Genomic DNA, 72089 nt, shown 5'->3' with positions numbered 1-72089 from the left:
ATATCCCTACAACCCTAGCGTGACTGAACCTTAAGTGTGTAGACCCTACGGGTTCAGGAGACATGTAGACATGACCGAGACTCTCTTAGTCAATAACCATCAGCGGGATCTGGATACCCATGATGGCTCCCACATGCTCCTCGATGTTGTCATCGGATGAACCACTATGTCGAGGATTCGATCAAAACCCTGTACGCAATTCCCTTTGTCAATCGGTACGTTACTTGCCCGAGACTTGATCGTCGGTATCCCAATACCTTGTTCAGTCTCGTTACTGGCAAGTCACTTTACTCGTACCGTAATGCATGATCCCGTGTCCAACACCTTGGTCACTTTGAGCTCATTATGATGATGCATTACCGAGTGGGCCCAGAGATACCTCTCCGTCATACGGAGTGACAAATCCCAGTCTCGATCCGTGTCAACCCAACAGCTACTTTCGGAGATACCTGTAATGTACCTTTATAGTCACCCAGTTACGTTGTGACGTTTGGTACACCCAAGGCATTCTTACGGTATCCGGGAGTTACACGATCTCATGGTCGAAGGAAGAGATACTTGACACTTACAAAGCTCTAGCAAAACGAACTACACGATCTTTTATGCTACGCTTATGATTGGGTCTTGTCCATCACATCATTCTCCTAATGATGTGATCCCGTTATCAACTACATCCAATGTTCATAGTCAGGAAACCATGACTATCTGTTGATCACAACGAGCTGGTCAACTAGAGGCTTACCAGGGACACAGTGTGGTCTAAGTATTCACACGTGTATTACGATTTCCGGATAATACAGTTATAGCATGAATACAAGACAATTATCATGAACAATGAAATATAATAATACTTTTATTATTGCCTCTAGGGCATATTTCCAACAGTCTCCCACTTGCACTAGAGTCACTAATCTAGTTACATTGTGATGAATCGAACACCCATAGAGTTCTGGTGTTGATCATGTTTTGCACGCGAGAGAGGTTTAGTCAGCGGATCTGCGACATTCAGATCCGTGTGCACTTTGCAAATCTCTATGTCTCCATCTTGAACATTTTCACGGATGGAGTTGAAACGACGCTTGATGTGCCTGGTCTTCTTGTGAAACCTGGGCTCCTTTGCGAGGGCAATAGCTCCAGTGTTGTCACAGAAGAGTTTGATCGGCCCCGACGCATTGGGTATGACTCCTAGGTCGGTGATGAACTCCTTCACCCAAATCGCTTCATGCGCTGCCTCCGAGGCTGCCATGTACTCCGCTTCACACGTAGATCCCGCCACGACGCTCTGCTTGCAGCTGCACCAGCTTACTGCTCCACCATTCAACATATACACGTATCCGGTTTGTGACCTAGAGTCATCCGGATCTGAGTCGAAGCTAGCGTCGACGTAACCCTTTACGACGAGCTCTTCGTCTCCTCCATAAACGAGAAACATGTCCTTTGTCCTTTTCAGGTACTTCAGGATATTCTTGACCGCTGTCCAGTGTTCCTTGCCGGGATTACTTTGGTATCTTGCTACCAAACTTACGGCAAGGTTTACATCGGGTCTGGTACACAGCATGGCATACATAATAGATCCTATGGCTGAAGCATAGGGGATGACACTCATCTCTTCTTTATCTTTTGCCGTGGTCGGTGACTAAGCTGAGCTCAGTCTCATACCTTGTAACATAGGCAAGAACCCCTTCTTGGACTGATCCATTCTGAATCTCTTCAAAATTTTATCAAGGTATGTACTTTGTGAAAGAACTATGAGGCGTCTCGATCTATCTCTATAGATCTTGATGCCTAATATATAAGCAGCTTCTCCAAGGTCCTTCATTGAAAAACACTTATTCAAGTAGGCCTTAATGCTGTCCAGAAATTCTATATTATTTCCCATCAGGAGTATGTCATCCACATATAATATGAGAAATGCTACAGAGCTCCCACTCACTTTCTTGTAAACGCAGGCTTCTCCATAAGTCTGCATAAACCCAAACGCTTTGATCATCTCATCAAAGCGAATGTTCCAACTCCGAGATGCTTGCACCAGTCCATAAATGGATCGCTGGAGCTTGCATACTTTGTTAGCGTTCTGAGGATCGACAAAACCTTCCGGCTGCATCATATACAGTTCTTCCTTAAGATGCCCGTTAAGGAATGCTGTTTTGACGTCCATCTGCCATATCTCATAATCATAGTATGCGGCAATTGCTAACATGATTCGGACGGACTTTAGCTTCGCTACGGGAGAGAATGTCTCGTCGTAGTCAATCCCTTGAACCTGTCGATAACCCTTAGCGACAAGTCGAGCTTTATAGATGGTAACATTACCATCCGCGTCTGTCTTCTTCTTAAAGATCCATTTGTTTTCTATTGCTCGCCGATCATCGGGCAAGTCTGTCAAAGTCCATACTTTGTTTTCATACATGGATTCTATCTCGGATTTCATGGCTTCAAGCCATTTGTTGGAATCCGGGCCCATCATTGCTTCTTCATAGTTCGAAGGTTCATTGTTGTCTAACAACATGATTTCCAGGACAGGGTTGCCGTACCACTCTGGTGCGGAACGTGTCCTTGTGGACCTACGAAGTTCAGTAGTAACTTGATCCGAAGTACCTTGATCATTATCATGGTTTTCCTCTTCAGTTGGTGTGGGCATCACAGGAATGGTTTCCTGTGCTGCGTCACTATCCCGCTCAAGAGGTAGTACTTCATCGAGTTCTACTTTCCTCCCACTTACTTCTTTCGAGAGAAACTCTTTTTCCAGAAAGCATCCGTTCTTGGCAACAAAGATCTTGCCTTCGGATCTTAAGTAGAAGGTATACCCTATAGTTTCCTTAGGGTATCCTATGAATACGCATTTTTCCGACTTGGGTTCGAGCTTTTCAGGTTGAAGTTTCTTGACATAAGCTTCGCATCCCCAAACTTTTAGAAACAACAGCTTAGGTTTCTTTCCAAACCATAATTCATACGGTGTCGTCTCAACGGATTTAGACGGTGCCCTATTTAAAGTGAATGTAGCTGTCTCTAGAGCGTATCCCCAAAATGATAGCGGTAAATCGGTAAGAGACATCATAGACCGCACCATATCCAATAGAGTGCGATTACGACGTTCGGACACACCGTTTCGCTGAGGTGTTCCAGGCGGTGTGAGCTGTGAAACGATTCCACATTTCTTTAAGTGTGTACCAAATTCGTGACTTAAGTATTCTCCTCCATGATCTGATCGTAAGAATTTTATCTTTCGGTCACGTTGATTCTCCACCTCATTCTGAAATTCCTTGAACTTTTCAAAGGTCTCAGACTTGTGTTTCATTAAGTAGACATACCCATATCTACTCAAGTCATCTGTGAGAGTGAGAACATAACGATATCCTCCGCGAGCCTCAACGCTCATTGGACCGCACACATCGGTATGTATGATTTCCAACAAGTTGGTTGCTCGCTCCATTGTTCCGGAGAACGGAGTCTTGGTCATTTTACCTAAGAGGCATGGTTCGCACGTGTCAAACGATTCATAATCAAGAGACTCTAAAAGTCCATCGGCATGGAGCTTCTTCATGCGCTTGACACCAATGTGACCAAGGCGACAGTGCCACAAGTATGTGGGACTATCGTTATCAACTTTAAATCTTTTGGCATCTACACTATGAACATGTGTAATATTACGCTCGAGATTCATTAAGAATAAACCATTGACCATCGGAGCATGACCATAAAACATATCTCTCATATAAATCGAACAACCATTATTCTCAGACTTAAATGAGTAGCCATCTCGTATTAAACGAGATCCAGATACAATGTTCATGCTCAAACTTGGCACTAAATAACAATTATTAAGGTTCAAAACTAATCCCGTAGGTAAATGTAGAGGCAGCGTGCCGACGGCGATCACATCGACTCTGGAACCATTCCCAACGCGCATCGTCACCTCGTCCTTCGCCAGTCTCCGTTTATTCCGCAGCTCCTGCTGTGAGTTACAAATGTGAGCAACGGCACCGGTATCAAATACCCAGGAGTTACTACGAGTACTGGTAAGGTACACATCAATCACATGTATATCAAATATACCTTTGGTGTTGCCGGCCTTCTTATCTGCTAAGTATTTGGGGCAGTTCCGCTTCTAGTGACCCTTCCCCTTGCAATAAAAGCACTCAGTCTCAGGCTTGGGTCCATTCTTTGACTTCTTCCCGGTAACTGGCTTACCAGGCACGGCAACATCTTTGCCGTCTTTCTTGAAGTTCTTCTTACCCTTGCCCTTCTTGAACTTAGTGGTCTTATTGACCATCAACACTTGATGTTCTTTCTTGATTTCAGCCTCTGCTGACTTCAGCATCGAGAACACTTCAGGAATGGTCTTCTCCATTCCCTGCATGTTGTAGTTCATCACAAAGCTCTTGTAGCTTGGTGGGAGCGACTGGAGGATTCTGTCAATGACCGCCTCATCTGGGAGGTTAATGTTCAGCTGGGTCATATGGTTGTGCAACCCAGACATCTTCAGGATGTGCTCACTGACAGAACTGTTTTCCTCCATCTTACAACTGTAGAACTTGTCGGAGACATCATATCTCTCGACCCGGGCATGAGCTTGGAAAACTAGTTTCAGCTCTTCGAACATCTCATATGCTCCATGATGCTCAAAACGCTTTTGGAGCCCCGGTTCTAAGCTGTAAAGCATGCTGCACTGAACGAGGGAGTAATCATCAGCGCGAGACTGCCAAGCATTCATAATGTCTTGGTTCTCTGGGACGGGAGCGTCACCTAGCGGTCCTTCTAGGACATATTGTTTCCTGGCAGCTATGAGGATGATCCTCAGGTTCCGGACCCAGTCCGTATAGTTGCTGCCATCATATTTCAGCTTGGTTTTCTCTAGGAACGCGTTGAAGTTCATGTTGATATTAGCGTTGGCCATTGATCTACAAGACATATTTGCAAAGGTTTTAGACTAAGTTCATGATAATAAAGTTCTAATCAAATTATGAACTCCCACTTAGATTAGACATCCCTTTAGTCATCTAAGTGTTACACGATCCGAGTCGACTAGCCCGTGTCCGATCATCACGTGAGACGGACTAGTCATCGTCGGTGAACATTTTCATGTTGATCGTATCTTCCATACGACTCGTGTTCGACCTTTCGGTCTCCGTGTTCCGAGGCCATGTCTGCACATGCTAGGCTCATCAAGTTAACCCTAAGTGTTTTCGCTGTGTAAAACTGTCTTACACCAGTTGTATGTGAACGTAAGAATCCATCACACCCGATCATCACGTGGTGCTTAGAAACGACGAACTGTAGCAACGGTGCACAGTTAGGGGAGAACACTTCTTGAAATTTTATAAGGGATCATCTTATTTACTACCGTCGTCCTAAGTAAACAAGATGCATAATACATAATAAACATCACATGCAATTATATAGTTGTGACATGATATGGCCAATATCATATAGCTCCATTGATCTTCATCTTCGGGGCTCCATGATCATCTTGTCACCGGCTTGACACCATGATCTCCATCATCATGATCTCCATCATCGTGTCTTCATGAAGTTGTCACACCAACGACTACTTCTACTTCTATGACTAACGTTTAGCAATAAAGTAAAGTAGTTTACATGACGTTATTCAATGACACGCAGGTCATACAAAAAATAATGACAACTCCTATGGCTCCTGCCGGTTGTCATACTCATCGACATGCAAGTCGTGAATCCTATTACAAAGAACATGATCTCATACATCACAATTCATCATTCATCACAACTTCTGGCCATATCACATCACATGATCAATCGCTGCAAAAACAAGTTAGACGTCCTCTAATTGTTGTTGCATCTTTTACGTGGCTGCAATTGGGTTCTAGCAAGAACGTTTTCTTACCTACGAATCACCACAACATGATTTTGTCAACTTCTATTTACCCTTCATAAGGGCCCTGTTCATCGATTCCGCTCCAACTAAGGTGGGAGAGACAGACACCCGCCAGCCACCTTATGCAACTTGTGCATGTCAGTCGGTGGAACCGGTCTCACGTAAGTGTACGTGTAAGGTTGGTCCGGGCCGCTTCATCCCACAATACCGTTGAGCAAGAAAAGACTAGTAGAGGCAAGTAAGATGACAAAATCCACGCCCACAACAAAGTTGTGTTCTACTCGTGCAAGGAGAACTACGCATAGACCTAGCTCATGATGCCACTGTTGGGGAACGTTGCAGAAAATTAAAATTTTCCTACGGTTTCACCAAGATCCATCTATGAGTTCATCTAAGCAACGAGTCTAGGGAGAGAGTTTGCATCTACATACCACTTGTAGATCACGTGCGGAAGCTTGCAAGGTGATGATGTAGTCGTACTCGACGTGATCCAAATCACCGATGACCTGCGCCGAACGGACGGCACCTCCGCGTTCAACACACGTACGGAACAGCCACGTCTCCTCCTTCTTGATCCAGCAAGGAAGGGAGGAGAGGTTGAGGGAGATGGCACCAGCAGCAGCACGACGGCGTGGTGTTGGTGGGGCTGCAGTACTCCGGCAGAGCTTCGCTAAGCGCTATGGAGTTGGAGGAGGTGTTGGGGAGGGAGAAGGAGGCAACCAAAGGCCAGGGCTCAAGGTATGAAGTCCCTCCTCCTCCCCCACTATATATAGGGGTGCCAAGGGGGGTGGCCGGCCCTAGTAGATGAGATCTACTAGGGGGGGCGGCGGCCTAGGGAGGTTTCCCTCCCCCCCAAGGCACCTAGGGGTGCCTTCCACCACTAGGACTCCTCCTAGGGGGAAACCCTAGGCGCATGGGCCTTGTGGGGCTGGTGCCCTTGGCCCAAGATGGCCAAGTCGCACCCCCTACAGCCCATGTGGCCCCCCGGGACAGGTGGCCCCACCCGGTGGACCCCCGGGACCCCTCCGCTGGTCCCGGTACAATACCGATAACCCCGAAACTTGTCCCGGTGCCCGAAATAGCACTTCCTATATATAAATCTTTACCTCCGGACCATTCCGGAACTCCTCGTGACGTCCGGGATCTCATCCGGGACTCCGAACAACATTCGGGTTACTGCATATACATATCCCTACAACCCTAGCGTGACTGAACCTTAAGTGTGTAGACCCTACGGGTTCGGGAGACATGTAGACATGACCGAGACTCTCTTAGTCAATAACCATCAGCGGGATCTGGATACCCATGATGGCTCCCACATGCTCCTCGATGTTGTCATCGGATGAACCACTATGTCGAGGATTCGATCAAAACCCTGTACGCAATTCCCTTTGTCAATCGGTACGTTACTTGCCCGAGACTTGATCGTCGGTATCCCAATACCTTGTTCAGTCTCGTTACTGGCAAGTCACTTTACTCGTACCGTAATGCATGATCCCGTGTCCAACACCTTGGTCACTTTGAGCTCATTATGATGATGCATTACCGAGTGGGCCCAGAGATACCTCTCCGTCATACGGAGTGACAAATCCCAGTCTCGATCCGTGTCAACCCAACAGCTACTTTCGGAGATACCTGTAATGTACCTTTATAGTCACCCAGTTACGTTGTGACGTTTGGTACACCCAAGGCATTCTTACGGTATCCGGGAGTTACACGATCTCATGGTCGAAGGAAGAGATACTTGACACTTACAAAGCTCTAGCAAAACGAACTACACGATCTTTTATGCTATGCTTATGATTGGGTCTTGTCCATCACATCATTCTCCTAATGATGTGATCCCGTTATCAACTACATCCAATGTTCATAGTCAGGAAACCATGACTATCTGTTGATCACAACGAGCTGGTCAACCAGAGGCTTACCAGGGACACAGTGTGGTCTAAGTATTCACACGTGTATTACGATTTCCGGATAATACAGTTATAGCATGAATACAAGACAATTATCATGAACAATGAAATATAATAATACTTTTATTATTGTCTCTAGGGCATATTTCCAACACAAACGTCTACAAAACGTCTCCGTTTTGTTATTTAGACTCCCTAACCAATTTATTCTCGACCGTCCGATTTCGATCGGACGGACCGAATGCCCCCTAACCTAATCCAACAACACATATATATATATATATATATATATATATATATATATATATATATAGAAAGCAACCCTAATTTTGAGGAGAGTTGTCCCATCCATCTACTTCTTCCGCCGCCACCCGCTCTCTCCAAATCCTCCTCGGAGTCCACATCGAGCCAACCACACACCACCAGCCTCGATCCAAATCCACCCGCACGCAACCAGCATCTACCTCCTCCCGATCTGCCTCCTCTCGCAGAGGAACTCACCTCGACCCCGAGCGGATCAAGCCAGCCGTCCCCGACGGTGATGGGCAACACCAGACCAGCAGGACTGTGGCCTTCCTCTCCCCCCTCCCCTCTTTTTTTCCTCGTGCTCCCCGGCTCTCTCTCACGATCAACCTCTCTCTCTCTGTTTTTCATCAGCTGCAGGTCGCCGTCGCCTTGTCAACCCTCGCCAGAGCTCCGTCGACGCCCCGTTGGCCGGATCCGGCCCGAAAACAAGCAGATCCCTTCATCCTCGGCGAGCTCCGCCTCCCGTTCCCGTCGCTCCGCCGTGCGCCAAGTTCCCTGTCGTCGTGCCCTGCTTCTGCATCCTCCTGCTCGTCTATGTGCGCACTGAAAACGAGTGGACCGCCGCCTGCGTTGACCCGCTGCTTCGAGGACGAGGACGCCTAGCGACCAACGCCCGAGTCGACTCCCTTGCATCGCCTGTTGCCGCGCCTTGGACCCGCGCCCAGCCTTCCTTCCCCGCGCCGTTCCTCGCGCGCCAGACCTCCCCAACCTCGCCGGGGCCACGCAGGTCGCCGACCCTTCCTCTCTGTCCTCTGGTCCTCCCCTGTCTTCCTCTCTCTCAATCGCTCTCTCTCTCTCTCTCTCTCTCTCTCTCTCTCAGGGACGAACAAGGACGCCGCCGCCCCATGGAACCTTCTCTGCCTGGAGCTCCTCTCCTTCCACACGCACCTTCGCTCGACCCCGCCACCCTCCGTCTCTGTTGTAATGTCGCCGGACCAGCGACTCTGTCGCACCGGCCATGCTCCTCCGCGGGGGCCACCGAAGGAGCAGCAGCAGCCGTGTGCATTGCCCGAGCCTCCCCTGCTTCGCCAAGCCGCTTCTCCGTGGTCGGAACTCCACCAGCCTGCCGCCACTCCACTCCCCGCCACCCCGAGCCAAGCTGGAGCATCGCCGCCGTCATTGTCGTGTGCGCCGCGCCCCTGTTCTTCTACAGCGAGCGCGCCCCTGCGCGTTGACCAGCCACCGCTGCTTCCCGATCGACTGCCTGGGTCGGCCTTGCCTTGTGCCTCATAGCGGCCCAGCAAGGCGCTGAGGCCTAGCCACTCCACCAGCCTGCCTCTTTCTCGAACTGGGTCGAAGCCCATGGGTGAGGCCACCCCAAGCGCCCCCTCCTTTTTTTTCTCTTACTGCTGGGCCAGTTCAGTTTCGGCCCAGTGGATGTTTTTTTTTGGTTCTGCGAATTTAGCTAATTTCCAGGGTTTTGCAGAATTACAGAAAACCCCCTAGCCTTCATGCATTTAATATCTCACAAACTAAGCATCACATGTAAAAACTTTGTATATGAAACTTGCTTAGTTTTTCATCTAGTTTTATAATATGTCTTTTTCATCCATGTTTAAAATGTTTAAAATGTTTAAAATGTTGTTTATTTAAATTTTCTTAAATAACTTGCTAAACGGTTTAATTCATAAATAAATAACCGTAACTCGGAATTTAATAAACTTTATATGTAAATGGGGTAGAATTTTGCCTAGTTTAACATGGTGGCATCTCTTTGCATGTTTAACAACTCTAAAATATGGCTTAGGGCAGAACAGTACCAAACCTAATATATGCATATGGGGATTTATCGGAATTGTTGTTTGTTGCTTTCGGCCTCATTTAAACTTGACTAGATAGGTAGTTCTACTTTGCTTCACCCTCTTGCCATGTTTAACAACATTTAATATTGTTGGGTACATAAACGAGATCGAACTAAATAACTTGTCGTGGTGTTTCGTCAATATGCAACTCGTTGCATATTGAGCTCCACTTAATTTGTAGGTTCGCTTGTGCACTTTACCATGCCATGCTTCATTAAACCGGACATGCATCATACTTGATTGTGCATCATGCCATGTTCATGTCGTGGTTGTTTACTATGTTGTTTGCTTCTTTCCGGTGTTGCTTCTTCGGGTTGGTTCCGATAACGTTGCGTTTGTGAGGATTCGTTCGTCTACGCCCGTTTGTCTTCTTCATGGACTCGTTCTTCTTCCTTGCGGGATCTCAGGCAAGATGACCATACCCTCGAAATCACTTCTATCTTTGCTTGCTAGATGCTCGCTCTTTTGTTATGCCTATGTTGCGATACCTACCACTTGCTTATCATGCCTCCTATATTGTTGAACCAAGCCTCTAACCCACCTTGTCCTAGCAAACCGTTGTTTGGCTATGTTACCGCTTTGCTCAGCCCCTCTTATAGCGTTGTTAGTTACAGGTGAAGATTGAAGTTTGTTCCTTGTTGGAACATGGAGATGTTGTTCCTTGTTGGAACATGTTTACTTGTTGGGATATCACAATATATCTTATTTAATTAATGCATCTATATACTTGGTAAAGGGTGGAAGGCTCGGCCTTATGCCTGGTGTTTTGTTCCACTCTTGCCGCCCTAGTTTCCGTCATATCGGTGTTATGTTCCCGGATTTTGCGTTCCTTACGCGGTTGGGATATTATGGGAAACCCGGCCCTTGATAGTTCGCCTTGGATAAAACTCCTCCAGCAATGCCCAACATTGGTTTTACCATTCGCCACCTAGCCTCTTTTTCCCTTGGGTTTCGCGGACTCAAGTGTCATCTTTATTTTAACCCCCCGGGCCAGTGCTTGTGACACTCCAAAAATTTTATTTGGTTTTCAGCAAAAACTTTGTGGTTTTTGAAAAGAGGCCATTTAAAATTTTCCAGAAAACCTTCCTCTTAAAAACTTCCTTTTCTTTGGCAAGGATTTTATTTTTCTTCAAACTATGGTGTTTGATCTTCTGAAACTTCTTCTCTGTTGGTTCCCTCTCAAATTTATTTTGGGAGTTTAATCTTTTTTTTTCTTTTAAAAAGAAACTCTATGAAAATTTGGGATTTTCATATCTTGGAAACCACCCATGACTTTGTATTTTTCCCATGTGGTAAAACCCCTCCAAAACCTCCCCTCCTCCTTGTAATCAACCTAAGTTCTCTGTCCCAACTAATCCAAGCAAGTTTTGGATTTTATTCTAATTTTCTTTCCCCTCAAATCTTTTCTGCAAATTATTTGGAGCCTGAGAGATTTTCAAAGCAAGTACCCTTTTGCATTTGAGTTTTGACCTCAAACCAACTCTCCTGGATGGTCCTTTGTACCCACAACCCAGAACCATCTTGATCCACTCCTCTTTTCAAATTTTTCAAATTTCAGTCTCTGTAAGTTTGGACCAGATTTGCCAAATTTGGTGAAATTCATATCTACACTTCTTCTAAAATTCCACCAAAATTCAGGCAGCCTACTGGAGCAATGAGTAGCCACTCCACCAAGTTTCAGCTCAAGGAAAAATCCCTAGATGCCTAGATCATTCTGTCGAACACCTTGCATGCACTGTTCTGTTCATCTTCAGTTAAGTTCAGAAATTCAGTGTCGTTTTTCCTTCGTCAGACTCGGTCACGCGGCCACAGTGCGCCCTGGCGCATTGCACGCAGCCTCTTCCCCTTGACCAGCACCCCGCATGCACGCTTGGCCGATTCCTGGCGTTGGTAGCGACGAGCCTCGCCGGCGTTGGAAGCTTCTGCAGTGGCTGCACCTTCCGTGGCGGCCAGCGAGGGCCCGAGCCCGCTCGCCACGCCACCCGGCGCCGCCCAACGCCCCCTGGCTCTCCGCGTGTCCCTGCCATGCCAACGCACGCCCGTGGCACCGTCGCCGTGGCCCGGCAAGCACGGAACGTGCTCCCTGCCGCCGACGGGCCGCGCCACCCCCGTTCCGTCGAGCTCGCCCTAAACACCCAAATCCCGGCTAGTTTAGCACCCAAACAGACCCAGTGAACCCCCACGACGGCGCTCGACCCCTAAACCTCCCCGACCAAAGCACTGCACCGCCGTAACCTTCACCGGAGATCCCCGTTCACGACCACCGCCTCGGATCGCCTATAAAAAGGACCCCGAGCTCGCTCACGACCCCCACACCCTCACTGCACCTATCCAAGACCCTGCCAAGCCACCAGGAGGACCTCGAGGAGGTCTCCTCCCCCGACTCCGGCCGTCCCGTTCCGCCTCGGCCTCCACCTCAATTCGCTCGGGTGAGGCCATCGCCGGCGCCCAAACCCCGTCAGTTACCCCCTCTAGCTACCAGAAGTCTAACCCCCTCCTCAATTTGGCCTTCGCAGCTCCATCCGACGAGACCCTCGACCACCCGAACCGCCGTCCGCCGGAGCAAGGCTCGCCGTCGACGTGGTGCTCGCCGACCGCCACCACCACCACCAACCGACGCGGAAGGGCGCCCTGAACACGGAGGTACCCTCCAATCTTCCTGCCTCACCGTGGATCACCGCCGGCGACCACCGCGGCTCTCGGGCGCCGACGAGCTTCGTCCCCCGTTTGAAAGTTTAAACCTGACGAGTGGGACCCGCCCGTCTGCCTCTCAGATCCTTTTAAACGAATCGTTTTCTAAAAACGCCTTCGGGCAAAATACGCTTTCCCCTCTGGGCTGGCGTATTCAATACTGGAACGTTTTCTGTTTTTATAAGCTAGCCCCTGGAAATCTTCTGTTTCATTACAGATGAGTCCCTGGACAAAAACCTTTATAACTTTTAAACAGAAAAGTATTTCTGATTGATCCTTTTTCTGCCCTCTTTAAAATTTTGTCTAGTTTTTTATCAGATTTATTTGAAAAATATTTGGAACACTTTTTGTGCACCTCTTGGTATTTACGATAGCGCATATATTTTCTTTATACCGTAGATACCGAAGGAGGTGACGGAGCCGCGAACTTCACCGAACTAGGCTCCGACTACTCCGAGCCAGGAAAGTATGTTTGAACTTTTGATATGATGATTGTTTTGGCATGTTTGCATTAAGTAGTTTATGGCATGTTGATGAACATACCGACGAATGTCCTGTTACCTGAGACGATGAGGCAAGTGAGTTTCGAAAATCCATGAGTGGATGGATGTGAGTATGCATGGCCATGTGTTGGCATGAGGATGGGTAAGATGGCAGTGTTGTAGCATGCCAGGCTTATGCCAGACTATGTGACTTCAATGTCAACTCGTATCATTCTAGTTCCTTCCATTCTTCCTTCCTTGTACTACCACATGTTTTCCGCAAGGAATATGGCTTAGTAAGTTGTAAACCGCTTTCCTGGTACACACCAAAAAGGAGAGGCCGTGATGATGGTTCCATGGCCCTGGATTAAAGCCAGTCATCCGGTCAGGGGGCATGGGTGTTTCCGGTTGGGACCGAGAGGGGGGCACCCCTTAGAGCGCGCGTATATAAATTTGATCCCATGCTATCCGAGATTGTGATCTCCCCGTCTCAAAAGTTTTTCTTGGACGATGTCTAGGGTGATTCCTAGCATCGAGAGGTAGGATGGGTGTGTACTGGTTAGCTGTGTTTTCTTCCGAAATACCGTAAACGGAACTAGTCCTTCGTGACTACAGAAATCCGTTGGCTGTGGGAAAAATTTTGTACAAACTCTGCAGAGTCATATATTCCTTCGAATCATCTATTCCATGTCCAAGTTCGATATTAACTTATCTTGACCAAATGTCAGTTTTGATGACAAAGACTCCGGTGAACCGCATGAGTGCTAAGTCCGGTTAAATGATTATTCCTGTGGATGGACTAACCCGTTTATTCTCATGAATTGAATATTTATTATGAGCATTATTTCCTTGTGAATAAAAGCCCTTTATGTGGTGTCGCTAAGACGCCCGACTGTGGCATCTCTTTTAAAGCCCTTTCTGTGATGTCGCCCCGACGTCCGACTGTGGCATTCCTTTTAAAGCCCTTTATGTGGTGTCGCTAAGACGCCCGACTGTGGTATTTCTTTTAAAGCCCTTTCTGTGATGTCGCCCCGACGTCCGACTGTGGCATTTCTTTTAAAGCCCTTTATGTGGTGTCGCTAAGACGCCCGACTGTGGTATTTCTTTTAAAGCCCTTTCTGTGATGTCGCCCCGACGTCCGACTGTGGCATTTCTTTTAAAGCCCTTTATGTGGTGTCGCTAAGACGCCCGACTGTGGCATCATTTCCTTATATTTATTTGTTCACCTTTCGAGGCGTCGCTTCAGACACCCGATCGGTCTTCATTTATGTTTTGTGGGATTTCAGGCGGACTACCGCCGTTTCCCTTTTACTTACCTCGTTATGCTAATTTTTGAATGTACATTGGTGAATTAATCATGACGCATTCATGCATGCATTTGTTATATCTTACGTCCGAACTGTCTTGCGAGTACTTTCAAAGTACTCACTGGCTTGTTGATTTGGCCAGATGCTGACGAAGGAGATCGCATGGATGAAGAATTTGATAGCGAGTCCGACGCCTAGAGGAGTCCCAGTCAGTCTCGTACGACCCTGGATTTGGTCACTGTATTATATCCGCTTCCGCTACCAAATAAATTCATCGAGCCTCACCTCGACGCTCGATGAGATGACAGTTTTAGAGACTTGTATCTCTCTCCCCGCTGTGTTTCTCCACCACCGCCCTATCCTCGAGTCAGTAGTATGCCTCTACACCACTGTGTCATGTCCGCCATTATGTATATTTATTGGCGTGCTTGTAATAATTTGGTTGAGCAACCGTAGTTCGATCCTGTAATATATTTTATGCTACTGGCTTATTGTATCAAGAATTTGTCTACCAGTGAGGAGGATTTCTCTCATACTGGACTCAAAAGACTGGTTTCTCAATAAATATTTTTATTGGAAAACCGGTCGTGACAAGCTTGGTACCAGAGCTAGGCTGACTGTAGGAAGCCACTAGGTGTGATCGCTAATTGGTTATTAGCTTGATTGAGCCTTTTCATATTTGCTTGATTGTAGTCATTTTCTGTCAGTCAGCATAAATTTATGATCTGACCATGCAGAATTTTTGCCTACTTTTGTAGATGGCCGACAACAGCTGCGAGTCTCAGACCTTCGCCAACGTGCCCGATGGGTTCGTCAAGCTTCTTTCCTTCATCGTTCAGGTCGCGATGGGGCCATCTGTATGCCCAGTCTTCACACTCTGCCAGCACTGAGTCAACGACAGTCTGACCATGCACCAGGCCGCGGTGCAGTTCAAGGGAGGGCGTGGTGAGTTACGCCGCTTCTGGTTCTTGGGAAGAGCCATGCCTACGGAGAGGCATGCTATGCAGATGGCAGCCCGCGAGGCGATAGCTCGTCTCAGGGATGTCCTCCCCGTGATGAAGACTCGTCGTTACCGTTATCTTCCATGCCATGTGCCTTACACCTGTCACTACGCATTCTCCTGCCCCAGAGGAGAACGAGACGAGGCTTTTGAGATGCTCATTGAGTATCTCCAGGCCCTGGAGGCAGCCTTCGACAACCTGGTGGACGACTTCGTGGTTGCCCGCATGGACTCAGTTCATGGCTGCGCTGCCAACAGGAGGGAGCTCCTACCCACCGCACCGCCACTGACTTTGGTCTCGTCCTCAGCATCTTATACGCCTACTCGTCGCCTACCTTCTACCGAAGAATTCAACCAAGTCATTGCGCCCACTCCAGCGCGCACTGCACCACCCTTCGCGCCCACTCCTGTTCGTGTTGTTCCGCCCCTGGCACCCGCTCCGTCCACTCTGCGCAACACTACACGTATGGAGCCTATTAGCGAGGAGGAAGTCGAGTCCCCAACCTCGCTACGCCTCGCCCTCGGCAGGGCAAAGGAGGTCATCAACATCTCCGCCTGAGTACGCTTAGCCGCCATGTAATGTACTGCTTTGTATGATATGTTTATATGTACATAGGTTGTGAGAAGTAGCCTGTTTGCGCATCATGTAGGATCTAGAGAAGTGCACTAGCCTAAATAACATGTCAGGATTATGTATGCATATCCCGAGTGATGTATTGTATAATTACCGCCCGCGTGTAAGATATGTAATGAGCAGTCCTTCTCCGTGCGCAAGTCGATTTGTTTTTCTTAAGTAAGCTTGGTTATTTAATTTTATTTGCCAGCTTTATGCATTTATGGATTTGTTTTTGCGACTCTTTCTGCTTTTCTTATGGGTTTTACAAATATATCCCCAGAGTGAAAAATGTCTCGTCCTTGGACTCGCTCCATGCCAACTCCACCAGAGGAAAATTATGATACACAACCCAGCAACGAGTTCACTCAGGGACAGTCAAGCCAACAGGGCAGTGAATCGGCACTTTCACAAATGTGCCGCCTTTATGAGCAGAGTCAGCAACAACATCGGGAAATGATGAACCAAGTCATCAACATGGGAAATCACCATGGACAGTATCAGCAGCATTCCAAGTTATCTGAGCTACAGAAGACCCGTCCCCAAACATTTTCTCATACTGACAAGCCTCTTGAAGCCGAGGATTGGCTTCGAGATATGGAGAGAAAATTAATTATTGCAAAATGTTCAGATCTCGAGAAAGTACTATATGCTCCACACTATCTCACAGGAGCAGCTGCATCATGGTGGGAGAATTTTCTGCACATGCACCCCAACGAAAATGATATAACCTGGGATGATTTCAAGGAAGGTTTCCGTGGTGCACACATTCCCAAGAGTATTATGAAAATTAAGAAGAGAGAGTTCGATGACCTCAAACAAAGGAACATGACAGTGTCAGAATACAACGGTCAATTTACTCTATTGTCCCGCTATGCCAATGAAGAACGTATGACTGAAAGCAAGAAGATGGAGAAATTCCTTGACGGTCTGGCGCCCGCGCTTAAATGCCAACTGGTAGTTCACACTTTTCCAGATTTTAAGACACTAGTGGACAAAGCTATTACTCTGGAAAATGAGAGACGTAGCTTGGAGGATTTACGTAAGCGAAAAAGAGACCAGACTACTCTTGCACGCAACCACCGAAGCAGGACAGATTTTCAGAAAGGTGGGACACACAAACCTACAACAAACATCTCTCGCCCAACCAAGAATTTCCATGCAAGGGACAAAGAGTTCACATATCGCCCAGGCGTTACTTGCTACGCTTGTGGAGAAGAAGGGCACTACGCCAAACAGTGCCCCAAGCCAAGGAACTCGACCCCGAAGCCAAACAATGGTGGAAATAATTCAGCGCCCAAGCGCAACAATTTCAACCCCAACAACAACCACAGGAAGGGTCATCTAAACCACGTGACCAAAGAAGAAGCACAAAATGCTCCGGATATCGTACTCGGTACGTTTCCTGTCAACACAATACCTGCAACGGTTTTGTTTGATTCTGGAGCTTCTCACTCATTCATTTCGAAAAGTTTTGCTTTGCAAAATAATTTTTCGATGTTTCCCTTGGAAAAATCCATGATCATCAAGTCCCCTGGGATTCAGCAAGTTACTCAGAGTTACTGTCAGAATGTGGTCATTGAGTTCGAAGGATTGAAATTTTTCGCCAATCTTATTGTGTTGGAAAATAAAGGACTGGATGTCATCCTAGGGATGGACTGGTTAACCACCAACAAAGGTTTTATTGACTGTTTCAACCGGACCGTAATTCTCACGCACCACCACGGGAAGACAATAAAAGTATCAGCCAAGGAAAGAAAAATACCCCGGCAGCCGAGATTGAATAAGGTGGACGTTTCTGAGTTAAGCAAGGTTCCAGTAGTATGTGAATTTCCAGACGTATTTCCCGAAGAACTACCAGGCATGCCACCAGACCGAGAAATAGAATTCAGCATTGAGCTAGCACCAGGAACCACCCCCATATACAAGAAACCATACAGAATGGCACCATCCGAGTTGATCGAGTTGAAGAAACAAATAAAGGAATTACTGGACAAGGGATACATTCGAGCCAGCTCCTCACCTTGGGGATCACCAATTTTATTTGCCAAAAAGAAGGATGGAACACTAAGATTGTGCATAGACTACCGAGCACTTAACATGGTCACAGTCAAGAACAAATACCCGATGCCACGAATAAATGATTTATTTGATCAGCTCGCTCAGGCCAAGGTATTCTCAAAGATTGACTTAAGGTCAGGATACCATCAATTAAAAGTGCGAACAGAAGATATCCCCAAAACAGCCTTCACCTCCAGATATGGACTATATGAGTTCACAGTTATGCCTTTTGGATTAACAAACGCCCCCGCATATTTTGTTCACCTCATGAACAAAGTATTTATGAAGTTTATGGACAAGTTCGTTGTGGTATTTATCGATGATATTCTGATATACTCCAAAACACCAGAAGAGCACGCGGAACATCTCAGGATTGTGCTAGGAGAACTCAGGAAACATCAATTGTATGCCAAGTTCAGCAAGTGCGAATTTTGGCTAAGACAAGTAGGCTTTCTAGGTCACGTGCTGACCCAAGACGGTATCGCAGTGGACCCGGAGAAAGTTAGGGCCATACTTGACTGGAAGGCACCAGCCAGCGTAACGGACATACGAAGTTTCTTGGGAATGGCAGGATACTACCGCAGATTTATTGAAGGATTCTCCACTCTAGCCAAGCCAATGACGCAGTTGCTCAAGAAGGACAAGAAATTTGAATGGACAGAAGCCTGCGAAAAAAGTTTCCAAGAGTTAAAACAGAAATTAACCACAGCACCGGTATTAATTGTGCCAGACATACACAAAAACTTTGAGGTGTATTGTGACGCATCCCGAAAAGGTCTCGGGTGCGTGTTGATGCAAGAAGGCAAGGTTGTCGCATACGCTTCACGACAACTCCGCAAGCATGAGGAAAATTATCCCACTCATGACTTAGAAATGGCAGCAGTCATTCATGCACTTAAGGAATGGAGGCATTTCTTACTTGGGAATCGATGTGAAATATACACGGACCATAAAAGTCTCAAATATATTTTCACACAGCCAGAACTAAACTTACGGCAACGACGCTGGTTGGAATTGGTAAAGGATTATGATGTCGGTATCCACTATCATCCAGGGAAAGCAAATGTAGTGGCCGATGCTCTTAGTCGAAACCCCAGCTCCGACGAAAACAGTCTGCAAAGTTTGAGACCTGAATTCCAACAAGAATTTGCCAAACTCAACTTGTTAATGATCGCGGGAGGCACCATATCAAACTTGGAAATAAAGCCCGACCTTGTGGAGAGAAATTAAAGAAGCTCAGCCTGGTCACCCCAGCATTGAAGGAATTAAAAGAAAGGTGAGTATGGGCAAGGCCTCGGAATTTGTCATAGGCGATGATGGAATATTATGGTACGGGGACAGACTCTGCGTGCCAAACATAGAGGACCTCAGACAGCAAATCCTAGCTGAAGCACACACCACTCCATATTCAATCCACCCTGGAGGAACCAAAATGTATAAGGATATTCAGGAAAGATTTTGGTGGCACGGTATGAAGAGGGACATAGCCACATTCGTTGCATGTTGCGATTCTTGTCAACGCATAAAAGTTGAGCATCAAAAACCAGCCGGACTACTGCAACCAAACAAAATACCTGAGTGGAAATGGGATGAAATAGGGATGGATTTTATTGTCGGACTACCTCGGTCACGACACGGGAATGATGCCATATGGGTCATCACCGATAGATTAACCAAGGTGGCACATTTCATTCCAGTGAAGACAACCTACAACACTCAGAAGCTTGCCAGGATTTATCTCTCCCGTATAGTTTGTCTGCATGGAGTCCCGAAGACTATAATATCCGACAGAGGCACTCAATTTGTCTCGAGATTCTGGGATCATTTACAACAGGCTCTGGGAACTCAATTGGCCTTCAGCACAGCCTATCATCCCTAGACTGATGGACAGACTGAACGCGTAAACCAAATTTTAGAAGACATGCTGAGAGCATGTGTCCTCACCTATGGAACCAGTTGGGAAGAAAGCCTGCCATATGCCGAGTTCGCATACAACAACAGTTACCAGGCCAGCCTGCAAATGGCACCTTTTGAAGCCCTATACGGACGGAGATGTCGTACCCTGCTAAATTGGTCAGAGACCGGAGACAGCCGTATCTTCGGCCCAGACGTGCTCAAAGAAGCCGAGGAAAAAGTCAAGCTAATCAGGGACCGACTCAAGACCGCTCAAAGCCGACAGAAGAGTTATTACGATCAGAAACATCGTGGGGTCAATTTTGAACCCGGTGAATTTGTGTACCTACGAGTATCACCTATGAGGGGACTGCAACGGTTTAAGATTAAAGGAAAGTTAGCACCAAGATTCATTGGACCATTCTGCATAGTGGCACGAAGAGGCACTGTAGCCTACCAGCTAGACTTACCCGAAGACTTGTCCGACATTCACGACGTGTTCCACGTCTCTCAATTAAGGAAGTGCGTAAGCAAACCAAAGAAACAAGTATTCCATGAGAACATTGACGTGCAGCCAGACCTCACTTATCAGGAACGCCCAGTAAAAATATTAGAGGAGTCTGAAAGGAGAACCCGACAGAAGACCATCAAGTTTTTCAGAGTACAGTGGAGCAACCACACCGAAAGCGAAGCAACTTGGGAAAGAGAGGATTTTCTTCGGACAGAACATCCATACTTATTTAAGGATCAGCTAGAATCTCGGGGACGAGATTTTTCCTAAGGGGGTAGGTGTTGTGACACTCCAAAATTTTTATTTGGTTTTCAGCATAAACTTTGTGGTTTTTGAAAAGAGGCCATTTAAAATTTTCCAGAAAACCTTCCTCTTAAAAACTTCCTTTTCTTTGGCAAGGATTTTATTTTTCTTCAAACTATGGTGTTTGATCTTTTGAAACTTCTTCTCTGTTGGTTCCCTCTCAAATTTATTTTGGGAGTTTAATCTTTTTTTCTTTTAAAAAGAAACTCTATGAAAATTTGGGATTTTCATATCTTGGAAACCACCCATGACTTTGTATTTTGCCCATGTGGTAAAACCCCTCCAAAACCTCCCCTCCTCCTTGTAATCAACCTAAGTTCTCTGTCCCAACTAATCCAAGCAAGTTTTGGATTTTATTCTAATTTTCTTTCCCCTCAAATCTTTTCTGCAAATTATTTGGAGCCTGAGAGATTTTCAAAGCAAGTACCCTTTTGCATTTGAGTTTTGACCTCAAACCAACTCTCCTGGATGGTCCTTTGTACCCACAACCCAGAACCATCTTGATCCACTCCTCCTCTTTTCAAATTTTTCAAATTTCAGTCTCTGCAAGTTTGGACCAGATTTGCCAAATTTGGTGAAATTCATATCTACACTTCTTCTAAAATTCCACCAAAATTCAGGCAGCCTACTGGAGCAATGAGTAGCCACTCCACCAAGTTTCAGCTCAAGGAAAAATCCCTAGATGCCTAGATCATTCTGTCGAACACCTTGCATGCACTGTTCTGTTCATCTTCAGTTAAGTTCAGAAATTCAGTGTCGTTTTTCCTTCGTCAGACTCGGTCACGCGGCCACAGTGCGCCCTGGCGCGTTGCACGCAGCCTCTTCCCCTTGACCAGCACCCCGCACGCACGCTTGGCCGATTCCTGGCGTCGGTAGCGACGAGCCTCGCCGGCGTTGGAAGCTTCTGCGGTGGCTGCACCTTCCGTGGCGGCCAGCGAGGGCCCGAGCCCGCTCGCCACGCCACCCGGCGCCGCCCAACGCCCCCTGGCTCTCCGCGTGTCCCTGCCATGCCAACGCACGCCCGTGGCACCGTCGCCGTGGCCCGGCAAGCACGGAACGTGCTCCCTGCCGCCGACGGGCCGCGCCACCCCCGTTCCGTCGAGCTCGCCCTAAACACCCAAATCCTGGCTAGTTTAGCACCCAAACGGACCCAGTGAACCCCCACGACGGCGCTCGACCCCTAAACCTCCCCGACCAAAGCACTGCGCCGCCGTAACCTTCACCGGAGATCCCCGTTCACGACCACCGCCTCGGATCGCCTATAAAAAGGACCCCGAGCTCGCTCACGACCCCCACACCCTCACTGCACCTCTCCAAGACCCTGCCAAGCCACCAGGAGGACCTCGAGGAGGTCTCCTCCCCCGACTCCGGCCGCCCCGTTCCGCCTCGGCCTCCACCTCGATTCGCTCCGGTGAGGCCGTTGCCGGCGCCCAAACCCCGTCAGGTACCCCCTCTAGCTACCAGAAGTCTAACCCCCTCCTCAATTTGGCCTTCGCAGCTCCATCCGACGAGACCCTCGACCACCCGAACCGCTGTCCGCCGGAGCAAGGCTCGCCGTCGACGTGGTGCTCGCCGACCGCCACCACCACCACCAACCGACGCGGAAGGGCGCCCTGAACACGGAGGTACCCTCCGATCTTCCTGCCTCGCCGTGGATCGCCGTCGGCGACCACCGCGGCTCTCGGGCGCCGACGAGCTTCGTTCCCCGTTTGAAAGTTTAAACCTGACGAGTGGGACCCGCCCGTCTGCCTCTCAGATCCTTTTAAACGAATCGTTTTCTGAAAATGCCTTCGGGCAAAATACGCTTTCCCCTCTGGGCTGGCGTATTCAATACTGGAACGTTTTCTGTTTTTATAACCTAGCCCCTGGAAATCTTCTGTTTCATTACAGATGAGTCCCTGGACAAAAACCTTTATAACTTTTAAACAGAAAAGTATTTTTGATTGATCTTTTTCTGTCCTCTTTAAAATTTTGTCTAGTTTTTTATCAGATTTATTTGAAAAATATTTGGAATACTTTTTGTGCACCTCTTGGTATTTACGATAGCGCATATATTTTCTTTATACCGTAGATACCGAAGGAGGTGACGGAGCCGCGAACTTCACCGAACTAGGCTCCGACTACTCCGAGCCAGGCAAGCATGTTTGAACTTTTGGTATGATGATTGTTTTGGCATGTTTGCATTAAGTAGTTTATGGCATGTTGATGAATATACCGACGAATGTCCTGTTACCTGAGACGATGAGGCAAGTGAGTTTCGAAAATCCATGAGTGGATGGATGTGAGTATGCATGGCCATGTGTTGGCATGAGGATGGGTAAGATGGCAGTGTTGTAGCATGCCAGGCTTATGCCAGACTATGTGACTTCAATGTCAACTCGTATCATTCCAGTTCCTTCCATTCTTCCTTCCTTGTACTACCACATGTTTTCCGCAAGGAATATGGCTTAGTAAGTTGTAAACCGCTTTCCTGGTACACACCAAAAAGGCGAGGCCGTGATGATGGTTCCATGGCCCTGGATTAAAGCCAGTCATCCGGTCAGGGGGCATGGGTGTTTCCGGTTGGGACCGAGAGGGGGGCACCCCTTAGAGCGCGCGTATATAAATTTGATCCCATGCTATTCGAGATTGTGATCTCCCCATCTCAAAAGTTTTTCTTGGACGATGTCTAGGGTGATTCCTAGCATCGAGAGGTAGGATGGGTGTGTACTGATTAGCTGTGTTTTCTTCCGAAATACCGTAAACGGAACTAGTCCTTCGTGACTACGGAAATCCGTTGGCTGTGGGAAAAATTTTGTACAAACTCTGCAGAGTCATATATTCCTTCGAATCATCTATTCCATGTCCAAGTTTAATATTAACTTATCTTGACCAAATGTCAGTTTTGATGACAGAGACTCCGGTGAACCGCATGAGTGCTAAGTCCGGTTAAATGATTATTCCTGTGGATGGACTAACCCGTTTATTCTCATGAATTGAATATTTATTATGAGCACTATTTCCTTGTGAATAAAAGCCCTTTATGTGGTGTCGCTAAGACGCCCGACTGTGGCATCTCTTTTAAAGCCCTTTCTGTGATGTCGCCCCGACGTCCGACTGTGGCATTCCTTTTAAAGCCCTTTATGTGGTGTCGCTAAGACGCCCGACTGTGGTATTTCTTTTAAAGCCCTTTCTGTGATGTCGCCCCGACGTCCGACTGTGGCATTTCTTTTAAAGCCCTTTATGTGGTGTCGCTAAGACGCCCGACTGTGGTATTTCTTTTAAAGCCCTTTCTGTGATGTCGCCCCGACGTCCGACTGTGGCATTTCTTTTAAATCCCTTTATGTGGTGTCGCTAAGACGCCCGACTGTGGTATTTCTTTTAAAGCCCTTTCTGTGATGTCGCCCCGACGTCCGACTGTGGCATTTCTTTTAAAGCCCTTTATGTGGTGTCGCTAAGACGCCCATTTGTGGCATCATTTTCTTATATTTATTTGTTCACCTTTCGAGGCGTCGCTTCAGACACCCGATCGGTCTTCATTTATGTTTTGTGGGATTTCAGGCGGACTACCGCCGTTTCCCTTTTACTTACCTCATTATGCTAATTTTTGAATGTACATTGGTGAATTAATCATGACGCATTCATGCATGCATTTGTTATATCTTACGTCCGAACTGTCTTGCGAGTACTTTCAAAGTACTCACTGGCTTGTTGATTTGGCCAGATGCTGACGAAGGCGATCTCATGGATGAAGAATTTGATAGCGAGTCCGACGCCTAGAGGAGTCCCAGTCTGTCTCGTACGACCCTGGATTTGGTCACTGTATTATATCCGCTTCCGCTACCAAATAAATTCATCGAGCCTCACCTCGACGCTCGATGAGATGACAGTTTTAGAGACTTGTATCTCTCTCCCCGCTGTGTTTCTCCACCACCGCCCTATCCTCGAGTCAGTAGTATGCCTCTACACCACTGTGTCATGTCCGCCATTATGTATATTTATTGGCGTGCTTGTAATAATTTGGTTGAGCAACCGTAGTTCGATCCTGTAATATATTTTATGCTACTGGCTTATTGTATCAAGAATTTGTCTATCGGTGAGGAGGATTTCTCTCATACTGGACTCAAAAGATTGGTTTCTCAATAAATATTTTTATTGGAAAACCGGTCGTGACAGTGCTCCTCTGAGTGTTGGTCCGAACCGAGCTGCCTGCGGGGCCACCTCGGGGAAACTTGAGGTTTGGTTTTACTCGTAGCTAGTCTCATCTGAGTGTGCCCTGAGAACGAGATATGTGCAGCTCCTATCGGGATTTCTCGGCACATTCGGGCGGTTTTGCTGGTTTAGTTTTACCTTGTCGAAATGTCTTGTAACCGGGATTTCGAGTCTGATCGGGTCTTCCCGCTAGAAGGAATATCCTTCGTTGATCGTGAGAGCTTGTGATGGGCTAAGTTGGGACACCCCTGCAGGGATTTGAACTTTCAAAAGTCGTGCCCGCGGTTATGGGCAGATGGGAATTTATTAACGTCCGGTTGTAGACAACCTAAAGTTGACCTTAATTAAAATGCATCAACCGCGTGTGTAACCGTGATGGTCTCTTCTCGGCGGAGTCCGGGAAGTGAACACGGTGTTGGAGTTATGCTTGACTAAGGTTGTTCTAGGATCACTTCTTGATCGTACTTTTATCGACCGTGCTTTGCCTTCTCTTCTCGCTCTCATTTGCGTATGTTAGCCACCTTATATGCTAGTCGCTTGCTGCAGCTCCACCTCATACCTTTACCTTACCCATAAGCTTAAATAGTCTTGATTGCAAGGGTGCGAGATTGCTGAGTCCCCGTGGCTCACAGATTACTTCAAAACCAGCTTCCAGGTGTCGTTGAATCGTGCAGATGACGCAACCAAGCTCAAGGAGGAGCTCGATGAAGATCTTGTCCTTTGTGTTGTTTCGTTCTAGTTGTCAGTAGTGGAGCCCAGTTGGGGTCGATCAGGGACCTTGTCGCATTTGGGGTTCTTCTTTTATTTTGGTTTCGTAGTTGTACCTTGATTGTATTTGGATGTTGTAATGCTTTATTCATGTAATTGTGTGAAGTGGCGATTGTAAGCCAACTATGTATCTCTTTCCCTTATGTATTACATGGGTTGTGTGGAGATTACCTCACTTGCGACATTGCTTTCAATGCGGTTATGCCTCTAAGTCGTGCTTCGACACGTGAGAGATATAGCCGCATCGAGGGTGTTACATCATGCTTGCACTCAGTGTTGGTTAATTTCAATGCATGTTCATGATTGTTGCCGCTCTCTAGCTGGTCGCTTCTCAGTCTCTTTCTAGCCTTCACTTGTACTAAGCGGGAATACTACTTGTGCATCCACTTCCATAAACCCCAAAAGTTATTCCATATGAGTCCACTATACCTTCCTATATGCGGTATCTACCTGTCGTTCCAAGTAAATTTGTATGTGCCAAACTCTAAACCTTCAAATGAAATTCTGTTTTGTATGCTCGAATAGCTCATGTATCAACTAGGGTTGTCTATATCTTCCATGCTAGGTGGGTTATTCTCAAGAGGAGTGGACTCCGCTCCTCACTCACGAGAAAATGGCCGGTAACCGGGATGCCCAGTCCCATGCTTAAATTGAAATAATTGCAAACAAAACTCCCTAGGATTGTTGTTAGTTGGAGGCACCCGTTGTTTCAGACAAGCCATGGATTGATGTTTGTTGGTGGTGGGGGAGTATAAACTTTACCATTCTGTTTGGGAACCGCCTATAATGTGTATAGCATGGAAGATATCGAGATCTCTCGGTTGTTATGTTGACAATGAAAGTATACCACTCAAAATATTATTTATCTCTATTTCAAAAATCGAGCTCTGGCACCTCTACAGATCACTGCTTCCCTCTGAGAAGGGCCTATCTATTTATTTTTATGTTGAGTCATCATTCTTTTATTAAAAAGCACCAGTTGGAGAGCACCCCTGTCATTTGCATGTATTACTATTAGTTTGCATTGAGTATGACTGTGACTAGATCTCTTTTACCATGAATTACAATGTTTAGTCAGTCCTTAATCTTCAGAGGTGCTCTGCATATATATTTTACGGTCTCAAAAAGAGCTAGCGAGATACCATCTTGTTATATCATATTATGATTGTTTTGAGAAAGTGTTGTCATCCGAGATTTACTATTATTGCTCGCTAGTTGATTATGCTATTGATATGAGTAAAAATGAGACCTAAATGTTATTGTGAATATGGTTAGTTCATAATCTTCGCTGAAAACTTGAACGCTGGCTTTACATATTTACAACAACGAGATCAAACAGAGTTTGTAAAAGTTTTTCTTTATCACTTTCAGTTTGTCAACTGAATTGCTTGAGGACAAGCAAAGGTTTAAGCTTAGGGGAGTTGATACATCTCCATCGTATCTACTTTCCAAACACTTTTGACCTTGTTTTGGACTCTAACTTGCATGATTTGAATGGAACTAACCCGGACTGATGATGTTTTCAGCAGAATTGCCATGGTGCTATTTTTGTGCAGAAATAAAAGTTCTCGGAATGACCTGAAACTTCACGGAGAATATTTCTGGAATATATAAAAAAATACTGGCAAAGAATCAACGTCAAGGGGCCCACACCCTATCCATGAGGGTGGGGCGCGCGCCCTGCCTCGTGGGCCCCCTGATGCTCCACCGACCTCAACTCCAACTCTATATATTCACGTTCGGGAAGAAAAATATTAGGGAGACGGATTCATCGCGTTTTACGATACGGAGCCGCCACCAAGCCCTAATCTCTCTCAGGAGGGCTGATCTGGAGTCCGTTCGGGGCCCCGGAGAGAGGAATTCGTCGCCACCGTCATCATCAACCTTCCTCCATCATCAATTTCATGATACTCATCGTCGTGCGTGAGTAATTCCGTCGTAGGCTTACTGGACGGTGATGGGTTGGATGAGATTTATCATGTAATCGAGTTAGTTCTGTTAGGGTTTGATCCTTAGTATCTATTATGTTCTGAGATTGATGTTGCTATGACTTTGCTATGCTTAATGTTTGTCACTAGGGCCCGAGTGCCATGATTTTAGATCTGAACCTATTATGATTTCATGAATATATGTGAGTTCTTGATCCTATTTTGCAAGTCAATAGTCACCTACTATGTGTTACGATCCGGTAACCCCCAAGTGACAATAATCAGGACCATTCCCGGTGATGACTATAGTTTGAGGAGTTCATGTATTCACTAAGTGTCAATGTTTTGTTCCGGTACTCTATTAAAAGGAGGCCTTAATATCCCTTAGTTTCCAATAGGACCCCGCTGCAACAGGAGGGTAGGACAAAAGATGCCATGCAAGTTCTTTTTCAGAAGTACGTATGACTATATTTAGAATACATGCCTACATTACATTGATGAACTGGAGCTAGTTTTGTGTCACCCTATGTTATAACTGTTGCTTGAGGAATCGCATCCGATATAATTATCCATCACTGATCCAATACTTATGAGTTTTTCACATATTGATCTTTGCTTAGTTACTTTTCCGTTGTCACTACAAAACCAATACTATTACTTTTGCCATTGCTACCGTTACTTTCATATTACTTTTCTATAAAATACTTTGCTGCATATATTAAGTCTTTCAGGTGCGGTTGAATTGACAACTCAACTGTTAATACTTGAGAATATTCTTTGACTCCCTTTGTGTCGAATCAATAAATTTGGGTTGAATACTCTATTCTCGAAAACTGTTGCGATCCCATATACTTGTGGGTTATCACCATGCCGCCCCCTCACCATCGCGCCAAGGCGAGAGGGCCCCCTGCAGCCAGCAACGACATGGTGGATTTGGACGCGCCGCCATGAAGCCGCCGCTCCGCCCTCACGCGCTGCCCTGCAATGCCGCCACCCCACCAGTAGACCGCCATGACAGAGAGCGGCCGCCCGTAGCCAAGGGCGCCCACGCCCAGCGCCACGTGCTGACCAAATCTGAGCGCCGCTGCCACGCCATCCCCGGCCTGCATGCGCGCGCCACCACCATGCGGCCTGTTACGCCAGCAGCCCACACCATCGCCGCACCTTAGCACTGATGCACCGCCGCACCCGCCGCCAAGCGCCGCATCCCGCGCCAAAGCCACCGCGCGGGGAGACGAAAGAACCCTGCCACCGCCGCCGGTGACGACCGGGCTTCGCCGGACCACTCCCTCGGGTGGTGGTGAGGGAGGAGAGTAGGGAGGGGGCCCAGCAGCGGTGGCTAGGGTTCCCTCTCGGTCGCGCGAGGGGTGACGCGAGAGGGAGAGGGGGGAGAGCACTGGTATATCTCCAAAGAGTGCGGGTTAACTCAAGCCAGCGATACTTATTTTAAGACGGAAGGAGTACTTCAGATTAATTATTGCATGTTGTATGGGCAAGAGCAACAAAATTTGTTAATTTGAACCATCCTCATATTGCTGAAACGACTAATTTTTCTTCAAATATTTATTTTGTTCTTTTGATGGACGAATGCGGTAGCGCGTGCATGCATTCCAGCACGTGAGGCTGTTGTTCCCCCAAAAAAGAGTATGTGACGCTGTTCGGTTATCCAGAAAAAGATGGTGGCTGCTGCTGTTCACCAAAGATCGATCACGTACAGGTAGAACTAGAAAGTAGTATGTTTCGGCCAAAAAAAACTAGTAGAAAGCATATTCCTTCGCGAACTAGAAAGCAGATCGATTAGCCGGCTCGTGGACGGCCGCAGCAAAGCGAGAAGTGCGGCGCCAAATTTACCGCGGGAAGCAACAGGGTCTCGGCTGGATCACGCGTGTGTTACGATTTTTGCTAGGTAGTTAGGATTATTATCCTTATAAGTAGCCTCGCCATTTCCCCTCTATGAATGAGCGTGGAACACGCAACACCCGGGCATCTGGACTCACCTCCTGATCGCGCCGTTCCGCGCGCGCGCATTCCTGGAGATGAAGGTCACGGCGTTTCTTCCCGGCGTCTGCGGCCTCGCTCTCCTCCTCCTCCTCCCCTTGCATGGTGCGTGTGTATTACTAGATTTGGATTGTTGACGTTGTAGTATGCTTGTTTCTCATTTCGATCGTGGTTGTTGATGGTCCCATGGATAGCCGCTGGCGTGGAGTCTCGAGGACCTCTGGGCGGCTACCACTGGTACACCATGTTCATGTTCGGCGATTCGTTCGCGGACACCGGCAACCTCCCCAGAACGAGCTGCAGGAGCTCCTTGTCGCGTCAATGGCACTACCCCTACGGCACCTTTAATGGAAGTCGAAGTGGCAACCCGCTCGGCCGCTTCTCCAATTACTTGGTTCAGCCCGATATCATCGGTACGTACATACTTATAACAGTATCTATAAATTTATTTGAAAATGAACCGTGCGTGCGTTGATGAGTGCCATGCATGCGCCCTGAATCCTAATCAGCAAACCTTGATCGTGGTTCTCTGCAGCGAGGATGTTAGGGCGCCTCGTAGGCCCTCCGGCGTACAAGCGCATGGTGAAGCACTACTGTGACCCGTCCGGCATGAGCTTCGCCGTCGGCGGCTCAGGCGTGTTCGAGGTCCCGGAGAACCTGACGACCCTCTCCAAGCAAATCGACAACTTCGAGAGGCTGATCAAGGATCGAACCATCTCCAAATGGCACCTCGCCGACTCCGTGGCGCTCGTCGCCATCTCCGGCAACGACTACTCGCGCATCAACTCCAGCGACGTCGGCAACGTGCGTCAGTTTTTCCTTTTCTGGATGAACGACGCACACAGTCAATCTGTCTGGTTCTGCAACTTACTAACTACGGTAGGAACTTTTTCTCTTCTCTGGCAGATGATCGCTCTCATCAGGAAGGTGACGACCGAGATCACGGCGAACGTGCAGCGGCTGCAGAAGCTCGGGGTGAAGAAGATCCTGGTGAACCAGCTGCACCCCGTCGGCTGCACGCCGTGGCTCACCAGGCCGACCAACTACACCGTCTGCGACTCGCGGGCCAACATGGGCGTGGACCTCCACAACGGCCACCTGAGCATAAATTTGCGCAAGTCCAAGAACGTCCATATCCTCGACCTCGCCACCGCCTTCTCCAACATCGTCAATCCAGCCCCCGGTATGTACTATGTACCAGTAGTACATTTCTGATCACTGCATCCTCGAATGATCACTGCTCTATCCGTCTGTGATGTTGATGTGCGTGCACGAAAACAGGTAAAGGCTCGAGGCTGGCCAAGAGGTTCGAGCACAAGCTGACGCCGTGCTGCGAGAGCTTTGATCCCGAGGGGTACTGCGGGCAGCTGAGTAAGAACTCGGAGAGGCTTTACACCGTATGCAAGAACCCCGACCAGTACTTCTACTGGGACAGCGTGCACCCTACGCAGGCCGGCTGGGAGGCCGTCATGAAGCAGCTGCAAAAGCCTATGCTCAAGTTCCTAACAAAGGAACACTAAGGCGCATCTTAATCTTAGGCACACATGCATGGGCGTGTGTATGCACGCATATCGTAGTTAGGTTGGGTGTTCTCTTGGATTCCATGTCATTACATGAACATATCATTCGCTACTTGTTGGTCTTGATGCAAATGAGCCCCGTAGTCTTTTGTTCTGAAATATTATTGTACTACCTTCGTTCCTTTCAGTAAGGTGAATTTTATTCTTTTTAGTTCAAAACATGTTTACCAAATTTATAGGAAAAAACTAAATCAACATCTAAGGTCTAGTTTGGCAGCACTGTTTTTCTAAAACTGTGGCAATTCAAAACCTCAGGCCTAGATTGGCAGCACTGTTTTTCTAAAACCGTGGTAATTCAAAACCTCAGTTTTTACCTCGGTTTGTCAAAAGCGTTGTTTTCCTCTATTTTGCCAAAAACACCAATTCGTTTGGCAAGTGCTGTTTTACAGTAATTTTGACCAATTGCACCTAACTAAGGGTGCGTTTGGATGCAAAGTAATTTTGACCAACTGCACCTAACCAAACGCATCCTCAGTTTTTCAACATGAGGGCAATGAATACCTCAGTTTGTCAAAAGCGTTGTTTTTCACTATTTTGCCAAAACCACCGATATGTTTGGCAAGTGTTATTTTACCATAATTTTAACTAACTGTACCTACCTCAATTTTTTTAGGCAATGTACCTACCTCAGCTACGCTCAAGGGGCCGATCAGCGTGTAAAAACGGCCATGACATGTAAGCCAAGTCCTATCGGCCTCTCCTAGATGCTACGTGCTATAATAGCCTATGGACTAGAATTCTATCTTGTACTGTACTTGCATGCAGCCATGCCATACACATCACGTAAAATATATCTTATACTTGTATGCAGCCATGCCATACATACGTCCATACATGCATCCAAAAAAGGATTTAGGGCAGGAGAGAGAAGGTTTTAGGGCACCAAAAGTTCTTTTTACCATACCAACTCATGTAAAATAGGGCACCAGATAATTTTCTGCCGTGCTAGGTGATGTAAATAGGGCACCAGAATATTTTTTTGCCATAGAGGAAGATGCAAAATAGGGCACCATAAAAACTATCGTTTAATTCATTTGGAGTACTTCAACTATAAACAATATCAAACTCATCTCAAATAATATCAATCTCATCTCAAATGAATTCAAAACAAATATAGTACAAATAGTACTTAATTATTACATAGTTCATCAATCCACAACATCAAATTCAACACAAATTGTTCATCAACATAACACAAAGTTCATCATCACACATACATGAAACCTATAGATGAAACTAGTGCTTTTGTTGCACATTCCATGCCCACCACTCCTTGATGAGATCTCTTTGAAGATAATCTTGTTGATCCGAATCTCGAACATTTTAGTACACTTCAAGAAAGTGTCGAATGCGGTCTATGTGTCGAACCGGCTGCCCCGTTAATTCATAGAAGGCGTAACCCAAATTTCTTCCACGCTCATTCTCAATGATCTTGTTGTCTGTGATCAGGGTGGCCGTGATGATGTACCAAATGACTCTTGATCCCAAAACCTAGTTGATCAGCGCATAATAGCAAACTGGAATAGCAAAATCCCAAAAGCCCTATCCACATCTTTCCTAGCAGTCGCTTGAGAATTATGAAAATGAAGACTTTCTTACCTAGGGGCTTGAAATTGGCTTCACAAACGTAGCCTGCAAGGTAGTAGCACATGTTGTATGTCCGGCTATTTGCCACCAGTGATGATTCCTCATTGGCTAGTTGTGAAAAGAGTGGTGATCATTGAAGCACATCGACGTCGTTGCAAGACCCTGGCATCCCAAAATATCCATGTCTCCTGGTCGGCCACGACATCAAGAATGATGGTGGCATCCTTCGTATGTCCGTTGAATTGTCCATGCCAGGATAGTTCTTTTACCTCCAATACATGCAATCAATTGAGGCGAGCATATCTGGAAACCCACGTGCTTTGTTCATTTCCAAAAGCCTTTGAGCCTCTTGAGCATTTGGTGCTCTCAAATACTCTAGCCTGAACATTTCAACCACTGCCTTTGTAAATTTCTTGACACACAAGATTCAAGTGCGCTCTCCCATTAATAAGTTATCATCAATTAAATCTTCCAAAACACAATATGCCATCATGCGCAACACCACAATCACCTTCTGGATAATGCTATGTCCAAGATCTCCAGCGCGATTCCTAATCTTCTCAAAGAGTCGATCATGCCGCTTCACACAGTTGGCGATGTGAAGGAACAAATCTGGAGACATCCTAAACTGGCATCCAAAGTATCGCTCTGGATACACCGGATTTTGACCAAAATAGTTGAGCATCAGTCTATTGTGCCTATCTTGCCTCAACCTACGAGTCACTTACGGTAGAAAATGGAACCACCACACTTCAGCCTCTTGTTCTTGTGCATCATCGGGATTAAAGCAATCTCTTCCTCTTCATCCATGTCATATTCCTCTTCGGACGAGAAATCATCCCACGGAGAGGATTCAAACAAACTCCTTCATAACACAATAATATATTATCTACTTATTTATCACAACAAAGAATTAAGAGACGGGTTTTTTTTACCTTAGAGGATTTTCATCAAACACTTAGTGTGTGATGTCTACTACACAACTTGTTCTTGTAGACTCGTGTTGGGCCTCCATGCGCAGAGTTTTGTAGGACAATAGTAATTTTCCCTCAAGTGGACGACCTAAGGTTTATCAATTCGTGGGAGGCGTAGGATAAAGATGGTCTCTCTCAAACAACTCTGCAACCAAATAACAAAAAGTCTCTTGTGCCCCCAACACACTAAATACAATGGTAATTTGTATAGGTGCACTAAATCGGCGAAGAGATGGTAATAAAAGCGCAGTAATGATAGTAGATATTGATTTTTTGTAATAGGAACAATAAAAAACAGCAAGGTAGCAATTGATAAAACGGAGCACAAACGGTATTGCAATGGTTGAAAATGAGGCCTAGGGTCCGTACTTTCGCTAGTGCAATCTCTCAACAATGCTAATATAATTGGATCATATAACCACCCCTCAACGTGCTATGAAGAACCACTCCAAAGTTATTATCTACTAGCGGAGAACATAAGAAGAAATTATTTGTCGGGTATGAAACCACATCAAAGCTATTCTTTCCGATCAATCTATCCTAGAGTTCGTACTAAAATAGCACCAAGCTATTCTTTCCAATCGATCTATCGAAGAGTTCGTACTAAAATAACACCATATGATACACATCAACCAATTCTAATGTCACCTAGATACTCCAATGTCACCGCGAGTATCCATGAGTTGATTATACGATATGCATCAAACAATTTCAGATTCATAATACTAAATCCACAGAAAGAACCTTAAAGAGTGCCCCAAGATTTCAACCAGAGAAACAAACACGAGAGTGTGCATCAACCCCTATGCATAGATTACCCCAATGTCACCTCAGGAATCCGCGAGTTGAGTGCCAAAACACATATCAAGTGACTCAATATGATACCACATTGTCACTGTGGGTATTCATAGCAAGACATACATCAAGTATTCTCAAATCCATACAAGTATTCAATCCAATAAAAGGAAATCTCAAAGGGAAAACTCAATTCATCACAATAAGATATAGAGGGGAAAACATCATATGATCCAACTATATTAACAAAGCTCGCGATACATCAAGATCGTGACATCTCAAGAACGTGCGCGCGTGCAAGAGAGAGAGAGAGAGAGAGAGAGAGAGAGAGAGAGAGAGAGAGATTAAACACATAGCTTGTAGCGACCCGATCCCGATGGACCGTAGTCTCTGTGCTTAAGTGTCATCCCTGGATTGGTATTGCTGACACACACACACACACACACAGTACTCGAGGATTTATTGCAAAGTTCAATCACACACTTATTACATCGAGTGTCTCAAATAGAGTACTTATTACAATAATACGGCTGAAGGCCATCTAAAAGATAATTGCGGAAGCTTCGAAGGTAAATGAGTCCATCAAACTCCACGGCAAAATTGAGTGCATGATAACAACCTATCGCACCTTACTCTTTGTCTGAAAACTCTGCAACATGATACGTTGTAGCCGTGTAGGTCAGCACATGGAATATGCTGGCAAGATAACACTATAGAGCAATGAACAAATAACAACTATCACTACATGCATATTTAGCTGGTGGAGGCTCTATGGTTATCATTTGCATAAAGCTATTTTTTCCCTACAACAAAGGAATAGATTTTATTTAACTACAAAGTTTATGTCATTATTGAGAAGGTACCCCCAACTCAATCCCAATATAATATTAATAACCCAATAAATTCATTAAGTAAAGTGATGAGATCAAACAATAATTCAAGTACCAGATACTCAAGATGTCCATAACCAGGGACACGGCTAACCATGATTAGTTTATACACTCTGCAGAGGTTTGCGCACTTTTCCCCACAAGACTCGATCTCCTCTGTTGGATTTCTCGCATTCAAGATGTTTGAGAAATGGATGACCGAGACAAAGTATTTCCAAAGAGGTCCCCTTAACCAATAGATAGGCCGGTACACCTACAATCCCCTACATCTGCTAGCCCATCATGGAAAGGATTCCCACAACTTATTCAACTATGCCAGAGCCCATAATGGCTTGTGGCTGCACACGGAAGTTTCTAGCATGAATAATCTTATCACACAACTATCTGTTACCGATAATTTCAGTGCTTGCAGAGAATACCTTGCTGAAAACTGCTTGACATTTTCTTCTGCTGCTCGTTGGGTTCGACACTTCTACTTATCTAAAGGACTATGATAGATCCCCTATACTTCTGGGTCATCAAGACTCTTTTCTGGCGCCTTTGTCGGGGAGTGAAGCACCTTTGGTAAGTGGAATTTGGTAAGAAAACATTTATATTACGTACTGAAATTTATTGTCACTTGTCACTATGGAAAATAATCCTTTGAGGGGCTTGTTTAGGGTATCTTCACCCCGACCAGTAGAGCAAGAAGTTGCTCCTCAACGTACTCAACCTACTGAAAATATTTATTATGAAATTCTTTCGGGTATGATAGAGAAACTGCTAGCTAATCCTTATGTAGGAGATGGAACATTACATCCTGATATGCATCTAATCTATGTGGATGAAGTTTGTGGATTATTTAAGCTTGTAGGTTTGCCCGAGGATTAAGTCAAGAAGAAGGTCTTCCCTTTATCTTTGAAGGACAAGGCATTGACATGGTATAGGCTATGCGATGATATTAGGACTTGGAATTACAACCGATTGAAATTGGAATTTCATTAGAAGTTTTATCCTATGCATCTGGTTCATCGTGATCGGAATTATATATATAATTTTTGGCCTCGTGAAGGAGAATGTATGGCTCAAGCTTGGAGGAGGCTTAAGTCAAGGGTATATTCATACTGAAGGAAATATGCCCTAGAGGGAATAATAAAGTTGTTATTTATATTTCCTTATATCATGATAAATGTTTATTATTCATGCTAGAATTGTATTAACCGGAAACTTAGTACATGTGTGAATACATAGACAAACAGAGTGTCACTAGTATGCCTCTACTTGACTAGCTCATTAATCAAAGATGGTTAAGTTTCCTAGCCATGGACAAAGAGTTGTCATTTGATAAACGGGATCACATCATTAGAGAATGATGTGATTGACTTGACCCATCCGTTAGCTTAGCACTTTGATCATTTAGTTTACTGCTATTGCTTTCTCCATAACTTGTACATGTTCCTATGACTATGAGATTATGCAACTCCCGAGTACCGGAGGAACACTTAGTGTGCTATCAAATATCACAACTTAACTGGGTGACTATAAAGATGCTCTACAGGTGTCTCTGATGGTGTTTGTTGAGTTGACATAGATCGAGATTAGGATTTGTCACTCCGTGTATCGGAGAGGTATATCTGGGCCCTCTTGGTAATGCACATCACTATAAGCCTTGCAAGAAATGTGACTAATGATTTAGTTACGGGATGTTGCATTACGGAACGAGTAAAGAGACTTACCAATAACGAGATTGAACTAGGTATTGAGATACCGACAATCGAATTTCGGGCAAGTAACATACCGATGACAAAGGGAACAACGTATGTTGTTATGCGGTTTGACCGATAAAGATCTTCGTAGAATATGTAGGAACCAATATGAGCATCCAGGTTCTGCTATTGGTTATTGACCGGAGATGAGTCTCGGTCATGTCTACATAGTTCTCGAACCCATAGGGTCCGCACGCTTAACGTTCGATGACGATCGGTATAATGAGTTTATGTGTTTTGATGTACCGAAGGTAGTTCGGAGTCTCGTATATGATCACGGACATGGCAGGGAGTCTCGGAGTGGTCGAGACATAAAGATCGATATATTGGAAGGCTATGTTTGGACACGGAATGGTTCCGGGTGAGTTCGGGCATTTACCGGAGTACCGGGGGGTTACCGGAACCCCCCGGGAGTATATGGGCCTTAGTGGAAGAGAGGAGAGGAAGGCCAAGGTGGAGGGCGCGCCCCCCTAGCCCAATCCAAATTGGGTGGGGCCCCTTCCTTTCCTCTCTCCCCCTCCTTCTCTCCTACTCCAACAAGGGAAAGGGGGAATCCTACTCCCACCGGGAGTACGACTCCCCCCTTAGGGCGTGCCATAGAGGGCCAGCCCTCCCCCTCCCCCACTCCTTTATATACAGGGGAGGGGCACCCTATAGACACACAAGTTGATTGTTTAGTCGTGTGCGGTGCCCCCCTCCACAGATTTCCACCTCGGTCATATCATTGTAGAGCTTAGGCGAAGCCCTGCATCGGTAACTTCACCATCACCGTCATCACGCCATCGTGCTGACGAATCTCTCCCTCGACACTCAGCTGGATCTAGAGTTCGTGGGACATCATCGAGCTGAACGTGTGAAGATCGCGGAGGTGCCGTACCTTCGGTGCTAGGATCGGTCGGATCGTGAAGACGTACGACTACATCAACCGCGTTGTCATAATGCTTCCTCTTACAGTGTATGAGGGTACGTGGATAACACTCTACCCTCTCGTTGCTATGCATCACCTAGATGGATCTTGCGTGTGCCTAGGAAATTTTTTGAAATTGCTGTGTTCCCCAACAGTGGCATCCGAGCCAGGTCTATGCGTAGCTGTTGTATGCATGAGTAGAACACAAAGGAGTTGTGGGCGTGGGTATATACATATTGCTTGTCATCACAAGTTGATTCTTGATTCAGCGGTATTGTTGGATGAAGAGGCTCAGACCGACATTACGCGTACGCTTACACGAGACTGGTTCTACCGACGTGCTTCGCACACAGGTGGCTAATGGGTGTCAGTTTCTCCAACTTTAGTTGAATCGGATTCAATGAACAAGGTTCTTTCTGAAGATCAAAAAGCAATCACTATACCGTGTTGTGGTTTTTGATGTGTAGGTAAGAACGGTTCTTGCTCAGCCCATAGCAGCCATGTAAAACTTGCAACAACAAAGTACAGGACGTCTAACTTGTTTTTGTAGGGCATGTTGTGATGTGATATGGTCAAGACATGATGCTAAATTTTATAGTATGAGATGATCATGTTTTGTAACAGAGTTATCGACAACTGGCAGGAGCCATATGTTTGTCGCTTTATTGTATGAAATGCAATTGCCATGTAATTGCTTTACTTTATCACTAAGTGGTAGCGATAGTCGTAGAAGCAATAGTTGGCGAGACGACAACGATTCTTCGATGGAGATCAAGGTGTCAAGTTGGTGACGATGGTGATCATGATGGTGTTTTGGAGATGGAGATCAAAGGCACAAGATGATGATGGCCATATCATATCACTTATATTGATTGCATGTGATGTTTACCCTTTAGGCATCTTATTTTGCTTAGTTCGGCGGTAGCATTATAAGATGATCTCTCACTAAATTTCAATGTATAAGTGTTCTCCTGAGTATGCACCGTTGCTACAGTTCGTCGTGCCGAGACACCACGTGATGGTCGGGTGTGATAAGCTCTATGTTCACATACAACGGGTGCAAGCCAGTTTTGCACACGCGGAATACTCAGGTTAAACTTGACGAGCCTAGCATATGCAGATATGGCCTCGGAACACTGACATCGAAAGGTCGAGCGTGAATCATATAGTAGATATGATCAACATAGTGATGTTCACCATTGAAAACTACTCCATCTCACGTGATGATCGGACATGGTTTAGTTGATATGGATCACGTGATAACTTAGATGATTAGAGGGATGTCTATTTAAGTGGGAGTTCTTAAGTAATTTGATTAATTGAACTTTAATTTATCATGAACTTAGTACCTGATAGTATTTTGCATGTCTATGTTGTTGTAGATAGATGGCCTGTGTTGTTGTTCCGTTGAATTTTAATGCGTTCCTAGAGAAAGCTAAGTTGAAAGATGAAGGTAGCAACTACATGGACTGGGTCCGTAACTTGAGGATTATCCTCATTGCTGCACAGAAGAATTATGTCCTGGAAGCACCGCTAGGTAACAAACCCACTGAGGAGCAACACCAGATGTGATGAACGTCTGGCAGAGCAAAGCTGATGACTACTTGATAGTTCAGTGTGCCATGCTTCATGGTTTAGAACCGGGACTTCAACGACGTTTTGAACGTCATGGAGCATATGAGATGTTCCAGGAGTTGAAGTTAATATTTCAAGCAAATGCCCGGATTGAGAGATATCAAGTCTCCAATAAGTTCTACAGCTGCAAAATGGAGGAGAATAGTTCTGTCAGTGAACATACACTCAGAATGTCTGGGTACCACAACCACTTGACTCAGCTGGGAGTTAATATTCCTGATGATAGTGTCCTTGACAGAGTTCTTCAATCACTGCCACCAAGCTACAAGATCTTCGTGATGAACTATAATATGCAAGGGATGGATAAGATGATTCCCAAGCTCTTCACAATGCTAAAGGCTGCGGAGGTAGAAATCAAGTAGGGGCATCAAGTGTTGATGGTCAACAAGACCACCAGTTTCAAGAAAAGGGGTAAAGGGAAAAAGGGGAACTTTAAGAAGAACGGCAAGCAAGTTGCTGCTCAAGTGAAGAAGCCCAAGTCTGGACCTAAGCCTAAGACCGAGTGCTTCTACTGCAAAGGGACTAGTCACTGGAAGCGAAATTGCCCCAAGTATTTGGCGAAGAAGAAGGATGGCAAAGTGAAAGGTATATTTGATATACATGTTATTGATGTGTACCTTACTAATGCTCGCAGTAGCGCCTGGGTATTTGATCCTGATTCTGTTGCTAATATTTGCAACTTGAAACAGGGGCAACGGATTAAGCGAAGATTGGCTAAGGATGAGGTGACGATGCGCGTGGGAAATGGTTCCAAAGTCGATGTGATCACCGTTGGCATGCTACCTCTGCATCTACCTTCGGGATTAGTTTTAGACCTAAATAATTGTTATTTGGTGCCAGCGTTGAGCATGAACATTATATTTGGATCTTGTTTGATGCGAGACAGTTGTTCATTTAAATCAGAGAATAATGGTTGTTCTATTTATATGAGTAATATCTTTTATGGTCATGCACCCTTGATGAGTGGACTGTTTTTACTAAATCTTGATAGTAGTGATACACATGCTCATAGTATTGAAGCCAAAAGATATAAGTTTAATAATGATAGTGCAACTTATTTGTGGCACTGCCGGTTAGGTCATATTGGTGTAAAGCGCATGAAGAAACTCCATGCTGGTGGACTTTTGGAATCACTTGATTATGAATCACTTGATGCTTTCGAACCATGCATCATGGGCAAGATGACTAAGACTCCGTTCTCCGGAACAATGGAGCGAGCAACAGACTTGATGGAAATAATACATACTGATGTCTGCGGTCCGATGAGTGTTGATGCTCGCGACGGGTATCGTTATTTTCTTACCTTCATAGATGATTTAAGCAGATATGGGTACATGTATTTGATGAAACATACGTCTGAAACATTTGAAAAGTTCAAAGAATTTCAGAGTGAAGTGGAAAATCATCGTAACAAGAAAATAAAGTTTCTATGATCCGATCATAGATGAGAATATTTGAGTTATGAGTTTGGTCTTCATTTGAAACAATGCGGAATAGTTTCGCAACTCACGCCACCTGGAACACCACAAGGTAATTGTGTGTCCGAACATCGTAACCACACTTTATTAGATATGGTGCGATCTATGATGTCTCTTACTGATTTACCGCTATTGTTTTGGGGTTATGCTTTAGAGACAGCTGCATCCACGTTAAATAGGGCACCATCGAAATCCATTGAGACGACACCTTATGAACTGTGGTTTGGCAAGAAACCAAAGTTGTCGTTTCTTAAAGTTTGGGGCTGCGATGCTTATGTGAAAAAGCATCAACCTGATAAGCTCGAACACAAATCCGAGAAATGTGTCTTCATAGGATACCCAAAGGAGACTGTTGTGTACACCTTCTATCACAGATCCAAAGGAAAGATATTCATTGCTAAGAATGGATCCTTTCTAGAGAAGGAGTTTCTCTCGAAAGAAGTGAGTGGGAGGAAAGTAGAACTTGACGAGGTAATTATACCTACTCCCTTATTGGAAAGTAGTTCATCACAGAAATCGGTTCCAGCGATTCCTACACCAGTAAGTGAGTAAGCTAATGATGATGATCATGAAACTTTTGATGAAGTTACTACCGAACCTCTTAGGTCAACCAGAGTAAGATCTGTAGCAGAGTGGTACGGTAATCCTGTTCTGGAGGTCATGTTACTTGACCATGACGAACCTACAAACTATGAGGAAGCGATGATGAGCCCAGATTCCGCAAAATGGCTTGAGGCCATGAAATCTGAGATGGGATCCATGTATGAGAACAACGTCTGGACTTTGGTTGACTTGCCCGATGATCGGCAGGCCATAGACAATAAATGGATCTTCAAGAAGAAGACAGACGCTGACGGTAATGTTACTATCTACAAAGCTCGGCTTGTTGCAAAAGGTTTTTGACAAGTTCAAGGAGTTGACTATGATGAGACCTTCTCACCCGTAGCGATGCTTAAGTCTGTCCGAATCATGTTAGCAATTGCTGCATTTTATGATTATGAAATTGGGCAAATGGATGTTAAAACTGCATTCCTTAATGGATATCTTAAAGAAGAGTTGTATATGATGCAACCAGAAGGTTTTGTCGATCCAAAAGGTGCTAACAAAGTGTGCAAGCTCCAGCGATCCATTTATGGACTGGTGCAAGCCTCTCGGAGTTGGAATATATGTTTTGATAGTGTGATCAAAGCATATGGTTTTATACAGACTTTTGGAGAAGCTTGTATTTACAAGAAAGTGAGTGGGAGCTCTGTAGCATTTCTGATATTATATGTGGATGACATATTACTAATCGGAAATGATACTGAATTTCTGAATAGCATAAAAGGATACTTGAACAAGAATTTTTCAATGAAAGACCTCGGTGAAGCTGCTTATATATTGGGCATCAAGATCTATTGAGATAGATCAAGACGCTTAATTGGACTTTCACAAAGTACATACCTTGATAAATATTTGAAGAAGTTCGAAATGGATCAAGCAAAGAAAGGGTTCATGCGTGTGTTACAAGGTGTGAAGTTGGGTCAGACTCAATGCTCGACCACTGCAGAAGATAGAGAGAAAATGGAAGTCATTCCCTATGCTTCAACTATAGGTTCTATCATGTATGCAATGTTGTGTACCAGACCTGATGTGTGCCTTGATATTAGTTTAACAGGAAGGTACCAAAGTAATCCAGGAGTGGATCACTGGACAGCGGTCAAGAACATCATGAAATACCTGAAAAGGACTAAGGATATGTTTCTCATTTATGGAGGTGACAAAGAGCTCGTCGTAAACGGTTGCGTCGACACAAGCTTTGACACTGATCCGGATGACTCTAAGTCACAAAACGGATACATATTTTTATTGAATGGTGGAGCTGTCAGTTGATGCAGTTCCAAGCAGAGCGTCGTGGCGGGATCTACGTGTGAAGTGGAGTACATAGCTGCTTCGAAAGTAGCAAATGAAGGAGTTTGGATGAAGGAGTTCATATCTGATCTAGGTGTCATACCTAGTGCATCGGGTCCAATGAAAATATTTTGTGACAATACTGGTGCGATTTCCTTGGCAAAGGAATCCAGATTTCACAAGAGAACCAAGCACATCAAGAGATGCTTCAATTCCATCCGCTATCAATTCAAGGAGGGAGACATAGAGATTTGCAAGATACATACGGATCTGAATGTTGCAGACCCGTTGACTAAGCCTCTCTCACGAGCAAAACATGATCAGCACCAAGACTCCATGGGTGTTAGAACCATTACAATGTAATCTAGATTATTGAGTCTAGTGCAAGTGGGAGACTGAAGGAAATATGCCCTAGAGGAAATAATAAAGTTGTTATTTATATTTCCTTATATCATGATAAATGTTTATTATTCATGCTAGAATTGTATTAACCAGAAACTTAGTACATGTGTGAACACATAGACAAACAAAGTGTCACTAGTATGCATCTACTTGACTAGCTCGTTAATCAAAGATGGTTAAGTTTCCTAGCCATGGACAAAGAGATGTCATTTCATAAACGGGATCACATCATTAGAGAATGATGTGATTGACTTGACACATCCGTTAGCTTAGCACTTTGATCGTTTAGTTTACTGGTATTGCTTTCTCCATAACTTATACATGTTCCTATGACTATGAGATTATGCAACTCCCTAATACCGGAGGAACACTTAGTGCGCTATCAAACGTCACAACGTAACTGGGTGACTATAAAGATGCTCTACATGTGTCTCCGATGGTGTTTGTTGAGTTGACATAGATCGAGATTAGTATTTGTCACTCCATGTATCGGAGAGGTATCTCTAGGCCCTCTCGGTAATGCACATCACTATAACCCTTGCAAGCAATGTGACTAATGAGTTAGTTATGGGATGTTGCATTAGGAACGAGTAAAGAGACTTTCCGGTAATGAGATTGAACTAAGTATTGAGATACCGACGATCGAATCTCGGGCAAGTAACATATGGATGACAAAGGGAACAACGTATGTTGTTATGCGGTTTGACCGATAAAGATCTTCGTAGAATATATAGGAACCAATATGAGCATCCAGGTTCCGCTATTGGTTATTGACCGGAGATGAGTCTCGGTTATGTCTACATAATTCTCGAACCTGTAGGGTCCACACGCTTAACGTTCGGTGACGCTCGGTATTATGAGTTTATGTGTTTTGATGTACCGAAGGTAGTTCGGAGTCTCGGATATGATCACAGACATAACGAGGAGTCTCGGAATGGTCGAGACATAAAGATCGATATATTGGAAGGCTATGTTTGGACATCGGAATGGTTCCGGGTGAGTTTCGGCATTTACCGGAGTCCGGGGGGTTACTGGAAACCCCCGGGGAGTATATGGGCCTTAATGGAAGAGAGGAGAGGAAGGCCAAGGTGGAGGGCGCCTCCCCCTAGCCCAATCCGAATTGGGTGCCCCCCCCGCCCCCTTCCTTCCCTCTCTCTCCCCCTTCCATCTCTCCTACTCCAACAAGGGAAATTGTGACCCTTCGGGCGCGCCATAGAGGGCCGGCCCTCCCCCTCCTCAACTCCTTTATATACGGGGGAGGAGGCACCCCATAGACACACAAGTTGATTGTTTAGCCGTGTGCGGTGCCCCCTCCACAGATTTCCACCTCGGTCATATCATTGTAGAGCTTAGACGAAGCCCTGCGTCGGTAACTTCACCATCACGGTCATCACGTCATCGTGCTGACGAAGCTCTCCCTCGACACTTAGCTGGATCTAGAGTTCGTGGGACGTCACCGAGCTGAACGTGTGTAGATCGCAGAGGTGTCGTACCTTTGGTGCTAGGATTGGTCGGATCGTGAAGATGTACGACTACATCAACCGTGTTGTCATAATGCTTCTGCTTACGGTCTACGAGGGTACATGGACAACACTCTCCCCTCTCGTTGCTATGCATCACCTAGATGGATCTTGCGTGTGCGTAGGAAAACTTTCGAAATTACTGCATTCCCCAACACATACCCCAATCATGAGCTCTCAAGAGAAATTATTATTCAGAATTTTTATGCTTGGCTTTGTCGTAATGATCAATCCATGCTCGATACTTCTTGTACTGGTTCTTTGATGAAGAAGACTATTGAATTGAAATGGGATTTATTGGAAAGAATTAAACGCAACTCTAAAGATTGGGAGAACGACAAAGGTAAGGAGTCAGGTATAAACCTTAAGTTTGATTGTGTTAAATCTTTTATGGATACCGATGCTTTTCGTGAATTTAGAACTAAATATGGACTTGACTCTGAGATACTAGCTTCTTTCTGTGAATCATTTGCTACTCATGTTGATCTCCCTAAGGATAAATGGTTTAAATATCATCCTCCCGTTGAAGTGAAATTGGTAGAACCTATTAAAGCTGAAGAAGAAATTAGAGCAACTCCAATGGGGTGACCCATTTCGTCCATCTGTGTCCATTTGGGTCGGCGCGGACACAAAAGTCGGCCCAACGCGCCGACCCAAACCGACGCGTGTCCGCTTGGCGTCCGCCTGCCGACCCATTCCTGGCCCATTTTTGAGCCGGATTTGCCTCGGCGCGGGGACGAGATGGACGCGCACGCGCGCACCTTCTCCTCCCCCCGGGCCCGCTGGTCAGTGGTAGCCTCCACCATTTCCCCCCAAAACCCTCCCGCCCGCGCGCGCTCCAGCCCTCCACGTGCTTGACCTCGACGCTGCCGCCGGCCTCGCCTCCCTCACCTCGTCTGGCATGACGACTGCCCCCTCCGGCAAAGGCAAGCCTCGCGCCCCCCACAAGACCGCCGCCGCGCCCAAGTCGATGAAGGCGCTGACGCCCGAACAGCGGGCAAGGGAGTCGGCCAAGAGGAAGGGTCGGAGGCACGCCGCGGACGCGAGGGATGAACCCATCGTGGCGGCTGCCGTCACCGCTGTCGCGTAGCAGGAGGTCACAAATGCCCGCGTCGCAGCGGCAACGAGGGAGGCGCTCTATATGCTAAGGTCAAACCCTAGCTAGCACGGCCTCATCAATGCCGCCGTGGTCGCAGCCGGCACCAGCTCATCCGTGTTCCCTTGGATGGTGCTGCCCGACTCGCCACGCGCGTCGGCTTGCACCCCGATGCCCGGCTTCCACGTCTTCCCATAGGTGTACCGCCTCTTTGGGGAGTGCTCGCCCGAGGTGAGCTGGTGGCGCCTTCCACGCCCGCACCTGTGCCCATCAACCTCAACGCCACATCGGTGGCTGGTGGTTCATCATCCAGAGGCGCGAGGAAACGCGTGCGGCAGATGCCGGCCGACGTGCAGCCGGGCGCACGCAACCTATTCGACAGAATGCCGGCCGCTGGCAATGAGGACAACATGCAGAACCTGATCTTTGAGGGTGGTGCACCGGGTGCTGGCTACGATCCCGACGAGACACAAAGCCAGGACGGCTGAGGGGTGTTCACACCGTCCGCTGGCTACGATCAAGATCAAACGGCCTTCATGCGTGATCAGGTCAGCATGGACCTGGATGGCTTCCCACTCGACCACGAGTTTCCGGAGGACTACGGGCAAGAGGAAGAGGACGAGTGCGACATCGAAGGGGAGCCTTTGTTTGAGGACGAGCTCACCAACCAAGCCGCCGGGCCGAAGCCGAAGTGCAAGAGCAAGCGGACCAAGGCATACACGGCGACCGAGAACAAGCTTCTTTGTGAGTGTTGGAGAGACATTGGGCAAGACCCCAAGACGGCTGCCGAACAAAAGCATTCAACTTTTTGGATTCGTGTCCACCATGAGTTTCATGAGCATAAGAAGTTTCCGCCTTACCAAATAGTGAGCACGCGTGGGTGGGTGTCCATTTCGAAGCGATGGAGGGTGATCCGACAAGAGTGCAACAAGTTTTGTGCCACTCTTGAGAGCGTCAAGGCCTGCCCCGTGAGCGGCATCAGCATGCAAGACATGGTATGGTAGAAAGCCACCCTCTTTTGTGTCTTCAAGTTTATGCTTGCGTGTTCATTTGCATACCATTTGCCAATATGCTTGCATCAAATGTATGTGTAGGCATTTCAAGCTTTGGAGGCATTCAAGGTCCAACATAATGGCAAGAACTTCAACCTCTCCCATTGCTTTAGGGTCATCAAAGACAAGGATAAGTTCAAGGCGCAATATGCCGCCCTCAAGTCACGTGGGGGGAAGCAAGCCGTGGAGGAGGTTGGGGACGGCGAGAAGGCACAGCCGCGGGGGAAGACCAACTCCAAGAAGGAGGACAAGCGGGATGCGACATCGAACGCCTTGATCGCAAGTGTGGAGGGCATGATGAATAAGAAGGACTCAAGGGAGGAGGAGCGGCGGCATTACAAAGAAGAGAAAATGAACGCCTTCATGGAGATCCAAAGGAGGAGGCTTGAGATGGACGCGAAGAAGCAAGCCAAGATGCTTGAGATGGAGGCGTAGAAGCAAGACAAGATGCTAGAGATCGAGGTGGCCAATGCCAAGACCAAGGAGAAAGAAGTGGCTCTTGCGAGCATCATGACCGGGTGCAGATCATGAAGGTGGATCTCAACACCGTGTCGCCAAGGAAGAGGTCGTGCTTCGAGAAGATGCAGGCTGACATGCTCAAGTTCAACGACGAGTGATCTCGGGGCGGCGAGCGCCATCCTTGTTTTGGATGCCGGTAGGTGTGCTGGCATGACCACGAGGTCCTGATGGCGTTGTCGAACTCAAGTCCCACCCCTTTTCGTGTGCTGGCATGTGTGTCGACCGCTGGCGAGTGCGCTAGCATAAACTATGTGGTGATATTTTTGAAGCAGACACTGTATGCCGGCGCTGGCATGGTGAGAGCATGAGACATGGCCGCTGGCATGATCTATGGCCACGGGCCTTTTTAAAAAATTGAGTGCGGACATGAAATGGGTCGACGCGTTGGGCGCACTGCCGACCCAAATCTAAAACAGGGCGGACGCCGGGTGGGCGGCCGACCCAAACGGACAAAAAGAGGACAAATGGGCCGTCCGTTTGGGTTACCCCGTTGGAGTTGCTCTTATTACTTATAATGTTGATCCAGTTGTTCCTACTGCTTATATTGAGAAACCACCATTTCCTACTACTTATAATGTTGATCCAGTTGTGGTTCGTAAGAGTTATACTAGAACACCTACACCCCCTGAACAAATTAAAGTTGTGCCTAGTATTGCTATAGTTAAAGATCTCTTGGTCGATAATATTGATGGGCGTGTTATTTATTTCTATGATGAAGCTCCTAGAATTGCTAGACTCGATAATAAAGATAAACATAAACCTGTTGTTGGCATGCCTGTTGTTTCCATTAAATAGGAGATCATTGTTATCATGGCTTATGTGATTTGGGTGCTAGTTTGAGTGCAATTACTTTTACTTTATATCAAGAAATTATGAATGGTATTGCACCTATTGAGATAGAAGATATTGATGTTAGTATGAAGCTTGCCAATAGAGATACTATCTCACCAATTGGGATTGTTAGAGATGTTGAAGTCTTGTGTGGGAAAATAAAGTACCCTACTGATTTTGTTGTACTTGGTTCCCCACAAGATGATGTTTCTCATTATATTTTGTAGACCTTTCTTGAACACTGTCAATGCTAAGATAGATTTCGAGAAAGAAACTGTTAGTGTATGTTTTGGAAATGTGTCCCATGAGTTTAATTTCTCCAAATTTCTTAGACAACCCCATGAAAAAGAATTGCCTAGTAAAGATGAAATTATTGGTCTTGTTTCTATCACTGTGCCTCCTACTGATCCGTTAGAACAATATCTGCTAGACCATGAAAATGATATGTTTATGAATGAATGAAAGAAAGGAATTAGATGAGATTTTCTTTAAACAAATGCCTATGTTGAAACACAAATTTCCTGTTGAAACTCTTGGAGATCCTCTACCACCCAAGAGTGATCATGTGTTTGATCTTAAACAATTGCCTAATACTCTGAAATATGCTTATCTTGATGAAAGAAGATACATCCTGTTATTATTAGTGCTAACATTTCATAGCATGAAAAGAAGAAATTATTGAAAACTACGTGGAAGCACCGTGCTGCTATTGGATATACTCTAGATGATCTTAAGGGCATTAGTCCCACTCTATGTCAGCATAAAATTAATATGGAGCCTGATGCTAAACCAGTTGTTGAACATCAACGACGGTTAAATCCTAAGATGAAGGAAGTGGTAAGAAACGAAATCTTAAAGCTTCTGGAAGCAGGTATAATTTATCTTATTACTGATAGTAGATGGGTAAGTCACGTTCATTGTGTCCCTAAGAAGGGAGGTATTACTATTGTTCCTAATGATAAGAATGAATTGATCCCACAAAGAATTGTTACAGGTTATAGACGGTAATTGATATTAGAAAATTAAACAAAGCTACTAGGAAAGATCACTACCCTCTACTTTTATTGGCCAAATGCTAGAAAGACTATCAAAACATACACACTTTTGCTCTCTAGATAGTTATTCTGATTTTTCTCAAATACTTATGTCACAATATGATCAAGAAAAAACTACTTTTACTTGTCCTTTCAGTACCTTTGCTTATAGACATATGCCTTTTGGTTTATGCAATGCACCTGCTACCTTTCAAAGATGTATAACTTCTATATTCTCTGACTTTTATGAAAAGATTGTTGAGGTTTTCACGGATGATTTCTTCGTTTACGAAACTTCTTTTGATGATTGCTTAAGCAACCTTGATCGAGTTTTGCATAGATGTGAAGAAACTAATCTTGTTTTCAATTGGGAGAAGCGCCACTTTATGGTTAATGAAGGTATTGTCTTGGGGCATAAAATTTCTGAAAGAGGTATTGAAGTTGATAAAGCTAAAGTATATGCTATTGAAAAGATGTCGTGTCCTAAAGATATCAAAGGTATAAGAAGTTTCCTTGGTCAGTTGGTTTCTATAGGAGATTTATTAAAGACTTCTCTAAAATTTCTAGGCCTCTTACTAATCTTTTGCAAAAAGATGCTCCATTTGTTTTTTATGATGATTTTGTAGAAGCCTTTGAAATACTTAAGAAAGCCTTAATTTCTGCACATATTGTTCAACCACCTGATTGGAACCTACCCTTTGAAATTATGTGTGATGCTAGTGATTATGTTGTTGGTTTTGTTCTAGGACAAAGAGTTGATAAGAAATTGAATGTTATTCATTATGCTAGTAAAACTCTAGACAGTGCTCAAAGAAATTATGCTACTACTGAAAAGGAATTTCTAGCAGTTGTATTTGCTTGTGATAAGTTCAGATCTTATATTGTTGATTCTAAAGTAAATGTTCACATTGATCATGCTGCTATTAAATATCTTATGGAAAAGAAAGATGCTAAACCTAGACTCATTAGATGGGTTCTCTTACTACAAGAATTTGATTTGCATATTATTGATAGAAAGGGTATTGAGAACCCCATAGCAGACAACTTGTCTAGGTTAGAAAATGTTCTTGATGACCCACTACCTATTGATCATAGCTTTCCTGATGTACAATTAGCTGTCATAAATGTTTATCGTAGTGCTCCATGGTATGCTAATTATGCTAATTACATTGTTGCTAAATTTATACCACCTAGTTTCACATACCAACAAAAGAAAAAGTTTTTTTATGATTTAAGACATTACTTTTGGGATGACCCCCACCTTTATAAAGGAGTAGATGGTGTTATTAGACGTTGTGTACCTGAGCATGAACAGGAATAGATCCTACGCAAGTGTCACTCTAAGGCCTACGAAGGACACCACGCTGGAGATAGAACTGCACACAAGGAGTATTACAATCTAGTTTTTATTGGCCTACTCTTTTCAAGGATGCTCGTAAGATTGTCTTGTCTTGTGATGAATGTCAAAGAATTGGTAATATTAGTACACATTAGCAAATGCCTATGAATTATTCACTTGTTATTGAACCATTTGATGTTTGCGGATTTGATTATATGGGACCTTTTCCTTCCTCTAATAGGTATACACATATTTTAGTTGTTGTTGATTACGTTACTAAGTGGTAGAAGCTATTCAACTAGTAGTGCTGATCATAACACTTCTATTAAAATGCTTAAAGAAGTTATTTTCCCGAGGTTCGGAGTCCCTAGATATTTAATGATTGATGGTGGTTCACACTTTATTCATGGTGTTTTCCGTAAATTGCTTTCTAAATATGATGTCAACCATAGAATTGCATCTCCTTATCATCCTTAGTCTAGTGGTCAAGTAGAATTGAGTAACCGAGAAATAAAGTTGATTTTGCAAAAGACTGTCAATAGATCTAGAAATAATTGGTCTAAGAAACTTGATGATGCATTATGGACTTGTAGAACTGCTTATAAAAATCCTATGAGTATGTCTCCATATAAAATGGTTTATGGAAAAGCATGCCACTTACCTCTTGAACTAGAACATAAAGCTTATTGGGTAATTAAAGAGCTCAACTATGATTTCAAACTTGTTGATCAAAAAAGGTTATTTGACATTAGCTCACATGCTGAATGGAGAACCCAAGCTTATGAAAGTGCCAAGTTGTTTAAAGAAAAAGTTAAACGATTGATACGTCTCCAACGTATCTATAAATTTTTTATTGCTCCATGCTAATATATTATCTGCTATGATGTTTTACATGCATTTATATGCTATTTCATATTATTTTTGAGACTAACTTATTAACCTAGACCCTAGTGCCAGTTTCTATTTTTCCCTTGTTTTTGAGTTTTATAGAAAAGGAATATCAAATGGAGTCCAAATGAGCTGAAAATTTATGGTGATTTTTTATGGACCAGAAGAAGCCCATGGAGCGTCGGAGTTGGGCCAGAAGATTCCCGAGGCATCCACAAGCCTAGGCCCCCCTAGGGCGTGCCCCTTGGCTTGTGGACTCCTCGGGAACCCCCCCTGACTTGTTTCCGGCGCCAAAAATCCCAATAAATATAGAAACCTACAGAAAGAAACCTAGATCGGAAGTTCTGCCGCCTCAAGCCTCTGTAGCCACGAAAAATGTAACATCCCAATTTTCAATTTGGATATTATACATAGATCATCATATGCATATCATGTTTTTATTTGCATTTTGGTTGTGATCCTAGAAATCTTAAGCAACTCAAGGACCCAAGGAGAGAGTCGGAGGTTTCATTTATTTTCATATTTGAATTTTCTCAAATTTGAAAAGGGATCAATTTGATTTTAAAATATTTTCCTCTACAATTATTTTCAATAATCTATACCAATATAAAAAGACCCAAAGGAGCATATCCAACTGATCTCGGCCATCGAATTAAGTCAATCCAATGACCTAGACTGCTCCAATGGCGAGTGTTAAACATGTTTAACGTGCAATTAATATCATATCAAATATTGCACTAATCACAGAATTAACACACAAATAATAGCATACCTAATATCCGCGTGCAATTAATATATTGCCTAAATATTAGTGTGTGTTGCGCGTGCGCATTTACTAGTCAAAATAAAGGAGAGAAGATAAAATGACTTCTTCAAAAGAGAGGAGTATTGGAGAAGAAATTTTTAAATCAAATTATTATTTTAATTATATTTTATTTGAATTAGGAAAAAATATACATTTTTGAAAATTGCAATTTTAGGTCAGAAAAATGTTCACCTTGTTCTAAATATTAGGTTTAGACGATGAAAATTGTTTTGGTACTTTTAGAATTTTTTATACTTTATTAGGATTTTCTTTTGGGCGGAATTTTTTTTAAACTTCTTCGCCCGACTGGGCCGAGCCGAGCCGACCCACGCCGCCAACCGCCTCGCCCGACCCCGTGCTCGCGCCGGACTCCGGCACGGAGCCGGACTCTGCGCCGCCGCAGTTGCCCCCTTGCTCAAGCCCCCCCCCTCTTTATAACCCGCCCCGCCCCGCCGCCTCCTCCCCACCCCGACCCGACGCCGCCGCCCGCCGCTCGCCGTCGCCACCCGCGCCACCGCACCGCCGCCTCGCCTCGCCGCCGACGCTCGTCGCCGGAGCCGCCAGATACTTCCACCAGCCGTTGACCGGTAAAAGACCAATCGGTTTTTTCGGTTTTCGTTTGGTTTACGTTCCATTTTCTTTTTTCGGTTAGTTAGATTAGATCGTTTTTTTATTTATTAGGTTAATTAGCGAGCGTTCTTTGTTCAGTTCGTTTTTACGAACGGATTTGTTCGTTTAGTTCTGTTAGCGAACGTTCGTTCATTAGGTTTTTCTTTTTATTTTAATTTTTGGCCAGGGACCTATCCGCGAATACATTTATCACAGATTAGTCCCTGGTCTTCAAACCCTCGTTACTTTTTGCTCGTTTATCCAAACCCAATGAAACCAACGCCAAAATCTTCATCTTGTTCCCCTCTTTCCAGTTAATCAACTTGAACATGACTTTGACAATTTAAAATTTGGTTTCAAGCAGATTTGAATTTTGAACTTTTTTATCGTAGTTTGAGTTTCGTAGCTCCGTTTCGATTGATTCTTTTTGCAAATCGAAGCTTTTCAGTTGAAATTTCAGCTTGGATCTTTTACCTTGAGTTTTAACCTTGCATATTATGCTTGAGTGATTATGTATGCTATTGTTTGTCTACGATAGAGTTTCCGGAGTGCGAAGCGTGCTACTACGAGTCACTAGGGTTTCCAGATCGTCAGCAAGGCAAGTAACACTTTGATCATACCCCTTTATTACCCCGTTTTTATGCCTTAGTTTCAACCCTCAAACATTGCATGAGTAGGATCTAATTAACATGTGGGAATTGGGAAGTAGTTGTTGAGGTAGTACCTATTGCCCGTTTATTCAAACCTCGGGAGTTACTATGTTACGCTTACTACACTTTGCTATGCTATGCTCGTAGACGTGGTTTGGTTTGAGTGATTCATGACAGATGTGAGTATTATTATGAACTAAGGGATTACTTAAGGTGGATACTTTAATGCACATCTGGGTGGATTGGTTTGTGGGCACATGGGGAATCCAGTGTTGTCCAAGGAGACCCCGGGGTATCCATGTGATTTTCATATGGTTCGCCACCCAGGCTCAAAGGGATCATTATGTTATTAATGCTGGAAACTTCCGTGTGCAGCCACAAGCCATTAGGGCTCTGGCACAGTTGAGTATGTTGTGTGACCTCTTTCAGTGGTAGACTAGCAGATGTGGGGGATTGTAGGTGGTACCGTCTATCCGTTGTAAAGAGTTAATGCTTCTGAAAGACTATGTCTCGGTCATCCGTTTCTCAAACATCATGTAGTGCGAGAAATCCAATAGAGGAGATCGAGTCTTGCGGGGAAAAGTGCGCAAACCTCTGCAGAGTGTACAAACTAATCATGATTAGCCGTGTCCCCGGTTATGGACATCTTGAGTATCTCGCGCTTGAATTATTATGTTGATCTCATCACTTTACTTAATTAACTTGTTGGGTTATTGATTATTAATTTGGGAATTGAGATGGGGTTACCATTCTCAATGTTTTCAACAAACTTTGTAGTTAAATAAAATATATTCCTTTGTTGTAGGGAAAACCTAGCTTTCTGCAAAGATAACCATAGAGCCTCCACTAGCCATATATGCATATAGTTATAGCTATTTCATGCTCTTGCTCTATAGTGTTATTTTGCCAGCATATTCCATGTGTTGACCTACACAGGCTGCAACGTATTATGTTGCAGAGTTTTCAGACGAAGAGTAAGGTGCGCTAGGTCGTTGTCGTGCACTCCGCTACGCTGTTAGAGTTGATGGACTCATTTACCTTCGGAGCTTCCGCTGTTATGTTATTTAGATGGCCTTAAGCCATATTATTGTAATAAGTTCTATTTTGAGACATTCGATGTAATAAGTGTGTGATTGAACTCTGTTATAAATCCTTGAGTACTCTATGTGTCAGCATTACCGATCCAGGGATGACACTTATGCACAGAGATTTGACCATCTGAGGTCGGATCGCTACAAAAAAAACATCGGGAGCCCGTTCCGGCACCCTGCCGGAGGGGGAAACCATCACCGGAGGCCATCTTCATCATCCCGGCGGCCACCATGATGAGGAGAGAGTAGTCCACCCTCGGGGCTGAGGGTATGTACCAGTAGCTATGTCTTTGATCTCTCTTTCTCTATCGTGTTCTTGATTTGGCACGATCTTGATGCACCGCGAGCTTTGTTACTATAGTTGGATCATATGGTGTTTCTTTCCCCTCTACCTTCTTGTGATGAATTGAGTCTCACTCTTTGAGGTTTCGTTATGTTGGATTGAGTGTTGGATTTGAGAACACTTGATGTACATCTTGTGATGGGATATCTGTGGTGACAATGGGATGCTCTATTGATTCACTTGATGTATGTTTTGGCACTCAACTCGCGGATTCCCGAGGTGACATTGGGGTAGTCTATGCATAGGGATTGATGCACGGTTTCATCCTATGTTCTCCGGTAGAAACTTTGGAGTGATTCTTTGTCGCACGTTGAGGGATTTCCATATGATTCAGTTATGTTATCATTGTTGATAGAATTTGCACTAGTGAAAGTATGAACCCTAGGCCTTGTTTTCAAGCATTGCAATACCGTTTATGCTCACTTTTACTACTATACCTAGCTATTTTATTTATTCAGATTATAAAAATATATTTCTACCATCCATATTACATTTGTGTCACCATCTCTTCGCCGAACTAGTGCACCTATACAATTTACCATTGTATTGGGTGTGTTGGGCACACAAGAGACCCTTTGTTATTTGGTTGCAGGTAGTTTGAGAGAGACCATCTTCATCCTACACCTCCCAGGGATTGATAAACCTTAGGTCATCCACTTGAGGGAAATTTTCTACTGCCCTACAAAACTCTGCTCTTGGAGGCCCAACATGAGTCTACAAGAAGAAGGTTGCATAGTAGACATCAAGCTCTTTTCTGGCGCCGTTGCCGGTGAGGTGAGTGCTTGAAGGTATATCTTTAGATATTACAATTGAATCTTTTAGTTTCTTGTTTTATCACTAGTTTAGTCTATAAAAGAAAACTACAAAAAATATGGAATTGAGGTTGCCTCATATGCTTCATCTTTTTAATGTCTTTCGTGAAAACAATGGAAAGGAAAATTGTACTCAAGTGCTAGAAGAAGAAGTCCATAAAATGTTTGGCACTAAATCTTTAAATGATGAGCATGGTTGCAATGTTGTTAGTATGAATTCTTTGAATATCCACTAGTAATATGCAAAGCCATAAGCATGAGGATGCTATTTTTGATGAAGATGGTATTTTTTTTTTGTCCCCCAAGTCTTGATGAGAAAATTTATTATGGTAGTTATTTTGTTGAGTTTGCTCCCACTATTATGAAATGAGAAGGAATTTGCTTATGTGGAGAGTGATAAAATTACTATGCTTGTGCATCATGAAAGTAATGCTTTAAGTGATGGTTATATTGTTGAATTCATTCATGATGATACTGAAAATTATTATGAGAGAGGAACATATGCTTTTACATGTTGCAACAATATCAAGTTTCCTGTCTGTGTGTTGAAGGTTTTGAAGTTATGCTTGTTTTACCTTCCTATGCTAGTTGCTTTTTGCTCCCATAAATTGTTTGATCATAAAATCCCTATGCATAGGAAGTTTGTTAGGCTTAAATGTGCTTGCCATGTGATTCATGATGCTATATTTGTGTTTCAATTCTTTACTTCTTTGTGAGCATCATTGAAATTATCATGCCTAGCTAAAACAAATTAAAGAAAAGCGCTTGTTGGGAGACAACGCAATATTTGACCCTACTATTTTTGTGTCTTCACATGATTATTCTATTGTAGTAATCATGTTTTATATCTTTTGTTTCAATAAAGTGTCAAGTAAGACCTTTGGGATGGTCTATGGTGATAGTTGATTTGATTTTGCTGAAAAACAAAAAACATTGTGCCTAGTACAATAATTTTCATTTTTTATAGAAGCAAGATAAAATCCTGTTTTTCCGCACAAGATTGATATACAAATTTCCCAATTTGTCCTAATTTTTCAGAATTTTTGGAGTTACAGAAGTATACGAAGTTTCTAGATTACTACAGACTGTTATGTTTTTGACAGATTCTATTTTCATTGTGTTGTTTGCTTATTTTGATGAATCTATGGGTAGTACCGGAGGGTATGAACCATGGAGGAGTTGTAATACAGTAGATATAACACCAATATAAATTTAGAATGAGTTAACAACATTACCTAAGTGGTGATTTGCTTTATTATACTAATGGAGCTTACGAGTTTTCTGTTGAGTTTTGTGTTGTGAAATTTTCAAGTTTTGGGTGAAGTTTCGGTGGACTATGGAATAAGGAGTGGCAAGAGCCTAAGATTGGGGATGCCCAAGACACCCCAAGGTAATATTCAAGGAATACCCAAGCAACTAAGCTTGGGGATGCCCTGGATAGCATCCCCTCTTTTGTCTTCAATCCATCGGTAAAATTACTTGAGGCTATATTTTTATTCACCACATGATATGAGTTTTGCTTGGAGCGTCATTTTCTTTTGTTGAGATTTTCTTCCTGCTATTTAGAATATTTTTTGCGCCTTTTAGTTCAATTAAAAGGTCAAGTATAGCCTTTGCCATGCTTATCTTGCAAGACTATATATTGTTGTTTTGAAAACAGAAAGTTTTCTATCATTATCTGAATATTTGTGAATATTCGGAATGTGATAAAATCCTGAAATATTTACACAATGAGTAACAACAAACTTTCTACGGTGTGGTAATTTTTCAGAATTTTTGGAGTTAAAGAAATATGATTCCTCTTGCACTCTTTACAGATTGTTTTGTTTGGATAGATTTTTGTTATGTTTGAATCATTTGCATATGTTTGCTTATTTAGTGATTCTATTTGAGGATAGGAGTATTAAATATGCAGAGGCATTTAGTATGCAATGTTGAATAATAATTTTAGTGACTTGCTACAGTAGAGAATGATAAGGTTATTGCATTGATATATACTAACTTGTCCCACGAGTTCTTCTTGAGTTTTGTGTGGATGAAGTTTTTAAGATGTAGGGAAACCATGATATGAGAGGAATTAAGGAAACACAAAATCTCAAGCTTGGGGATGTCCAAGGCATCCCAAGTTAATATTTCAAGAAGTCTCAAGCATCTAAGCTTGGGGATGCCCCGGTTGGCATCTCACCTTTCTTCTTCAACAACTATCGGTCAGTTTTGGTTGAGCCTAAGTTTTTGCTTCTTCGCATGATATGTGCTATCCTTGGAATGTCATGTTTTTGCTTGTTGTTTGAATAAAGTACTTAGGATCTGAAATTTTATTTATGAGAGACAGTCTTCACACAGCTACATAATTATTGAACTACTTATTGATCTTCACTTATATCTTTTTGGAGTAGTTTGTCAGTTGCAAGAGGGATATAATAAAACTTTTATAAAGAGCATTGAATAGATGAGAAGTTTGATTCCTTGCATTTGTTTTGAGATATAAAGATGGTGATATTAGAGTCATGCTAGTGATTAATTGTGGATTGGTAGAAATACTTGTGTTAAGGTTTGTGATTCCCGAAGCATCCACGTATGGTGAACCGTTATGTGATGAAGTCAGAGCATCATTTATTTTTTGACTGTCTTCATTATGAGTGGCGGTAGGGAATGATCGATGGTCTTTTCCTACCAATCTATCCCCCTAGAAGCATGCTTGTAGTACTTTGTTTTGATGGCTAATAAATTTTTGCAATAAGTTTGTGAGTTCTTTATGACTAATGTTGAGTCCATGGATTATACGCACTCTCACCCTTCCACCATTGCTAGCCTCTCTAGTACCGCGCAACTTCCGCTGGTGCATTAAACCCACCATATCCCTTCCTCAAAACAGCCATCATACCTACCTATTATGGCATTTCCATAGCCATTCTGAGATATATTGCCATGTAACTTCCACCATTCCGTTTATTATGACACATACCATCATTGCCATATTGCTTTGCATGATCATGTAGTTGGCATAGTATTTGTGGCTTGGACACCGTTCATATTTTTTATACATGTCGCTTGATCATTGCACATCCGGGTACACCGCCGGAGGCATTCGTATAGAGTCATATCTTTGTTCTAGTATCGAGTTGTAATCCTTGAGTTGTAAAGTAAATAAAAGTGTGATGATCATCATTATTAGAGCATTTTCCCATGTGAGGAAAAGGATGATGGAGACTATGATTCCCTCACAAGTTGGGATGAGGATCCGAACGAAAAATAATAATAATAAGAGGCTAAAGAGCCCAAACAAAAAAAACAAAAAAAGAGGCCAAAGGGACCAAAATAAAAAATGAGAGAGATGGAGATAAGGGACAATGTTACTATCCTTTAACCACACTTGTGCTTCAAAGTAGCACCATGTTCTTCATGATAGAGAGTCTCCTATGTCGTCACTTTCATATACTAGTGGGAATTTTTCATTATAGAACTTAGCTTGTATATTCCAATGATAGGCTTCCTCAAATTTCCCTAGGTCTTCGTGAGCAAGCGAGTTGGATGCACACCCACTTAGTTTCTTTTTGAGCTTTCATACACTTATAGCTCTAGTGCATCTGTTGCATGGCAATCCCTACTCACTCACATTGATATATATTGATGGGCATCTCCATAGCCCGTTAATTTGCCTAGTTGATGTGAGACTTTCTCCTTTTTTGTCTTCTCCTCACAACCTCCACCATACTCTATTCCACCATAGTGCTATATGCATGGCTCACGCTCATGTATTGCGTGAAAGTTGAAAAGGTTTGAGAACATCAAAAGTATGAAACAATTTATTGGCTTGTCATCGGGGTTGTGCATGATGAAATATTTTGTGTGATGAAGATAGAGCATAGCCAGACTATATGATTTTGTTGGGATAACTTTCTTTGGCCATGTTATTTTGAGAAGACATGATTACTTTATTAGTATGCTTGAAGTATTATTGTTTTTATGTCAATATTAAACTTTTGTTTTGAATCTTATGGATTTGAATATTCATGCCACAATAAAGAAGATTGCATTGATAAATATGCTAGGTAGCATTCCACATCAAAAATTCTGTTTTTATTATTTACCTACTCGAGGACAAGCAGGAATTAAGCTTGGGGATGCTTGATATGTCTCCAACGTATCTATAATTTTTGATTGTTCCATGTTATTATATTATCTGTTCTAGATGTTTTATATGCATTAATATGCTATTTTATATTATTTTTGGGACTAACTTATTAACCTAGATCCCAGTGTCAGTTTCTGTTTTCCCTTGTTTTGAGTTCTACAGAAAAGGAATATCAAACGGAGTCCAAATGAGCTGAAAATTCCCGGTGATTTTTGATGGACCAGAAAAAGCCCATGGAGCATTGGAGTAGGCCCAGAAGAGTCCCAGGCGACCACAAGCCTAGGGGCGCCCCCCTAGGGCGCGCCCCTGGCTTGTGGACTCCTCGGGAACCCCCTAACTTGTTTCCGACGCAAAAAAATCCTATAAATATAGAAACCTCCAGAAAGAAACCTAGATCGGAAGTTCCACCGTCGCAATCCTATGTAGCCACGAAAACCAATCAGGAGCCCGTTCCGGCACCCTGCCAGAGAGGGAAACCATCACCAGGCCATCTTCATCATCCTGGCGGCCACCATGATGAGGAGGGAGTAGTCCACCCTTGAGGCTGAGGGTATGTACTAGTAGCTATGTATTTCCTCTCTCTCTCTCTTGTGTTCTTGATTTGGCATGATCTTGATGCACCGCGAGCTTTGTTACTATAGTTGGATCATATGGTGTTTCTTCCCCTCTACCTTCTTGTGATGAATTGAGTCACACTCTTTGAGGTTTCGTTATGTTGGATTGAGTGTTGGATTTGAGAACACTTGATGTATGTCTTGCGATGGGATATCTGTGATAATTTGCCTTACGCAGAGTTCTCATACAACAACAGCTATCAGGCTAGTTTGAAGATGGCCCCTTTTGAAGCTTTGTATGGAAGAAGATGCAAGACACCGTTAATGTGGGATGAAGTCGGAGACCATCAGTTGTTTGGACCAGATCTAATTAAGGAGTCTGAAGAGAAGGTCAAGTTGATTCGAGATAGACTTAAGGTAGCTTAGTACAGGCAGAAGAGTTATGCCGATACTAAACACAAGGAGGTAGTCTATGAGATTGGAGACAGAGCATATCTTCATGTGTCACCACTACGAGGAGTTAAACGATTTGGAGTTAAGGGAAAGTTAGCCCCGAGATTTGTAGGACCATACCGAGTTCTGGAATGTATGGGAGAGGTGGCCTACAAGTTGGGATTACCCGAAGGTTTATCAGGAGCTCATGATGTGTTTCACATTTCCCAATTGAAGAAGTGCCATGCGGAGATGGCCGATATTCCTCTAAGAGATACAGTGCCCCTGGAAGTAATATAGTTGGATAGTGACCTAACCTACAAGGAGAAACCCGTCAAGATTCTCAAGTTTGCCATCCGAGTTACCCGCGGCAAGGTTATCAAGTTTTGCAAAGTTCAGTGGAGCCACCATACCGAGGATGAAGCCACCTGGGAACGAGAAGAAGACCTACGGAAAGACCACCTGCACCTATTTTCTAGCCAACCCGAATCTCGAGGACGAGATTCATCTTAAGGGGGGTAGATTTGTAACATCCCAATTTTCAATTTGGATGTTATACATAGGTCATCATATGCATATAATATTTTTATTTGCATTTTGGTTGTGATCCTAGAAATCTTAAGCAACTCAAGGACCCAAGAAGAGAGTTGGAGGTTTCATTTATTTTCATATTTGAATTTTAAAATATTTTCCTCTCCAGTTATTTCCAATAATCAAAATAAAGGAGAGAAGATGAAATGACTTCTTCAAAAGAGAGAAATATTGGAGAAGAAATTTTAAAATCAAATTATTATTTTAATTGTGTTTTATTTGCTATTTTATTTGAATTAGGAAAAAAATATGCATTTTTGAAAATTGTATTTTTAGGCCAGAAAAATGTTCACCTTGTTCTAAATATTAGGTTTAGACGGTGAAAATTGTTTCTAGTACTTTTAGAATTTCTTTTATATTTTATTAGGATTTTTCTTTCGGGAAAAATTTATTTAAAAAAACTTCTTCGCCTGACTGGGCCGAAGGCCCAGCCGAGCCGGCCCGCGCTGCCAACCGCCTCACCGACCCCGTGCTCGCGCCGGACTCCGGCAGGGAGCCGGACTTCGCGCCGCCGCCGTTGCCCGCTTGCCCAAGCCCCCCCTCTTTATAACCCGCCCTGCCGCCTCCTCCCCACCCTGACCCGCAGCTGCCGCAGCCCGCACAGCTGCCCGCCACCCACTTCTTGCTGTTGCTGCCATCATCGCCGCCCGCGCACTGCCGCTCACCGTCGCCACCCGTGCCACCGCACTGCCACCTCGCCTTGCCGCCGACGCTCGTCGCCGGATACTGCCGCCCGCCGTTGTCCCCGACACCGTCGTTGACTGGTAAAAGACCGCTCAGTTTTTTTTCTTTTTGGTTTGGTTTACGTTCGGTTTTCTTTTTTCGGTTAGTTAGATTAGATCGGTTTTTTTATTTATTAGGTTAATTAGCGAGTGTTCTTTGTTTAGTTCGTTTTAATGAACGAATTCGTTCGTTTAGTTCTGTTAGCGAACATTCGTTCGTTTGGTTTTTTCTTTTATTTTAATTTTCGGCCAGGGACCTATCCACGAAAACTTTTATCACAGATTAGTCCCTCATCTTCAAACCCTCGTTACTTTTTGCTCGTTTATCCAAATCCAGTGAAACCAACGCCAAAATCTTCGTCTTGTTCCACTCTTTCCAGTTAATCAACTTGAACATGACTTTGACAATTTAAATTTTGGTTTCAAGCAGATTTGAGTTTCAAACTTCTTTTGATCGTAGTTTGAGTTTCGTAGCTCCGTTTTGATTGATTCTTTTTGCAAATCAAAGCTTTTCAGTTGAACTTTCAGTTTGGATCTTTTCCCTTGAGTTTTACCCTTGCATCTTATGTATGCTATATTTGTCTATGATAAAGTTTCCGGAGAGTGAAGCATGCTACTACGAGTCACTAGGGTTTCCAGATCGTTAGGAAGGCAAGTAACACTTTGATCGTACCCCTTTCTTACCCAGTTTTTATGCATTAGTTTCAACCCTCAAACATTGCATGAGTAGGATCTGATTAACATGTAGGAATTGGGAAGTAGTTGTTGAGGCAGTACCTATTGCCCGTTTATTCAAACCTTGGGAGTTACTACGTTACGCTTACTATACTTATGCTATGCTCGTAGACGTGGTTTGGTTTGAGTGATTCATGACAGATGTGAGTATTATTATGAACTAAGTGATTACTTAAGGTGGCTACTTTAATGCACATCTGGGTGGATTGGTTTGTGGGCACCTGGGGAATCCAGTGTTGTCCAAGGAGATCCCGGGGTATCCATGTGATTTTCCTATGGTTCGCCACACAGGCTCAAAGGGATCATTATGTTATTAATGCTAGAAACTTCCATGTGCAGCCACAAGCCATTATGGGCTCTGGCACAGTTGAGTATGTTGTGTGACCTCTTTCAGTGGTAGACTAGCAGATGTAAGGGATTGTAGGCGGTACGGTCTACCCATCATAAAGAGTTAATGCTTCTGAAAGACTGTGTCTCGGTCATCCGTTTCTCAAACATCATGTGGTGTGAGAAATCCAATGAAGGAGATCGAGTCTTGTGGGGAAAAGTGTGCAAACCACTGCAGAGTTTACAAACTAATCATGATTAGCCATGTCCTCGGTTATGGACATCTTGAGTATCTGGTGCTTGAATTATTATGTTGATCTCATCACGTTACTTAATTAACTTGTTGGGTTATTGATTATTAATTTGGGAATTGAGATGGGGTTACCATTCTCAATGTTTTCAACAAACTTTGTAGTTAAATAAAATATATTACTTTGTTGTAGGAAAAAACTAGCTTTGTGCAAAAATAACCATAGAGCCACCACCAACCGTATATGCATATAGTTATAGATGTTTTATGCTCTTGCTCTATAGTGTTATTTTGCCAGCATATTCCATGTGCTAACCTACACAGGCTGCAACGTATTATGTTGCAGAGTTTTCAGACAAAGAGTAAGGTGCGCTAGGTCATTGTCGTGCACTCAGCTATGCCGTTGGAGTTGATGGAATCATTTACCTTCGAAGCTTCCGCTGTTATCTTATTTAGATGGCCTTAAGCCATATTATTGTAATAAGTTCTCTTTTGAGACATTCGATGTAATAAGTGTGTGATTGAACTGTGTTATAAATCCTCGAGTAATGTGTGTGTCAGCATTACCGATCCAGGGATGACACTTATGCACAGAGATTTGACCATCTGAGGTCGGATAGCTACAAGATGGTATCAGAGCACACGTTGACTGTAGGACGTGACCACTAAGATAAGCCATAGGACCCTCTTCTCTACTCATTTCTGACTCTTCTCCATTTTCTACTCTATAGATGGCGGACCCAAGGAACAGGTTTGCTCAACGGATGAAGACACACCTTTTGGACGACACTTGAAGGAAGCCACTAGATACCTGAACATCGGAATACCAAGTTTCACCGGGACCTACACGCCACTTTACCGGAAGAGGAGCGCTGGATGATACGAGTACATGTTCCAGGAAGGACCTTCACGCTAGTTACCGAGCCCATAGAGTTTTCCTTTGATGCACCAACCTGGAGTCTAGGAAAGAGCATGGCAGTCCACATCGCCATGGGACGCATCGGCGAAGTTTATCACAAGGATCTTAAGGACACCATCTACCAGATATGTGGACGCCGGGATGAGCAATGGGTGATGATTTGCACCAGGAAGGATAAGTCCATTGCATCCTACATCCAGGAGATAAACCAATACATTCGTCGTTGGGAGAACCAGATGCGTGCCAGCATGATAGACATGAACAAGGTGATGACCAGGAACATGGAGCTAGAAGAGGAACTCAAGTCTACACGCGATGGATATGATGAGGAAATTGCAGTGTTACTGGAGAAGAATGAAGACCTGAAGAAGAAGAAGCTAGGAGTATTCATGGGAGATCCCAAACCCAAGGAGGACAACCATCCTGAAGACTACATCATAATCGACGACACCGACACCGACTCCGACCCCGATAGCAACGATGATTATGAAGACGAAGCTGGAGCAGATATCATGGAGTCTTCTCTGATCAAAATTTCTAGTCGACCACCATATTATCAGTAGTATCCCCCCATGTATATAGTAGTAGTCCGAGTATTTTGTAACGGTAGTTAGATCGATTGTATACCCTTGTTTGAATTGAGTGGTGTGATAATGAATGTGTTTGTCTCATGTGCGTATGGGTAGTGATTTCTCTTTAGACCTCACTCTATTCTATTCTCACCCCTCTAAACCTCTCAGATGCCTCCGAGACATGACCCCGGATTTGTCTTTCCACCGGAGCTCACCCAGTTGATCCAACAGTAGAATGCCTTGATGAAGTTGCTAGTCCAGAACCAAGGCAACAACAATAATAATGATGTCTACTACACAACCTTCTTCTTGTAGACGTTGTTGGGCCTCCAAGTGCAGAGGTTTGTAAGACAGTAGCAAATTTCCCTCAAGTGGATGACCTAAGGTTTATCAATCCATAGGAGGCGTAGGATGAAGATGGTCTCTCTCAAGCAACCCTGCAACCAAATAACAAAGAGTCTCTTGTGTCCCCAACACACCCAATACAATGGTAAATTTTATAGGTGCACTAGTTCGGCTAAGAGATGGTGATACCAGTGCAATATGGATGGTCGATAAAGGTATTTGTAATCTGAAAATATAAAAACAGCAAGGTAACTAATGATAAAAGTGAGCACAAACAGTATTGCAATGCGTTGAAACAAGGCCTAGGGTTCATACTTTCACTAGTGCAAGTCCTCTCAACAATAATAACATAATTGGATCACATAACTATCCCTCAACATGCAACAAAGAGTCACTCCAAAGTCACTAATAGCGGAGAACAAACGAAGAGATTATGGTAGGGTACGAAACCACCTCAAAGTTATTCTTTCCAATCAATCTGTTGGGCTATTCCTATAAGTGTCACAAACAGCCCTAGAGTTCGTACTAGAATAACACCTTAAGACACAAATCTACCAAAACCCTAATGTCACCTAGATACTCTAATGTCACCTCAAGTATCCGTGGGTATGATTATACGATATGCATCACACAATCTCATATTCATCTATTTAACCAACACATAAAACCTCAAAGAGTGCCCCAAAGTTTCTACCGGAGAATCACGACGAAAACGTGTGCCAACCCCTATGCATAGGTTCATGGGCGGAACCCGCAAGTTGATCACCAAAACATACATCAAGTGAATCACATGGTATCCCATTGTCACCACAGATACGCACGACAAGACATACATCAAGTGTTCTCAAATCTTTAAAGACTCAATCTAATAAGATAACTTCAAAGGGGAAACTCAATCCATTACAAGAGAGTAGAGGGGGGAGAAAACATCATAAGATCCAACTATAATAACAAAGCTCGCGATACATCAAGATCGTATCACCTCAAGAACACGAGAGAGAGATCAAACACATAGCTACTGGTACATACCCTCAGCCCCGAGGGAGAACTACTCCCTCCTCATCATGGAGAGCACCGGGATGATGAAGATGGCCACCGGAGAGGGATTCCCCCCTCCAACAGGGTGCCGGAACGGGTCTAGATTGGTTTTCGGTGGATACGGAGGCTTCTGGCGGCGGAACTCCCGATCTATTGTGCTCCCCGATCGTTTTAGGGTATATGGAGATATATAGGCGGAAGAAGTACGTCAGGGGAGACACGAGGGGGCCACGAGGGTGGAGGGCGCGCCCAGGGGGTGGGCGCACCCCCCTACCTTGTGGCTTCCTCGAAGCTCCCTTGATGCGGACTCCAAGTATCCCGGGTTGCTTTCCTTCCAAAAATAAGTTCCATGAAGTTTCAGGTCAATTGGACTCCGTTTGATTTTCCTTTTCTTCGACTGGGCTCTGGGTTAATAGGTTAGTCCCAAAATAATATAAAAGTGTATAATAAAGCCCATAAACATCCAAAACAGAAGATAATATAGCATGGAGCAATCAAAAATTATAGATACGTTGGAGACGTATCAGCATCCCCGCTTAATTCCTGCTCGTCCTCGAGTAGGTAAATGATAAAAACAGAATTTTTGATGCAGAGTGCTACTTGGCATAATTTCAATGTAATTCTTCTTAATTGTGGCATGAATATTCAGATCTGAAAGATTCAAGATAAAAGTTCATATTGACATAAAAATAATAATACTTCAAGCATACCAACTAAGCAATTATGTCTTCTCAAAATAACATGGCCAAAGAAAGTTCATCCCTACAAAATCATATAGTTTAGTCATGCTCCATTTTTGTCACACAAGAATGCACTCATCATGAACAACCCCGATGACAAGCCAAGCAATTGTTTCATACTTTAGTAATCTCAAACCTATAAACTTTCACACAATACATGAGCGCGAGCCATGGACATAGCACTTTGGGTTGAATATAATAATGAGGGGGTTATGTGGAGAAGACAAAAAGGAGAAAGTCTCACATCAACGAGGCTAATCAATGGGCTATGGAGATGCCCACCGATTGATGTTAATGCAAGGGGTAGGGATTGCCAGCAACGGATGCACTAGAGCTATAAATGTATGAAAGCTCAACAGAAGAAACTAAGTGGGTGTGCATCCAACTTGCTTGCTCACGAAGACCTAGGGCACTTGAGGAGGCCCATTGTTGGAATATACAAGCCAAGTTCTATAATGAAAAATTCCCACTAGTATATGAAAGTGACAAAACAAGAGACTCTCTATCATGAAGATTATGGTGCTACTTTGAAGCACAAGTGTGGCAAAGGATAGTAGCATTGTCCCTTCTCTCTTTTTCTCTCATTTTTTTGGGCCTTCTCTCTTTTTTATGGCCTTTCTCTTCTTCTTTTGGCTTTTTTTTGGTCCTTCTCTTTTTTAATTCCTCACTTGGTACAATGCTCTAGAAAATGATGATCATCACACTTCTATTTATTTACAACTCGATACTAGAACAAGATATGACTCTATATGAATGCCTTCGGTGGTGTACCGGGATTGCGATGATGCATGAGTACATGTATGAAAGAATTATGAGAGGTGGCTTTGCCCCAAATACGATGTCAACTACATGATCAAGCAAAGCAATATGACAATGATGAAGCGTGTCATAATAAATGGAATGGTGGAAAGTTGCATGGCAATATATCTCGGAATGGCTATGGAAATGCCATAATAGGTAGGTATGGTGGCTGTTTTGAGGAAGATATAAGGAGGTTTATGTGTGATAGAGCGTATCATATCATGGGGTTTGGATGCACCGGCGAAGTTTGCACCAACTCTCAATGTGAGAAAGGGCAATGCACGGTACCGAAGAGGCTAGCAATGATGGAAGGGTGAGAGTGTGTATAATCCATGGACTCAACATTAGTCATAAAGAACTCACATACTTATTGCAAAAATCTACAAGTCATCAAAAACCTCGGCACTACGCACATGCTCCTAGGGGGATAGATTGGTAGGAAAAGACCATCGCTCGTCCCCGACCGCCACTCATAAGGAAGACAATCAAATAACACCTCATGTTTCAAATTTGTTACACAATGTTTACCATACATGCATGCTACAGGACTTGCAAACTTCAACACAAGTATTCCTCAAATTCACAACTACCCAACTAGCACGACTTTGATATTATTACCTCCATAACTCAAAACAATCATCAAGCATCAAACTTCTCTTAGTATTCAATGCACTTATATGAAAGTTTCTATTATTCTTGGATGCCTAGAATATTAGGATTATTTAAGCAAATTACCATGCTATTTAAGACTCTCAAAATAATCTAAGTGAAGCATGAGAGTTCATCTATTTCTTACAACCATGCTCTAAAAGATATAAGTGAAGTACTAGAGCAAATGACAAACTACTCTGAAAGATATAAGTGAAGCTCAATGAGTAATCGAATAATTATGCAACTATGTGAAGACTCTAACATTTAATAATTTCAGATCTTGGTATTTTATTCAAACAGAAAGCAAAACAAAAGAAAATAAAATGATGCTCCAAGCAAAACACATATCATGTGGTGAATAAAAATATAGCTCCAAGTAAAGTTACCGATGAACGAAGACGAAAGAGGGGATGCCTTCCGGGGCATCCCCAAGCATAGGATTTTGGTTGTCCTTGAATATTGCCTTGGTGTGACTTGGGCATCCCCAAGCTTAGGCTCTTGCCACTCCTTATTCCATAGTCCATCGAATCTTTACCCAAAACTTGAAAACTTCACAACACAAAACTTAACAAAAAACTCGTAAGCTCCGTTAGCGAAAGAAGACAAAACACCACTACAAGGTACTGTAATGAACTCATTATTTATTTTGGTGTTAAACCTACTGTATTCCAACTTCTATATGGTTTATAAACTATTTTACTAGCCATAGATTCATCAAAATAAGCCAACAACACATAGAAAACAGAATCTGTCAAAAACAGAACAGTCTGTAGTAATATGGATCAAACGTATACTTCTGGAACTCATAAAATTCTCAAATAAATTTCTGGACGTGAGTAATTTGTCTATTAATCGTATGCACAAATAATTAACTAAATAGCACTCTCCAATAAAAAATGGCAGCAATTCTCGTGAGCGCTAAAGTTTCTGTTTTTTACAGCATGATCAACAAGACTTTCCCCAAGTCTTCCCAAAGGTTATACTTGGCACAAACACTAATTAAAAGCATAAAACCACATATAAACAGAGGCTAGATGAATTATTTATTACTAAACAGGAGCAAAAAGCAAGGAACAAAAATAAAGTCGGGTTGCCTCCCAACAAGCGTTGTCGTTTAACGCCCCTAGCTAGGCATGATGATTTCAACGATGCTCACATAAAAGATAAGAATTGAACATAAAGAGAGCATCATGAAGAATATGACTAGCACATTTAAGTCTAACCCACTTCCTATGCATAGGGATTTCGTGAGCAAACAACTTATGGAAACAAGAATCAACTTGCATAGGAAGGTAAAACAAGCATAACTTCAAAACTTTAAGCACATAGAGAGGAAACTTGATATTATTGCAACTCCTACAAGCATATATTCCTCCCTCATAATAATTTTCAGTAGCATCATGAATTAATTCAACAATATAACTATCACATAAAGCATTCTTTTCATGATCTACAAGCATAGAAATTTTATTACTCTCCACATAAGCAAAATTCTTCTCATGAATAGTAGTGGGAGCAAACTCAACAAAATAACTATCATGTGAGGCATAATCCAATTGAAAACTAAAATCCTGATGACAAGTTTCATGTTTATCATTATTCTTAATAGCATACAATTCATCACAATAATCATCATAGATAGCAACTTTCTTCTCATAATCAATTGGAACCTTTTCCGGAATAGTGGATTCATCACCAAATAAAGTCATGACCTCTCCAAATCCACTTCCATCAATATAATCATCATAAATAGGAGGCATGCTTTCATCATAATAAATTTGCTCATCAAAACTTGGGGGACAAAAAATATCATCTTCATTAAACATAGCTTCCCCAAGCTTGTGGCTTTGCATATCAATAGCATCATTGATATTCAAGGAATTCATACTAACAACATTGCAATCATGCTCACCATTCAAATATTTAGTGCCAAACATTTTAATGCATTCTTGTTGTAACACTTTGGCACAATTTTCCTTTCCATCATACTCACGAAAGATATTAAAAAGATGAAGTGTATGAGGCAAACTCAATTCCATATTTTTTTTGTAGTTCTCTTTTATAAACTAAACTAGTGCTAAAACAAGAAACAAAAAGATTCGATTGCAAGATCTAAAGATATACCTTCAAGCGCTAACCTCCCCGGCAATGGCGCCAGAAAAGAGCTTGATGTCTACTACACAACCTTCTTCTTGTAGATGTTGTTGGGCCTCCAAGTGCAGAGGTTTGTAGGACAGTAGCAAATTTCCCTCAAATGGATGACCTAAGGTTTATCAATCCGTAGGAGGTGTAGGATGAAGATGGTCTCTCTCAAGCAACCCTGCAACCAAATAACAAAGAGTCTCTTGTGTCCCCAAAACACCCAATACAATGGTAAATTGTATAGGTGCACTAGTTCGGCGAAGAGATGGTGATACAAGTGCAATATGGATGGTAGATAAAGGTATTTGTAATCTGAAAATATAAAAACAGCAAGGTAACTAATGATAAAAGTGAGCACAAACAGTATTGCAATGCGTTGAAACAAGGCCTAGGGTTCATAATTTCACTAGTGCAAGTCCTATCAACAATAATAACATAATTGGATCACATAACTATCCCTTAACATGCAACAAAGAGTCACTCCAAAGTCACTAATAGCGGAGAACAAACGAAGAGATTATGGTAGGGTACGAAACCACCTCAAAGTTATTCTTTCCAATCAATCCGTTGGGCTATTCCTATAAGTGTCACAAACAGCCCTAGAGTTCGTACTAGAATAACACCTTAAGACATAAATCAACCAAAACCCTAATGTCACCTAGATACTCCAATGTCACCTCAAGTATCCGTGGGTATGATTATATGATATGCATCACACAATCTCAGATTCATCTATTCAAACCAACACATAGTACCTCAAAGAGTGCCCCAAAGTTCCTACCAGAGAATCACGACGAAAACGTGTGCCAACCCCTATGCATAGGTTCATGGGCGGAACCCGCAAGTTGATCACCAAAACATACATCAAGTGAATCACGTGATATCCCATTGTCACCACAGATACGCACGGCAAGACATACATCAAGTGTTCTCAAATCTTTAAAGACTCAATCCGATAAGATAACTTCAAAGGGGAAACTCAATCCATTACAAGAGAATAGAGGGGGAGAAAACATCATAAGATCCAACCATAATAGCA

At 43.8% G+C, this 72089-nt stretch overlaps 1 protein-coding gene across 1 annotated transcript; it reads left to right on the top strand.

Annotated features, from left to right (window-relative positions):
• The first annotated feature begins 29538 nt into the window (after positions 1-29538).
• Positions 29539-31355, top strand: LOC123114369 (GDSL esterase/lipase At5g03610). Its single transcript, XM_044535849.1, has 5 exons — positions 29539-29729; positions 29819-30037; positions 30160-30428; positions 30531-30807; positions 30906-31355. Exons 1-5 carry the CDS (start codon positions 29663-29665, stop codon positions 31142-31144), a joined length of 1071 nt encoding a protein of 356 aa, XP_044391784.1. The 5' UTR covers positions 29539-29662; the 3' UTR covers positions 31145-31355.
• The last annotated feature ends 40734 nt before the right edge of the window (positions 31356-72089 follow it).

This window comes from Triticum aestivum, chromosome 1A, assembly GCF_018294505.1.
Source record: "Triticum aestivum cultivar Chinese Spring chromosome 1A, IWGSC CS RefSeq v2.1, whole genome shotgun sequence".
Classification (NCBI taxonomy): Eukaryota; Viridiplantae; Streptophyta; class Magnoliopsida; order Poales; family Poaceae; genus Triticum; species Triticum aestivum.
This window is presented reverse-complemented; position numbering and strand designations above follow the sequence as displayed.

Bases quoted from the DNA above. Each gene is read 5' to 3' on its own strand.
- LOC123114369 (XM_044535849.1), top strand. From the start codon at position 29,663: ATGAAGGTCACGGCGTTTCTTCCCGGCGTCTGCGGCCTCGCTCTCCTC. The intron at 29,730-29,818 runs GTGCGTGTGTAT...TCCCATGGATAG, and splicing joins CCTCCTCCTCCCCTTGCATG to CCGCTGGCGTGGAGTCTCGA. The intron at 30,038-30,159 runs GTACGTACATAC...GGTTCTCTGCAG, and splicing joins GGTTCAGCCCGATATCATCG to CGAGGATGTTAGGGCGCCTC.